The sequence below is a fragment of the Chenopodium quinoa genome, unplaced genomic scaffold (assembly GCF_001683475.1).
Source record: "Chenopodium quinoa cultivar QQ74 unplaced genomic scaffold, ASM168347v1, whole genome shotgun sequence".
NCBI lineage: Eukaryota > Viridiplantae > Streptophyta > Magnoliopsida > Caryophyllales > Amaranthaceae > Chenopodium > Chenopodium quinoa.
Window position 1 is genome coordinate 1248916 of NW_018742969.1, and position 70234 is coordinate 1319149.

At 34.0% G+C, this 70234-nt stretch overlaps 10 protein-coding genes and 1 long non-coding RNA gene across 12 annotated transcripts in view; 6 read left to right on the forward strand and 5 right to left on the reverse strand.

The window, feature by feature from the left end:
• Positions 1 to 326: 326 nt before the first annotated feature.
• On the forward strand, positions 327 to 1911 carry LOC110729153. Its single transcript, XR_002512826.1, has 2 exons — positions 327 to 649; positions 1317 to 1911. It is a non-coding gene; the product is annotated as an uncharacterized LOC110729153 (long non-coding RNA).
• A 1123-nt stretch (positions 1912 to 3034) lies between these two features.
• Positions 3035 to 5347, forward strand: LOC110729178 (zinc finger MYM-type protein 1-like). Its single transcript, XM_021908899.1, has one exon. It carries the CDS (start codon positions 3035 to 3037, stop codon positions 5345 to 5347), a length of 2313 nt encoding a protein of 770 aa, XP_021764591.1.
• Positions 5348 to 12203: 6856 nt separating this feature from the next.
• Positions 12204 to 17525, forward strand: LOC110729154 (zinc finger CCCH domain-containing protein 32-like). Of its 2 annotated transcripts, XM_021908877.1 has the most exons (4): positions 12204 to 12514; positions 13069 to 13179; positions 14902 to 16272; positions 17064 to 17525. In XM_021908877.1, the coding sequence occupies exons 1-3, from the start codon at positions 12443 to 12445 to the stop codon at positions 16237 to 16239; spliced, it is 1521 nt and encodes a 506-aa protein (XP_021764569.1). In that variant the 5' UTR covers positions 12204 to 12442; the 3' UTR covers positions 16240 to 16272; positions 17064 to 17525. The 2 variants fall into 2 exon arrangements, with proteins under 2 accessions (XP_021764569.1, XP_021764567.1); XM_021908875.1 differs by lacking the exon at positions 17064 to 17525 and having other exon boundaries at positions 12205 to 12514; positions 14902 to 16648.
• Positions 17526 to 18562: 1037 nt separating this feature from the next.
• Positions 18563 to 18910, forward strand: LOC110729180 (MAPK kinase substrate protein At1g80180-like). The gene has a single exon (XM_021908900.1). The coding sequence runs from the start codon at positions 18563 to 18565 to the stop codon at positions 18908 to 18910; it is 348 nt and encodes a 115-aa protein (XP_021764592.1).
• Positions 18911 to 29161: 10251 nt separating this feature from the next.
• LOC110729155 lies at positions 29162 to 32398 on the reverse strand. The gene is made up of 2 exons (XM_021908878.1): positions 31458 to 32398; positions 29162 to 29530 (listed from the first exon to the last, which is right to left on the reverse strand). The coding sequence occupies exons 1-2, from the start codon at positions 32097 to 32099 to the stop codon at positions 29375 to 29377; spliced, it is 798 nt and encodes a 265-aa protein (XP_021764570.1). The 5' UTR covers positions 32100 to 32398; the 3' UTR covers positions 29162 to 29374.
• A 6069-nt stretch (positions 32399 to 38467) lies between these two features.
• On the reverse strand, positions 38468 to 39730 carry LOC110729156. Its single transcript, XM_021908879.1, has 3 exons — positions 39421 to 39730; positions 39218 to 39326; positions 38468 to 38945 (listed from the first exon to the last, which is right to left on the reverse strand). Exons 1-3 carry the CDS (start codon positions 39609 to 39611, stop codon positions 38730 to 38732), a joined length of 516 nt encoding a protein of 171 aa, XP_021764571.1. The 5' UTR covers positions 39612 to 39730; the 3' UTR covers positions 38468 to 38729.
• Positions 39731 to 48318: 8588 nt separating this feature from the next.
• On the forward strand, positions 48319 to 53080 carry LOC110729158 (mediator of RNA polymerase II transcription subunit 17-like). Its single transcript, XM_021908881.1, has 8 exons — positions 48319 to 48533; positions 48631 to 48820; positions 50030 to 50143; positions 50354 to 50439; positions 50992 to 51379; positions 51471 to 51914; positions 52025 to 52342; positions 52490 to 53080. The coding sequence occupies exons 1-8, from the start codon at positions 48439 to 48441 to the stop codon at positions 52814 to 52816; spliced, it is 1962 nt and encodes a 653-aa protein (XP_021764573.1). The 5' UTR covers positions 48319 to 48438; the 3' UTR covers positions 52817 to 53080.
• A 96-nt stretch (positions 53081 to 53176) lies between these two features.
• Positions 53177 to 56613, reverse strand: LOC110729157 (pre-mRNA-splicing factor ATP-dependent RNA helicase DEAH1-like). The gene has a single exon (XM_021908880.1). The coding sequence runs from the start codon at positions 56503 to 56505 to the stop codon at positions 53881 to 53883; it is 2625 nt and encodes an 874-aa protein (XP_021764572.1). The 5' UTR covers positions 56506 to 56613; the 3' UTR covers positions 53177 to 53880.
• Positions 56614 to 59919: 3306 nt separating this feature from the next.
• Positions 59920 to 61305, reverse strand: LOC110729181 (F-box protein CPR30-like). Its single transcript, XM_021908901.1, has one exon. It carries the CDS (start codon positions 61303 to 61305, stop codon positions 59920 to 59922), a length of 1386 nt encoding a protein of 461 aa, XP_021764593.1.
• A 785-nt stretch (positions 61306 to 62090) lies between these two features.
• LOC110729159 (IAA-alanine resistance protein 1-like) lies at positions 62091 to 68770 on the reverse strand. The gene is made up of 11 exons (XM_021908882.1): positions 68343 to 68770; positions 67894 to 67977; positions 67393 to 67442; positions 66801 to 66852; positions 65977 to 66084; positions 64759 to 65009; positions 64284 to 64418; positions 64037 to 64144; positions 62811 to 62912; positions 62669 to 62713; positions 62091 to 62580 (listed from the first exon to the last, which is right to left on the reverse strand). The coding sequence occupies exons 1-11, from the start codon at positions 68671 to 68673 to the stop codon at positions 62425 to 62427; spliced, it is 1422 nt and encodes a 473-aa protein (XP_021764574.1). The 5' UTR covers positions 68674 to 68770; the 3' UTR covers positions 62091 to 62424.
• A 754-nt stretch (positions 68771 to 69524) lies between these two features.
• LOC110729163 overlaps positions 69525 to 70234 on the forward strand; it is a 1757-nt gene continuing 1047 nt past the window's right edge. The window contains exons 1-2 of the mRNA XM_021908888.1: positions 69525 to 70051; positions 70155 to 70234. The exon at positions 70155 to 70234 is cut by the window's right edge and continues 69 nt beyond it. Of these exons, the coding sequence (XP_021764580.1) occupies positions 69929 to 70051; positions 70155 to 70234 (203 nt within the window). The 5' untranslated portion in view covers positions 69525 to 69928. The remainder of the gene's footprint in view (positions 70052 to 70154) is intronic.

A 70234-nucleotide genomic window follows, 5' to 3' on the forward strand; every position in this document is an offset into this window, starting at 1 on the left:
TCAGCTTAGGAGAGTCGAAGATCAACAAGTGATATTTTACCAGTTATTAGAAGATATCCAACATATTGGATTCATTGTTGCGACACTAGAAGATCTCAAGTTATGTATTCATCAGGGGGAGAAAATACGCGCCGCACTCTTTTTCCCTTGACCATGGTTTTGTCCCAAATTGGGTTTTCCTGGTAAGGTTTTTAATGAGGCAGCATCTCGAGCGCATTACGAAGAATGATGTACTGTTTTTCCTTCACTATGTTTTTATGCCACAGGGTTTTTCGTAGTAAGGTTTTAATGGGGCATAATCTTCGATAATGGACATCCAAGGGGAGTGTTATGAAATATTTGTGGATATCCATTATCCTCCTTTGTATAATTGCGGAACAATCTAAATCTAGAGTTTATATTCTTATCCATTCAAACCCTAATATATTGTATTTATATATACCCCCATTATATGGAATAGAAATACACTAATATATTCTCTATCAATCTCTCTTATATTTCTCTCTATTTTATAACAATGACTACCATTTGAGAATTTTCCTTGAATTTATTCTACATTTCTGTTTTAAGAACATAGCCCCTTACAAAGCCACCACCACCTCCTCTCAACGTTTCCATTGAAGCGCACCCTATTGAAGCAGCCTACGAGGTAAATCTTTTTCTTTTTTTCTATTTTTTTTTTCATCATGTCAATTTCACAATCTAGGGCTTATCGTTGATCTAATTAAATTTAATTGTCATAAGTTTTAGTTTAGGGTTCGAAAATTTGAAGTATTGGTTCTAATATGACCAGCGATTATGTTTATAAAAAAGACAATTATGAATCTAATTTGATATTTGAATCAATCATGCCTTTCCTCCCTCCCTAAAATCATGTGATTTTGAGGCTTTATTTGACAATTGAATCAAATTTGGTTGCTGAACCCTTTCATATTTGAATTGAACTATGAAATTAACTAAAGTTGTGTTCTTTTCAGTATTGTTTATCTTCTGATTTTTTTTTATTTTTTTTTTTTGGATTTAGCCCCCTGCCTGCAAAATTCTAGATCAACATTATCTCATTAATAATAACAAAAAATAACTTTCCCCTTTGTTGATGATTACACATAATAATCAAATTTGGTTCATGTAGACGACCCCACTTATGGGATCAAGCCTTTGATTGATTCTAAAATGCTAAATTCCGGCCATATATTGACTACTTGTCTTCGAACCTATAAAGAGTATAAATTGAACTGAATACATAATATCATATTTATATTTATTAATTAGTTAAGTTAATCTCCATTATATTGATATGATAGTAGTTATGGCAGGTTGAGATGGATTATGGTCCCTTCGTAAAATCTGGAATTGGTTACACGGGAGATGATGTAGAACAATTTGCTGAATTGTTTTCGGTGAGGATTAAACATAATGCACTTGAGAAGTTTCGAGTTTATGGCACCATATTTGTTGAAGACGACGAGGGTACTTTTTGCATCTTCACTCAACAAGATGATGATGGAATTGATGCCGATCTTATAAATGGCTCCTTGCCTCTAACTTTTAATCGCGCAATCTGTGCTAACTCAAATTTCACTATTTCCTTTGATCTCAAAGATGAAGATGGTTATACAATTGAGGGCAAATTTGTTGCAGAAATAGAACCGGGAAAAAATGGCAATTTTAAATAATTGGGTGTTGATAGTATGTTTGGCAGTATGGGTTGTGCAACCATATATTACACTTTTAACCAAGCAGCAAATATTTATGCTATAAAGGATTCTATTCTTATGAAACACAGCTTTGATTCTGCTAACTCTGAAGATCACCATGGGCGGAGCTAGAAGGGGACATGTGGGGACACTTGTCCCCCCATTTTCAAAAAAAAAAATTTTTAAAAAAAAAAAAATTTAAAAAAAAAAAAAATGCAATTACAGATTTACAGTGCTCTGTTGCGTTGCGACATTTGCCAGCCAGCCAAACCCTAAGTTTTTCAATTTTCAATTTCTCTCTCTTCGATTCGCCCTCGCCTGTCGCCTAGCCGGCTCGCCGTGACGCCGTCCACCGTTCGCCGGCAGTTCGCAGCAGTGACGAGGTTCAACAGCCGCCCTTGAGCCTTCGTCCTTCGTGACTTCGTGTCTTCGTGACTTCGTCTGTTCGTCAATCGCCTAGCCGGCTCGCCGTGACGCCGTCCACCGTTCGCCGGCAGTTCGCAGCAGTGACGAGGTTCAACAGCCGCCCTTGAGCCTTCGTCCTTCGTGACTTCGTGTCTTCGTGACTTCGTCTGTTCGTCAATCGCCTAGCCGGCTCGCCGTGACGCCGTCCACCGTTCGCCGACAGTTCGCAGCAGTGACGAGGTTCAACAGCCGCCCTTGAGCCTTCGTCCTTCGTGACTTCGTGTCTTCGTGACAGCGTGACTTCGTCATATGCATAAGCATAACACATTTGCTGTAAATCTGGATTTCAATGGAGGTATGAATCAATGAATGTATGATTAATTGAATAATTGATTACTTGTTTTGTTGTTTAAATGTTTAATTGTTTAAATTTACAGTAAATCTGAAATTCTGAATTTCATATTTTTATTACTTGTTTAAATGTTTAATTATTTATATTTTTATTGTGAATTTGTCATTTGTGGCCTTGTGGGTATTGATTATTGAATAATTTGAATTGATAAATGATTATTGATTTATATTTGTTTGATTGTTTCCCCTGTTAGAGTTTTTGGTTGTTTTTGTGAAATGTGAATTTAAATTATTAATTATTGTAAATTATTGAAATGTGTAGTTGAATTAGAAATTTAAAATCTTAGCCTCTTAGGTTTTGTTATTATGTAATGATGTGGATTGTGGTCTTGTGGAAATTGATATATAATTTTCAATTTAACTAGGAAATATCAAAAGATTCACCAAATTCAAACAAATCAAAGGCAACTAAACAACCCGATCTTCGACAATTCTTGTTTAAAAGAACGAGACTCAATGAAAATGAGTCCAATAACTCACCTTCAGTTAGCTCCCCTCAAAGTCAAGAAAATAGTATGGAAATGGGTGGTTCAAGTAATAGTAATGTACCATTAGAGGAAGATTTGGTGTATGATGTTGAACTTCTTCCTCATGATCCGGGAAAAAGAATAAACATTATGGATTACCCCGCAAATGAACGAAATGCTGTTAGGAGGGGTTATATTCTTAAAAAACCTTGCCAACCAAAAACTCATGTCTTCCCTACAAGACAAGTGTCTGGTTTGCGTCGCTTTAGTGTTCATTGGTTCAACAAATGGGATTGGCTTGAATATAGTATTGAAAAAGATGCTGCATTTTGTTTTGTATGTTACTTGTTCAAGAATGAAGTTGGTATTAAACCGGGGGGTGATGCATTTGTTGATGGAGGGTTTAGGGCATGGAATAAACCGGAAAGATTTGAGAAGCATGTTGGTGGAATTAAAAGTGCTCATAATCTTGCTTATGAGAAATATGTGAATTTAAGAGATGAAAAAAAGAAATCAATCTTGAATGTGATTGACAATGCAAGTGATGTGATTAAAAGTGAATATTTTATCCGCTTGAAAGCATCTTTATCTTGTTTAAGATTTCTTTTGGGGCAAGGTTTGGCATTTCGTGGACATGATGAAAGTGGGGAGTCATATAATAGGGGTAATTTCCTTGAGCTTTTGAAGTGGTTAGGAGAAAAGGTTGAGGAAGTAAGGATACATACTCTTGAAAATGCACCTAAAAATTGTCAAATGACTTCCCCTCCTATTCAAAAGGACATTATTAACTGTTGTGCCAAAGAAACAACTAGGTGCATAATAGAAGAAGTTGGTGATGATTACTTTGCTATATTGGCCGATGAGTCAAGTGATGTGTCCCAAAAAGAACAACTAGCTCTTGTTTTGCGTTTTGTTGATAGAGATAGTGGAAAGGTAATGGAGCGATTTTTAGGCATTGTTCATGTTGCTAATACTACCGCTTTAACTCTTAAAGATGCAATCATGTCTTTACTTGTTGAACATTCATTGAGCCCATCTATGATAAGAGGGCAAGGGTATGATGGAGCTAGCAACATGAAGGGTGAAATAAATGGCCTTAAGACTTTGATTATGAATGATACTCCAAGTGCCTACTATATACATTGTTTTGCTCATCAACTTCAACTAACATTAGTTGCCGTTGCTAAAAAGAATGATAGTTGTGGTTGGCTTTTCGAGATACTTGGAAATTTGTTGAATGTGGTTGGAGTTTCTTGCAAGAGAAGAGAAATGATTCGTCAAGATCAAGCTCAAGAAGTTGCTCGAGCCTTGGATGTTGGGGATATTGTGAGTGGATCGGGTTTAAATCAAGAACTTGGTTTGAGTAGGCCCGGGGATACTCGTTGGAGTTCTCATTACAAGTCACTTTTAAATGCCATCCTCTTATTTCCTACAATTATTAAGGTGCTTGTACAAATTGGGAAGCATGGTGCATCGGAAGATAAGTTCAAAGCTCAAATTGTTTTAGGACAATTAGAGTCATTTGACTTTATTTTTGTTGCTCACTTGATGTTGACTATTTTTGGATACACTAATGATTTGTGTGTTGCTTTGCAAAGAAAGGAGCAAGATATTGTAAATGCCATGGAACTTGTCACTTATACAAAAACGGTGTTGCAAAAAATGAGGGAGCGAGGATGGGATACTCTCTTAAACAAGGTAACTTCATTTTGCACTAAACATGGTGTTGTTATTCCCACTATGGATTCTCTTTATGTTCCTCATGGAAGATCAAGACGTTTTGTTGAAGAAGCAACAAATGAACATCATTTTCGGGTTGGAATTTTCTTAAGACTAATTGATTTGCATCTTCAAGAACTTGATGAACGATTTAATGAGAGGAATATGGAGTTACTATTATGTATGGCTTGTTTAAGTCCTAAAGATAACTTCTCATCCTTTGATAAAGATAAGGTACTTAAACTTGCCTCTTTTTATCCCGAAGAATTTTCAAGCTTTGATTTGATGGCTCTTGAATATCAACTTGATGTATTCATGGAGAATATGCTAAATGATGAAAGATTTCAAGGTTTAAATGACCTTAATTCTCTTTCTATGATGCTTGTTAAAACCAATAAGCATAAGACTTTTCCTCTTATTCATTTGCTTATCAAGTTGATGTTGATTCTTCCCGTTGCCACGACAAGTGTTGAAAGAGTGTTTTCTGCAATGACATGTGTCAAAAACAAGTTGCGAAATAGCATGGGTGATCAACTTATGAATGATTGTTTGGTCACTTTTATTGAGAAGGATGTCTTCTTACGAGTTTCCGACGAAAAGATTATTGATCGATTTCAAAGTATGAAGACTCGAAGAATGAACTTGTAATTTTAATGTAATGTTTATGTAATTTTTTTCATCATTTTGAATTGTATGACTAAGTATATATTTGTATTTTGAAATTTTAATATTAAGTATTAACCAATTTGTGTGTGAGTTTTTTTTTTGTTTTTATTTTTTGTTAAGCTTTTCGTAAGTTAAGCATTTTGTCCCCCCAAGTTGAAAATCCTGGCTCCGCCACTGAAGATCACAGTTGGGTTTCTGGAACGATTGTTTTTCAGTATGGAAGGCCCTTTGATACTCGGTCTCGTTCTCTTGCAACCCAAGACTTGGAGGACGATTGTCTTGATATTGTGCTATTTAACGCGACAAAGCCAGTGCCATTGGTAGTGGATGAGACGGGTTCTTGTTACAAGTTTCCTCTTGTAAGATCGCATCTGGTTGTACCGTGTTGGTACTCTTTAATCTTCAAATTCGACTTGGTTTATTCTGATAAAGGCAAGGTCAAACTTATTCAATTTGATAAATTCATTCCAAAGTTTATTGATAGGTTTTGGATGAACCTTTCTGACAAGGAAGGAGATGACATGCTTATCAAGTTGAGCCTTGAAACTAAAAGGTAGATACTTGGTGACTACTTTTGTGCTGTATAAGTATTGGTTATGTGACCTTAAGTTAGAGACTCGGTTATTAGAATTCCTAGTATGATTTACTCCCTAACTTTTGCGTTATATTTGTGTTACTCGTATCATTTTGTCGAGCCTTGTCCTGTTTTAATGTACTGTATTGTCCTGTGAATCGGCAACACCATGTTTCATTCAACTCTGCAATATAAACACAAGCAGTTGAGAATAGGAGAAATATAAATTTTTAAAGTGTTTTAATTCTGTTGTACCTTACTTGTTGTGGATGAGGTTCCAGCAGCTTGTGCTATAAGTATAGAGGCTGCATTGCTTACTTTTTTTAGAAAGGGTGACAAGTAGAGCTGTCAATTCGGGTAAACGGGTCGGATTTGGGTTGGGTAAGAGTGGATCAGGTCAACTCGGGTCAGATCAATTCAGATTAACTTCATAACCTATGCGGGTCGGGTTTGGGTTGGGTTATGCTTGAGTCGGGTCACGTTGGGTCATACTTCTTATCGGGTTTGGGTCGGATTTAGGTCGGGTTACATTCGGGTCGGGTGAATAGTAGGTCGGGTTTAATTTGGGTTTTCACGGGTTAAAACGGGTTAGGATAATTCTCGGGTTTGAGTCGGGTTTGGTTCAAGTCAATAATTTGCGGGTTAGAATCAGGTCGGGTCATTCTCGGGTTTGAGTCAGGTTCGATTCAAGTCAATAATTTGCGGATTATAATCAGATCGGGTCATTTTCAAGTCGGGTCATTCTCGGGTTCATGTCGGGTTCGGTTCAAGTCAATAATTTACGGGTTATAATCAGGTTGAGTCATTTCCAAGTCGGGTCATTCTCGGATTCAGGTCGGGTTAAGTTCAAGTCAATAATTTGCAGGTTACAATAAGGTCTTGTCATTCCCAAGTTAGGTCATATTCGGGCTCAACTAACTATAAATAAATAATTATGTTATCATTTTTATCAAGCTAATTACTTCCTTTGACTATAATATATATGGCAATATATTAGGGAGCTATAGTATATAATTTAGGAAGATAATTATCTCCTTTGACCATACAACAAATATATACTATATTTGACTCTTAAATTTGGGGATGATGCTCTTTTCTTTTGCTGGCCTAGACCGACTTGGTCTTCCAAGACAAAATGTTTTGATCAACAATAATAAGGTGTTCTAAATTGCATTTATGGTTATTTGAAATCAGGTCAGGAACAATTTTGATTGAATTTAGGTCGGGTCAATAACAAGTCGTGTTAATTTTGAGTCGGGTTAGTAGCAGATTGGGTTGAAGTTTTGGGTAGGGTAAGTAATAGTCATGGTAAAATTCGGGTCAGGTCAATAACAAGTCGGGTTGAATTTAGATTAGGTCAATAACAAGTCGGGTTGATTTCGGGTCGGGTTTGTAACAGGTTGGGTTAAATTCGAGTCAGGTTAGGAACGAGTCGGGTTGAATTCATGTCAAGTTAGTGACAGGGTAAAGTCGTATCCCCTAATCAAAAATAATTCCTAAGTCCTCTAACTAAAGTAGTTAGGGAAGTAGGGTCGATCTCCACAGGGAAACAAGTCTTTTTACTTCTAATTAATTATTATAATCTAAATTATCCAAGTAACCAATATTTATAATTGAGTATGAAACTAAACTACAAAGAATAGGGATAGGGAGAAAACAATATATAAAAGGATCTAGGGCATAGGTTCACCAATAAATAATACTTCAGGGTAAAACATAGTAATCAATCATTGACATTGCATAAATAATATAATTAACAGGCTCTCGCAATTTATTAATTAACATAGATCTAACAGGCTCTCGCAATTTACTAGATCTAAGTTCTTATTGAAAATAGCCTTTAATATCAAATTAACATCTGCTCGATTCATCAATTTAATATTGCTATACTTTTACAAGCCCCAATTGTAAAACATTAAAACAATCCAATAAGAAATTATCATGCAATACCAATAATCAATAATAGTCAATCATCAATGCATCAATTAACCAGATTTTAAAGGGCTTTTGCTACGTATTACAATCACACAATTAATTTACCGGTATTAAATCTCATCTCTCGATTCTCGACTTAACCATTTATAAATTAATCTGCCTATTGAAACTAGACCTAAACATTAATTCTCATCTCTCGAATCTTGAATCAATATTGTCAAACTCATGTATAAAAGATAGGCCTAATCTAGTCACAGAGCATTAAATCAATCAATAAGAAATTAATCTAGCATTGATAATTAACAACAACAATTTACCCCTTCATATTATTTATGGATCCCCATAAACCCTAGAAATAAAACTACTCACACATATTAAAAACTAAACTAATCAAAGTAATTAAATAAAGCATAATTAAAAGCCATAAGAAATATAATTAGATAAAGAGAAAAAGCTAAACAAGTTAAGAATAAAATCTAGAAGCTAAAACTACAACTAAAACTACTTGACTCCTACGTACTAATCCTATCCCCTTTTATAAAGAAGACAAAAACAAATCCTAACCCCACTCAAATTCCTCCACAAAACCTAACAAACTATAAATATATAAGTTGCGGAAATCTTCATAGGCTGCAATTAATTGGGCTTTTAACAACGAAGCCCAGTGATGAATCAAATCAGCTCAATCTCGCAGCAACAAGCTCGCTCGATCAGGCATTGGGCCGACCGATCGGGCCCGTCAGAAATCACGCCCAGCAGCTGACTTTTCTTGGGGTTGGGCTTCTGTTTGCTTTAGGCCCAAACCTCTCTATTCACTACTTGGCTTATCTAGTAAAATATCGTGATACTTGTTTGGTTCGTACTAGTAACATTAACTTTGTAGCTTGCTTATTTAATCGAGCTCTTAATCACCAAACTAAATTTATGTAGCTCGGCCTTGGGCTTATAATACGGTCATAAAATACGATCTGACTCTAATATATTTGTAGTGGCTCAATAAGCTCAGGGATTATCGTAATTCTGCAAATTCCTACAAAATAATATCAACTCTACAAAAACACTAGAAAACGTATATTAGTAATAAAAATAACTCCGCAGAGCTTAAATTAGCACAAATATGACCATGGGACAGGGAATATAACTATATATAAAATAGACTCATCAGTTAGTAACAAGTTAGGTTAAATTTGTGTTTTGACGGGTTAAAACGGGTTTGGGTTAATTTCGGTTCAAGTCGGGTTCGGTGCAAGTTAATTAAATTGGCCGTTGTAAACCGGTAAAACAATGCAAGTTGTAAACCGATAAATTGGCCGTTTAAAAGAAAATTGAATGCTTCCACACACCCAATTGGACTCTCGGAGGTTATAAGTGACCATGGTAAAGATTTCGGTAATTTTTATTTCCGGGCGAAAAAAAGTCAAAAAATTCCAAAATATAAGGCTAATATCCACGCTTTTTGAGAAATTTTGGAGGTTTCGGGGCCCGGTGTCGAAAAGTCTTGAAATTCTATGGGATACACCTCAGGGTCATATAATGTCGTTTGGAACCATATATGATCATTATTTGTTATCATAAATGTTCGTGGTAGGCTTGAATTAATGATATCGGTGCAAGTTGTAAATCTGTAAATTAATCATTTTAAGGCAAATTGGATGGTTCCACCCACCCAATTGGATTCCCATAGAGTATTAGGCACTATGGTAAACATTTCGCCAATTTTTGTTTCCGGGCGAAAAAAAAATCAAAAAATTTCAAAATTGAAGGATAATATCCATGCTTTTTGACAAATTTTGGAGGTTTAGGGACCTGGTGTAGAAAAGTATTAACATTTGTTGGGGTTAAATAATTCCGTTTGGAACCATATATGATCATTATATGTTGTCATAAATGTTCTTAGTAGGCTTGAGTTAATGAAATCTGTGCAAGTTGTAAACCGGTAATTAAATTGGCCGTTTAAAGGCAAATTGGTTGGTTCCTTCAACACAGTTGGACTCCCGAAGGGCATTAGGGACCATGGTAAACATTTCGGAAATTTTTATTTCCGGGTGAAAAACAAAGTCAAAAAATTCCAAAATTGAAGACTAATATCCACACTTTTTGAGAAATTTTGGTGGTTTCGGGGCCCGGTGTCGAAAAGTCTTGAAATTTTAGGCGATATATCTCGGGGTCATATAATACTGTTTGGAACCATATATGATCATTATTTGTTGTTATAAATGTTCGTGGTAGGCTTGAGTTAATGAATTCGGTGCAAGTCGTAAACCGGTAAAATTGGTCGTTTAAAATAAATTGGATTGTTCCACCCACCCAATGAGACTCCCGGACGGTATTAGAGACCATGGTAAAAATTTCGGCAATTTTTATTTTCAGGCGAAAAACAAATAAAAAATTTCAAAATTGAAGGCTAATATCCACACTTTTTGAGAAATTATGGAGGATTAGGGGCCCGGTGTCGAAAAGTCTTGAAATTCTAAGTGTTACATCCCGGGGTCATTTAATGTTGTTTGGAATCATATATGAACATTATTTGTTGTCATAAATGTTCGTGGAAGGCTTGATTTAATGAAATTGGTGCAAGTTATAAACCGGTAAATATGTCGTTCAAAGAAAAATTGGATGGTTCCACCAATCCAATTGGACTCTCGGAGGGTATTTGGAACTGTGGTAAAATTTCAGCAATTTTTATTTACGGGCGAAAAAAAGTCAAAAAATTCCAAAATTGAAGGCTAATATCCACGATTTTTGAGAAATTTTGGAATTTCGGGACCCGGTGTCGAAAAGACTTGAGATTTTAGGGAATATATCTTGGGGTCATATAATGTCGTATGGAACCATTTATGATCATTATTTGTTATCATAAATGTTCGTGGTAGGCTTGAGTTAATGAAATCGGTGCAAGTTGTAAACTGGTAAATTGGCCGTTTAGAGCAAATTGGTGGTTCTACCCACCTAATTGGACTATTGGAGGGTATTAGGGACCATCTTAAATATTTCGGAAATTTTTATTTTCGGGTGAAAAAAAAGTTAAACAATTCAAAAATTGAAGGCTTATATCCACACATTTTGAGAAATTTTTTAGGTTTCGGGCCCGGTGTCGAAAAGTTTTGACATTTTAGGGGATACATCTCGGGGTCATATAATACTGTTTTAAACCATAAATTATCATTATATGTTGTCATAAATGTTCGTGGTAGGTTTGAGTTAATGAAATCGGTGCAAGTTGTAAACCGGTAAATTCGCCATTTAAAGGCAAATTGGATGGTTCCACTCATCTAATTGGAATCTTGGATCGTATTAGGGACCATGGTAAAAAAAAAATTGGTAATTTTATTTACAGGCGAAAAAAATTCTAAAAAATCCAAAGTTTAATGCTAATATCCACGTTCTTTGAGAAATTTTGGAGGTTTCGAGGCCCGTATCGAAAATTCTTGAGATTTTAGGGGATACATCTCTGGATCATGTAATGCCGTTTGGAACCATATATGATTATTATATGTTGTTATAAATGTTCATGATAGACTTGAGTTAATGAAATCGGTGAAAGTTGTAAATAGGTAAATTTGTCGTTTTAAGGCAAATTGGATATTTCCACCCACCCAATTGGACTCACGGGGGGTATTAGGGACCATGTTAAACATTTCTACAATTTTAATTTCCGCGCGAAAAAAGTTAAAAAATTCCAAAATTGAAGGCTAATATCCATGTTTTTTTAGAAATTTCGAAAGTTTCAGGGCTCGGTGTCGAAAATAAATGAGATTTTAGGGGATACATCTAGGAGTCATATAATGCAGTTTGGAACCATAAATGATTATTATATGTTGTCAAAAATATTCGTGGTAGGCTTGAGTTAATGAAATCGGTGCAAGTTGTAAACCGATAAATTGGACGTTGAAAGGCAAATCGGATGGTTCCACCCACCCAATTGGACTACCAGAGGGTATTCGTGGTAGGCTTGACTTTTTTCTTTTTTTTGTTTTTTTTTTTTTGGACCTATCACGTGTTGACACGTGTCTGGCGACTTGCTATATCAGGTTAGATAACCGGTTGGGTGCAATAGAAATTAATACCCCCTAAAGTTGGGAGTGATAGATAATAAACGAAAGTTGGGATTAATTTCGGCGGATGAGGCAAAGTTCAGATTAATGGGAGCAATTTTTCCTTAATATTTAAGGACAGAGTTTGGTCAAATTTAAAATTCAGATCAGATTAAATCAGATCAAATCAGATAAGCAAGAAAAGGTGAATCAAACAAGCCCTTAAAGTCGGTACACATATAAACTTTTTGGGTCTTGGTACACATATAAACTTGAAATGGTTAATTGTAGTCATTTTTAAAACTTGTTACTATGGAGTACTAGTAAAGCCCAAAGCCCCAAACCCAAATTTGATTTTGACAAACAATAAAAACCTCCACATTTCTCTCTTTTTCTGCGCAAATGCCTTGAATTATTTGTTTCGATCAAATTCCATGAAATTCATCTCTTTCTCCATTCTCACTCCTCACTAGCCACGCCATATTAGCTTCATCGAAGAGAGAGAATATCAAGAAAAAGCTTGAATCTACAACAATGGAGGAGGAATTGTTGAAGCGTAACACTGATTGTGTCTATTTCTTGGCCTCTCCTTTCACATGCAAGAAGGTTCATTTTTTTTATTTTATTTTTTATTTTTATTTTATTTATTTTCGTATTTTCCTTTCATTAAATTATGATTTTATTTGTCCTTTTTGTTTCTCTGATTGTGTGATTTTGATTTTTGAATTTCCCATGAAATTAATTCGTACTTGATTATTCTGTTATTTTTGAATTTTTGTTGTGTTCTGTAGGGATAGGGTTTCGGTTTACAATTTTTGATTTATGAAAATGAAGATTTTTTGTGATTTTGATCGTGCATTTTGCTTCAGTAAACGAATTAGTTGAATTTAGGGTATAATATTGTTGTTGGTGGATGTAATTGTTGTTTTTATTGGTAAATTTTGTTCTGACTGCTAGTTTTTGTTATTCATAATGTTTAATTTTGCAGATTTTCGGTGTTCTTTAGGATTAGGGTTTTTGTTAAATTCATTTGACTGAATAGGAATTGATTGCCGTTGGTAGAGATTATGGGCCTTATGGCTGTTGTCAGATGTAAATTGCTGTTTTACTGTTTGATGTATTGGGGATTCTGAAAGGTTTGCGTGCATTTACATGAACAGGGTGTAGAGTGTGAGTATCGGCATAGTGAAATGGCGAGGTTGAACCCACGGGATTGCTGGTATTGGATGTCTGGAAATTGCCTAAATCCAACTTGTGCATTTCGCCATCCGGTCAGTTTTACATAATATTGTTTTCAATTTGTTGAATTTTGATGTCTTGAGTGATTACAATGAATGCCAAATGGTATAGTGAACTGAGTAAATTGTTAATATACTTTTTTTTTTCCGAACTAGTAATACTTTATGTGGCATGGGTGCTTGTAAATTTCAGTATGTACTCTAAATTGCTGGGATTGATCTGGAATTTGCATATACAGTATACTCATCTCAACATGTATGCCTTGTTATTAAGGGTATGCCCTGTTAGAATGTACCTTATAGTATAATTGTACTTTTGTGGATCAAGTTGTGTCTAAATGCTTAATTGTGCTTCTCGAACAGTTTGGTGAAGGAAGAGTCTTTTTTTATTATTATTATTGTTATTTTTTTCATAATTTTTGTGAATGAAAGATACATACAGGTCAGGGAAGTCTTCTCTCAAGAATATTTAATGTAAGTCTAAATACATGCAAATATAGAAGTTGCGGTCGTTGTAGACGTGTAAGGCACTATAGTGTAAGTCATAATGCATGTGATAATTTTTTTTTCCATTCTTGGCCTAAAAAGGATGTGCACTAGCTTTTAGCAGGAAAAAATTATGTCTAGCTGCTTTGGGTAGTTTTTCCCTTTAAAGTTGCTGTAGTCTTGAAATTGCTCATTGGGATGAATTGGGTCATACACTCATACTCATACATAACTAGATCTTTGTTTGAACTCTAGAAATGGTGGCATATAGCCCTTAATGTAACAACTAGGTAAAAGATAATTCTACATTAGTAAGGAAAGCATTTTCAGTAGAAAATTATAAATGTTTTAATGCTTTATCAAACCATCTGCAATTGGATGGAACTATGGAAGTAACGCCCTTTGTTTGTGGTAGCAAATTTAACAGTGTTAGATTGTTTCAAAAAGTCACATAATTTCCCCTTTTGACAAATTAATGAGTTGTCTCAAGAGTGCCCAACTCTTACCTTTTGCTTGAATCCTTGCTGTTCAAAACTATTTGATCTTACCATAGGACTTATAATAGCTGGATGATGAATGTTCAAAACTATTTGATCTAATTTCTTTTGCAGATCATTGTCTGTTTTATTCTGCAGAAGAAAGAAAAATAGTTGTTAGGCTTCATTCTTCTCGTAATTGTCTTTTTTGGTTGTATCTGACATTATATGCCCGTTTGTATTGAACCTTGTAAATAGTTTCTTGTGGAACTCTTGTGGTATTCGTGTGATTTTCTTTAATTCCCTTTTTCTTTTTAGGCTCTTCTGTTGCTGAAGTAGCGCACTGGAAATTGCTTGTGTCTACAGGAGGGGGGGGGGGTGAACAGGGCTCATACCTATTTTTTTGGCTGCCCAAAACTTACTGCCTACTGGTGCCAGGAAGGGCATGCAATGATTGGATTATGAATTTTATTTTACTTTATTTTATTGTATAGAAGAATTGAATAGCTCAAAGCATGAAAGTTGGAAAGTTGAAACACGTACAATATACTTTAGCTTGGAAATCTATATGCAGTTTTTGAGGTGAAGTTTACTGATTGGTTCCCTAAGTTAATTGCACCATTATTGTGTTGGCCTTTGAATGCATCTGATCCTTTTTATTTCTATTGCCTTATAATAAGTTTGCTGCACCATTATTAAGCTACATTCTGCTGGTGAGATGTGCTACATTAGTCTCAACTTTCTTGTCTGATGAAAGAAACAAGAATCATTGTTTTCGGTTGTTGATGTACAGCCCTTGGAATCACACAATGAAGCACCAACTGATGCTGCTCCACCTTTGCTGAATCAGTCTTCTGTGTCTGCTACAAAGACGACAGTCCCGTGCTACTATTACTACAATGGGTTTTGCAACAAAGGTGACAGATGCCCATTTCTGCACGAACCTGGTGGGGCACTTGGTTTGAATACTAAGATGGCTAATCCAGTTGATGCAGCAGTGCATCTTTTGGACAGTAAGACATCTGGAAGAGTTGAAACAGAGCTTAAACCTGCTGAGAAACATTTAATTCCATCAGAAATGACAACGACAAGTGGCAGTCGATTGCAGAATGAGCAGAAACATCAGGCTCAACACTATGCTACTATACCAGAACCAAGTACTATCTCCAAACAAACTTATATTCCTGAACGTGAAGAGACATTTGCTGTCAAAACAGTGACTTTGCAGCATGCAGAACGCTCAAATAAAAGTGAGTTTGAGCCTAGCTTGGAATCTGACCAAAGTTCGGAGGATCAAATTGATGAAAACATTGTGCGAGATGAGTGGTGTGAATCATCCCCTGGTTTTGATGTTCTTGTGGAAGGAGAGACTGAAGATTTGGTTTATGAGGATGACCCAGAGGATATGCGCTCCATTGATGGGAATGATGGAGGCAACGAGCACCTATTTATGCCTCATGGCTATGCTCATCAGGCTGAATATGATGAAAAGGAGTACTTTGGTAATGGCCATTATGAGCCTTCTGAATATATTAATGATGAGCTGAGAACTGATCTTCGAGAATTCCCCTCTAGACACACACAGGATAGAGGAACAAGACGCATTGTGGCACGCAAGAGAAACATATTGTGTGTGGAAACCCCAGTTGGTGGCTGCCATGATGTAGATCTTCGAGACTATTTGAGGAAACGAAGGATGGTTGATGGTTATCTGGAGACACGTGACTTGAGGCATGTAAGAGATGGCAGGCAAGAGAAGCTTCAAAGGCATGCTTCAAATCAACGAGTACATGGACGACTGGCATCTAAGGTGGAAAGACCTGGTGTTAGACTGCCTAGGAGAAGGAATTCTGCAGTTGATGCAGAACAGCGAGGCAGACCTAGGAACTCACAACATAATGGCTACAGGCAGTATAATGGGATGAGGTCACGGCAGTCTTTGTCTGAACGTAGGACACACTCAAAGAGAGAGAGGTATGCTCAAGAGTCCACCACAGTATATGAGCCCAAGAACCATGATGCTGTCAAAGCAGACAGAAATGAGGGTCATTTACACAAAAATGGATCTGCAGACTTTGAAGGTCCCAAACCTTTGAGCGAAATCCTCAAAGACAAGAAGAAGATGTCGTGAGCAGTAGCATCTGACCTTTTCTGTTTATGATAGGTGAGCTTACTGATTTGAAGGTTTTGCTTTGATGGCGTGGCTGCAAACTACAATATCTAGATTAATTTTTTTTTCTTTTTTTCTTGTTTGCTATATTCTAGTCTAAGTCTTAGCAAATTACTTGCACTTCCATTTTGGTTTTTTAAAATTTTTGGGGATCTTGGGGTGTTTGTGGTTGCCTGTATTTCTATTCGGCAGCATTTTTTTTTCGCCTCTTTATTCTATAGGTTAAGATTTCGGTATTCCTTTTATTCTACTTAGATACTTGACCAGCTTGGCGGTCTCATTGAATCATTTGTGGGGCTGAATGGTTTGCTTATAAGGTACAACCCTGTAAATAAGCTTATGATGAGTTTTTAGTAGCACATTAATGAAATAGAGAAAGTAATCGGTCATTGATTGTTCTAACAAGGTTATATTCTGTTATGCCTGATGTTTTACACTGTACTCTGTTTATATTAAGACGTTGCATTAATTGTGTATTATTCTGAGTTATAATCTCACAGAAGGCCATACATTGCGGTGGTTACTGGTAGGCCATGTTTGGGTTACATTAAGGTCAATTGGACAGGAAAATATGTTACTTTACTTTATATATTTGAAAGTACTGTACTACTGTATGGCTCTGATATGGTGGAAAGTTTTGGTATGTCTGCTGAGAAGTATACCAAAATTAGTGGATTCTTAAATGTCTTTATTGTTTTGTACTCGTATAGTTTTCCTTTGATTATTTGCAGGCTTCCTTGATTTAGTTTTTCCTCTTTCACTATCCAACCTGTTTCTTACTACAGAGTATTTTTCAGTGCTTACGGAGTTACGGGTGCTGAGGTACTTGGCCTCGCGCTTCCCCTAGTGATGGCCGTTGTAAAAAACTATCTTCCTTCTCACTGTTACTGCTCAACAAAGACGACAGTATGTGCTTCTAGCCCATGGACCAAACGTGTAAAAAACGCTATCAATCGAAACACAATCACTTTCTCAATCGCGTAAGATGATGAAATTTTAATGCCCAATTATCGATTCTAGATAGACCCTTTGCTTTGTGTAGTAAGGATCAATGTTTGGGGCCTAGGATTGTTGAATTCATCCAATACAGCCAATGTTTAAGAAACTACTTAAATATGGGATGTATTGCATTAATTAATTTATGCAACCAATATAATGCCTACCAATCTACCATACCTTATTATCCATTTTATGTTATCTTGTAAGATCTTGGGAAGATTTAATATGTTTGCCCATTTGATAAATTATTAGTACTTGTACACTATAGATTCATAGCCTATGTTATTATAACCATATATTTTGTAGCATATATTTAATTTTTAATTAGCCATAAAAATAAGCATTTAGGAAGAATAATTAAAGTGAATCAGGAAAGAGTATATTTTTTTACTAGTCAAACTGCCAACAACGAATCTGGTTAGGCCAAGGAACCAAGGGTTTGACCACCTGTCCCAAATATATAACTAACTGCTCATACATTTTTTTAATTTATATGTTTTGGCAGTCTTTAATCTGAAATCGATTTGGGTTAGTTCTGCCTAAAAGCTGAAGTTGCAGATCTGTACCACTATTGCCCTTTTGTTAAGGATTCCAAATTTGATTTAAAATGACTTAAAGTGGAAAAAAAAATAAAATTGATTTGATAGACATGACAAGTAGTAATAAACTCCCACACTCCTCCAGTTGTAAAGAGTTAAAACAATTATCATACGTTACAAAGAATAGTAACAATGTGACAACTATCATACGTTAATGTAAAATCTTTTTTGATATATAGAGTATCGTAAAAGAAAACGACACACTCCATAAGCAAAATTTGTTGCCTTAATGTTTTTAATTCTAGTGGGATTCTGTTTCTTCACGAGTAGCATGATACGAAGAATAATTGTAATAATCTCTTTTTTCTCCCTTACTTTCCTTTGTTAAGTTGTCCAAATTATAGTAATAGAAAGTGGGAGTAAGTATTTCATGTAATTGCCTCTAGTTGTCCAAATTATATTATTATAAATTATATTTTGGCCCTATAATATATCTCACTCCTTTGTCATTAAAATTTGACTTTCTCTCTCCTCCCTTTAAAAAAATCCATTTAAATACCAAAAAAAAAACCAATAAATAAAAAAACCATCCAAATTTTTTTCTTCTCCAATTCATATTTCAACTCCACCCCACCACCCCAATAAGAATTCTCTAGACACCCATCTCAATATTTTTTCTCAATCATCTAAAAATTTCATAGTTTTTAGAGAGAGAAAGTGAATTTTTTTTAGAGAGAGAAAAAAAAATGGAAGGATTACAAAGGTCAGCAATAAGCTTTAGAAGGCAGGGATCCTCTGGTTTAGTATGGGATGATAAATTGGTACAAGCAGAATTGGCTAAAGAGAAATCGGACGGTGGAGATGGAATATCGGTCGATCAGAAAGATGATGATCAGAAACCTGATTTTAGAAGAAGTAAATCAGACGGTGGAAATAGGCGAGCCTATCGTACTGTTAAGGTTGAGCAAGCAGAGGATCCTCCCTCTCCTAGACTTTCTGCTTGTGGATTTTGCAGTGTTTTTGGTAAGCCTGCTAAAAATAATAAGAATAATAAAATTGATAAGAAAAAATCTGGTAAACCGAAGCATAAATAAAATTAATTCAAACAAAAAAAGATTTAGGCTTTTTTTTTTTTTTTTAAAAAAGATTGTTATGAATTTGATGGGGTTTTTATGGTTTATCCTATATGATACTTGTATAAAAAAGCATATATTATAATTCAATGTATCATGTAGTTTTAGTTAGTGTTATGTTGTGTATTTATGTCCCATTTTAATCCAAGAAATGTTTGTGAGAAGTATGATATGAGGTTTTATAAAATTTTCTTTTGAATTTTAATTATATGGTAGAGGATGTAATTTTTGTTCAAATTATATCTTTGTGTATAATTTGTATATGATCATGATGTTGAGTGTTAATCATGATATTCTGGGTGTGGCCTACAATGTACAAATATTACTCAAAAATATTGTTGCACTCTTAGAATTTGCCTGTAATTATCACACTTTAATGTTTTTGTTGGTACTATTAATTTAACCTTTTGGCGTGTTTAATGAAATTTCCTTGGATATCAATTCGTTATAAAAAAGACAATATTTTAGACGGGATTGTGATACCAGTTCTTGAGGTCACTTAAGATTTTAACCAACTAATATGTTTGGTGTGCCTAAACAATCCCATGTGATTTTGGTACTTGATATTCTTCATAGGGACTAAAATTCTTTGATTCTTCAATTCACATGGAATCTATGATTAATTCTTTCCTTGTTCTATATCTTTGCTTCTTATTTAAATTTTTTTTTTAATGATTTTAAATTTGTTTCAATAAAAATGTATGTAGTGCAAATTGAGTTGTCATTAGACAGTGATTATAATGGCTAATGATTTCAAAATTGATGCACTCCTGTCATTCACATTGATTTTAAAACCTTAATTGAATAGTAGGATTGGTTTTTCTAAATTTGTCTTAACTGCCATTTTGCAGTGTTCTACTGTTCTTTTCTCCCTTTATAAGTCTTCATATGTTAGCTGGATTCTCAACCTCATTGAACCTCCTTTTCATATTTAATGTTCCCTCCATTACTAGATAGGTCGTAGCAATTCCTCTAACCCCCCCCCCCCCCCAAAAAAAAAAAAAAGGAAGATAGGTTAGGTTGTAGCTTTATTTTTAGACTGTTCCAAAATAATAGACCTACTTTGGTGATTTGATTTTTTATAGAGGGATTGTGATTGTGATTGTTACGGAATATGATATTTCCATCTATTTTATCTTAAAAAAGAAAATATCGACCATAAAAGGTACATGGAAGCACTCTAGATCGAGTAGCAAATGACTTACTTCCTCCGTTTTTATTTTATTGCACCATTACGACTTTTACACTATTCACTTAATGTTCTTTGACCATCATTTGTGATTTATTCATTAGAAAAAATAGTCATGAGAGATCTAGTTAGATTTGTCTCGAAATCTTCATCGAATTTTTATAATTTTTACAAAAGTACAATAGAAGATATTAACAACTAAAGTAATGCATTGATATGCGTGAAATCCCTCATGGTGCAATAAAAAAAGAACGGAGGAAGTACAACAATTCGGATGAAGGTTTAATAGGAATTGGTATCATAAGGTTGTCATAATTCATACTCCTTAGTTTTTACCATCATATTAGGGTTTATAACTTTCAAATTAGAGATTGTATTTAATGTTTGTGACTAGATCAATATTTTCATTTTTAATACAATAATACTCCTTAGTTCTTACCATTATATATATTAGGGTTTATTTCTAACATAGATCTAAAGGGTTTTGTTTTTTGTGTAAAGCATTATATCAATTTTCTAAAGTTTTTAATTTTCCAAACTAATGCAATATATAAATATGGGGAGAGTAAAGATAGCTCTCCTCCCAATTCTAAGAGATATTCTATAGATTCTCATCAGTTTCTCTTTTACCAATTATTTACTACTTCGTATTTTTTTTTCTTATTAATTGTATGATATCTCTGCTTTAAATTCCAACCTTTAGGGCTTTGTATGAACATTTAAGAACACGATACTCTCGGATTTATTTAATTTTTTCACAATAATGACCAAAAGAGATAATAGGGCTCAAGGTAAGGATGTGAACTTGAATCTAAAAAACTCAAACTAATACAATAAGGGTACGTCTTGAAAAGGATTTAGATGTATAGATAAACTCTTCTCAAGAAGATAGTAATCATATAACTTGAATTCGTGTCTCAAAAAAAAGTAGTGCCAACACCATTGTCCTCTAATTATTTGCATTCTTTTTCCTCCTCACACTGTTAAGGGCCTGTTCATATTTATTTATTTTCAGTTCAGTTCATTTCATTTCAGCTCCAATCAGTTCAGTTCAGTTCAGCTCCAATCAGTTCAGTTCAGCTCTTAATTTCCCTCTCTCATAAAATATTCATTTCAGCTTAGTTCAATTCAGTTCAACTCCAATCAGTTCAGTTCAGTTCAGCTCCAATCAGTTCAGCTCAGTTTCAGTAAATATGAACAGACCCTAAGAGTTGAATATTAATGCATTTATGAGCTAAGATTCTAAGCATTATCTTGATATAATGCTTTTATGCTCCGTATAAGATGTTGACATATTTATAAACCTAAGTAATCCTGGGCACCGTGCCGTGCCGGGCCGCGGGCTGGTTCGTGCCGTGCCGGTCGTGCCGGCGGGCCCAGGATTTCGTGCCGTGTCGTGCCGGCCATTTTCACAGGCCAGCCCACGGCACGGCACGGCCCTCGTGCCTGGCGGGCTCGTGCCGTCCCGGCCACGTGCCGGGCTGCGGGCTGGCCTGCGCGGGCTGGTGCAGTTTTCATTTTTTTTTTTTTTTTTTTTTTTTAATGACAACATTATTAATTAATAAGTTTATAATGTATATAAGTTATAAAATTATAATTATAAGTTTTATAAGGTAACTTATAAGTTTATAACTTATAAGTTATAAGTTATTAAGTTATGAATTTTATAATTATAAGTTGAATATTTATGTTTTATAATTTGTATATTCAATATTTATATTTATATATTTACTTTATACTATTACTTTAAAATTTAATGTTTATGATTTATTAGTAATTGGTATAATTTTATTTTTTTTTAATATGAATTTACAAATTGTAACAAAACGGGGAAAAAAGGCAAATTGGACTTTGGATGTGAATAATGCGTACTTTATATTATTATTACTTGAGTTGAGAAAATTGTACAATGATAACAATGATAAAAATCATACAATGATGGTATTAAACAAAAATTGGAAAATGATAAAATTGATATTTTTAAAATCATACAATATACAATAATTGTCTATTCTTCTTCTCCTTCTTCTTGCTCGTCTTCGTCTTCGTCTTCGTCTTCGTCTTCGTCTTCGCCTTCGCCTTCAAGGTCATCGGCTAGTTGCATAGATTGGGAACTAGCCGAACCCGAACCGGAAGCGGAGGTTCCTTCTTCGTTGTCGTTGTGGTCGTAAGAACGGTCTTGTGAGCGATTTTCCGCATCCAACCAATCTTTGAAACACACGCACATTTCTAGTGTTTCGGGTTTTAGACTTGTTCTTCTATCGTCTAAAACCCTTCCGGATGCGCTGAAAGCTCGTTCGGAGGCGACGGAGGAAACTTGGATAGCAAGAATGTCTCGTGCCATTGCCGCCAAAGTTGGATGCTTCGAGCTTTGTTGTTTCCACCATGCAAGGAGGTCGAGGCTGTTTATCTCATCGTCGTCCATGCCTTTGGTGAAGTCGTAACTCAGGTACATCTGCAACTCCGAGACGTCGCTTTGCGTTCTCCTGATTGATGAATCACCTGAAAACCTTGAAATCAAGTTAGTAGCTTGTGAAAATAAATGTTTGGCCTTCTTACTTACGTTTTTGGATGGTTGGGAAGGCCCTGAGCGAGGAACGGTGCCATATTTGGCTTCATAGACTCTATATAAAGCAAAAAACTTATCCTTCACATTAGTCTTATAGTTTTCTACATCATCGTCAAGAAACATGCATTGAAAGTAAATGTCAACTAACATAAATGTGTTTTCATACTTTTGCCTAGGATCTAATATGGAAGCAAAAATATAAATCAAAGGAATCTCACTATAATATTTACGCCACTTTTTTTCCATTGCTGGAAGATACTGATCATAATCACTTTGATCGCGATGATCAGCGAAAAGTTGGGCGAGTAAGCATGCATTAGAAAGAAAGTTTTGAGCACAAGGATTGTAAACAGTAGAAAAACAATACGTCATGTTATATAATAACTGTAAAAATTGCATATATCTTTCACAGTTATTCCAATCATCATCATACAAAGCATTTTGTGGAAATTTTTGGTTGTAAAATAATGTTAACGGGCCCTTGTACTCAATTGCCTTTGTTAACATGTCATAGGTGGAATTCCACCTAGTTGGGCAATCGGTTCTAATTTTTATTACCCTTATCTTTTGTTGTTTTAGAAAACTCTTCCATTCTTGGTATCTCATTTTAGAGCTATTAATAGACATAATAGCATCTCTGATTTTGCTGTAGTATGGGCCAATTGCCCGAACTCCATCCTGTACACATAAGTTAAGTACATGGCAAACACATCTAGTATGAAGAGCTTCACCGTCTAATAGTACATCGGTTAAGTTTTGTTTGATAAGATTAGCTGTGTATGTCATAGAGGTTGCATTATCAAAAGTCATAGACATCATTTTATCTCGAAGGTTGTATTCGTCTATTGCTTGCATTAAATGGTGAGCAATGTTAATGCCGGTGTGTGGGTATTCCAGCATTTTGAAATGTATTATTCTTTTTTGTAACATCCATTGATCATCTACCCAATGGCAAGTCACACATAAATAGTGATATTTATAACCACTATCCCAAGAATCGGCTGTTAAAGATACTCTACAGTTAAGGTTACTCAATTCGGCTTGTAACCGGACTTTGTACTCTAGGAAATTTTTCATTGCGGCGGAACGAACGGTTTTCCTAGAGATTCTTTTATGTTGGGGTTGTAGTGCTTTGTTAATGTAGGTGTTGAATGCGTCACTTTCCGAGAAAAGAAAAGGTTGTTCGGCGTGTACTATCATTTTTCCTAGTTCATCCCTATCCCTCTCATAGTTGTATGTAAAGCCGTATGGATGGAATTGGGAAATTTTGGGCTGGGTTGGATCACTAGCTGGTTTTGCACAAGCTTTCATGTGTCTAGATAAGTGTCCCGTCCCGTTTTTGGTAACTGCCGTGAATACACTATTACATGTTTTACATTTTGCCCATTGTTCACCATCTTTACTTAGGACAAAATAACGCCATACCTCACTCCTTCGGTTTTTCAAAAGTAGCATCTCAGTTTCGGTTAACCATTCATGATGTGTGTGATGGTTAGTAGGGGGACTAGTGGGAGTGGCAGTAGAAGGGGTAGAACCGGAGGGAATTCGGGTACTTTCTTGGCTACCTTGGCTAGAACAATAGTTTTGTTGATTACCGATATAATTAGGTGGAAATTGGTATGGTGGTAGTGGAAATTGGTTTAGTGGTGGTGCTGGAAATCCCGACGTATTATATGGCTCATAGCCCGGGGGGAAGTAAATGGGGTCATTGGTTTGACTCGTAATTTGGGGGCTCGTTGTATTTGGTGGTTCCCTAGAACTACTACTACGGATAAGTCGGCCTTTCCCCCTAGACCTAGATGATGGGTTGTTCGATGCCATAATTAACAATTAATTTTTTAATAAAAAGTGGTTAACTATAATAATAATAATTAATAACAACAATTTTAACAATAAAAATATCAATAATAATAATTAATAACAACAACTATAACAATAACAATAACAACAAAAATAAATAATAACAACAATTGTAACAATAATAATAATTAATAACAACAATTATAACAACAACAATAACAATTAACAACAATAATAATTAAACAAGATTATTCTAATAATAACAATAAAACAATAATAAATTTAAGATTAGTTTAGATCTTACAACCGTGCTTCAACGCTCCACTAATTACGATTACGAACTTTTTAATTTTTTCCGATATTAGGAAAATAATTAGAGAATTTAAGAGAATAATTAGAGAATTTAAGAAAATAAGGATTATTAGAGATTTAGAGAATATAAGAGATAAGAAGAAGAGATTGTGATTTTGTGATTTGGGAATGAAATGGAGGTGAGTATTTATAGAATTTTTGGCAAAAAACTAGCCGTATATAGCCGTTTTATAGCCGTTGGCCCGCGGGCCGTGCCTGCGGGCCAGCACGGCGGGCCATGCCCGTGCTCGTGCCGGGCCGTGCCTGGGAATTCTCCACCGTGTCCGTGGCACGGCCCGTGGCACGGAAGTCGAACTTCGTGTCGTGCCGTGCTTGACTTCGGGCCGTGCCGAGCTGCTCCGAACGGCGGCCGTGCCGGGCGGCACGCGGGCCAACCCGGCCCGTGCCCAGGTTTAAACCTAAGTTTAGTTATCAACGTAACTAATTATTCATTTTTGTTAAGGTTTATCTTTATCCTCTTTAATAGTATCAAATTGCTTAATTATGTAGTATATTCTTAAAAACACATACAATCGACAACAGGAACTTAAATTGACGACTATTAAATATTAATTAATACAATCAAAATCATTAATAAAATATATATAAAAAAATAACTTCCGTTAAATATTACTTTGTATGTGCAATTTTGAAATATTTTATATCTCATAGTCATAGATAATACCCCAAGTTGCTCGTGACATTTCAAAATCATAGGCCGCTAGAAAGTGCCAACATCGACATCCAATTATATCATTTATATGTTGACAATTCAATATTAAGTGGTTTTATTTTAATAATTTTTATTATAATGTTGCCGAACCTGACCAAAATCCAATCAATATCTTTTAACTTGTAATTACTTCTCTCATGATACTGTCTTGTTGCACAAATTTATGTACTGAGACATTAAAGTATGGCGTAACAGAAGACTTACATACTATACTATTTTAATCAAAGTACATGCATTTGCGTATTACATTCAATGCCTAATTATTTTTACGATTTAGTATGTCATCTGTTCATGTCTTGTTTGAAGGTCAAAATACATAAAAGTTTGTTTTCAACATGTATATATCCATTTAAAATTATTTAAAATCTCATTAACCTCCGTCCAATTAATTAAGTTTGGTACAATTGATTATAAAACATGCTAATGTAATAAGAATTGCAAGTGCCCTATCACTTTGTTGCATGTCTTTGGAGTGTTGGAAGCAGTCTCAAGATCGATAGCAATCATTCAATTGTTTTACTCTACATTTGTTATTCAGTACGATTCTCATCTTCAGATTAAAACACCTAACGAGTATATGTAAACTAATTGAGCTAGAGAGATAATAGCAATAGAGACAAAAATATCTAATGAAAACCACAAAAAAAAAACCTTGAAAAATAAATGCCCTCTTGGTGTGGGATCTTAAAAAAGGCAATCGCAATCATAAATTAAAGTGGAGAATTAAATGGCAAAAAAAATGAGCCAATGAAAAGCCAAACGCCTAACGGGACCAAAATTGAAGAGAGCTGGCTGGCAGCCACGCTTGACTTGACGGTAGTCGCCTACATAGTCGGTACCCTTCATCATGGATAAACTTAACCTTTTTTTGTGCGTGTCTACTCTAAAAGCTAAAATTCGATTTGTAACACATTACACATGTATTTAATTTGTAATTTGTCTAGTTTTCTAGACTTTTTATTTGAAAATACTACGGAGTATACATACTCGTACAATTTTATAATATATATATTTTTAAAATAACTTTTCCTTTTGTTTTGACCAATAATTACCTAACGGATTTTTAGATGAAAACTGTTAAGTGGTGATGGTAAAATGTATTTTTTAAAATTTTTGATGGTTTTAAAATGTTTTTTTTTAAGTGTTAAAAACTATTTTTGTATTTTTTATGGTGTTAAAAATTTCTTTAATTAGATCAATTTGGATACAATAAATGGGATCGAACAAAGTTTACATTAAGTTGTGAATAAAGATTAGATAGAGTAAAACTACAAAAAGGTGATAAAAGAGCAGTAATTTGTGTCCAAATGACATATTAAGGGCTTGTTCTGATTGACTGAAGTGAGTTGAACTGAACTGGACTAAACTTATTGAAGCTGAACTGAATTGAATATTTTATGAGAGAAGGAAATTAAAAACTGAACTGAACTTATTGGAACATAACAGAACTGAACTGAAAATAATCTAAAGAGAACAGACCCTAAGTCTACAATATTTGATCAAATAAATGTTGCGGATGTTTGTTGTTGTTTTTCCTCATAAAAGAGCTTTGTAAGCATGCACATCAAATCAAAATGAAAACAATATTTCATAAAACGTGCACATATAGTAAGGATGGCTTGCATATTATGAGGTATATTATACGAAGTGCCTTTCGTAAAGACCTTTTTGAGAATTATGACTAACTCCAATGTTTTTTTTTAAACACTCTTTTTTTTAAAAAAAAAATAATTTATATTCTATTTTTAGTTAAATGTATGACGAGTCGCACCATTAGATCCTCTCTCAATATGTTAGTGACTAGTGAGCTTGTAATGTCCTTTGACAATAGTATATTACTCCGTATGACCTGAAAACACAAGATTCTAAAGAAAATTTTTACCCTAAACTACCTCTAATTTCTACGCCTTTACTAGACCACATTAGAAGAAAATCTAATCGAATACAAGCTCTGCGGTCATGTTAATTTATTTATTTATTTTTTATTTTATATTTTATGTAAAATAGGTAGTAGTTTAGTGATGATCTTATAAGCCCGTCATCTTTTCTCCGTATCCTACGTAACAAAGTAAGTTCAAATTTACCTCATATGTTACCATGTGGGTTACTTTTCCTAACTATGAATTTTATTAGATTTAATCAAGTTCTTAATAGAAGTCAAAATGTAAAAGATCGAAACACTTACTATTTTAACAAGAGGGAGTATAACTAACATCCTAAGAATTTAAATAGCAAACACTTTCAGACCTTCTTAGTGTTATTGGATTGTCAAACTTCATGAATAAACCTCTATATTCTACTCATTTTTTGGCAAATTTGGACTATGTTTAAATCTTACAAGATTTTACAAGCAAAATGAAAAGGTCAAAAGTAGATACAATTATTTGGTTTGATTATTACATAACCTGTAATCATAAACCAAGAATTTTTCTTGGTAAACGAAAGAAATTAAACTAAGTCAAAATTGAGTAGTGTTGGCTAGACACTGACAACCTTTTATTTGTTTATTATCTGACTATTTCGGCATTTCCACCATGTTGGGATTGAATAAAAAGTCCAATTTGACCAAGGATTACCATTTATTACTCCTATAACAAGTCAAAATTAGCATGCAATTATTAATTTACTAGACCAAGGATTACCATTCACTTGATTTAACGACTACTACGTATTACGGAGTATGGTATCTTTTAAGTTTTGAAAATAGTGGTCGGTCTAACTTGTTATAGTTTTTATTTCGTATAGATATAATAATTGTCACTTATCAAAAAAAAGAATGGTAGATCGATTATATTTATATGAAGGAATCTCACTCGTTGATCCGAATTCAAAATCAAACTCAAAATTGATTGATTTGCGAAAGGTTTAAGGCATTTCGTGAGAATTAATACATCAAGAGAGACTATAAATTAAATGAAGTATAAGTCTCACCAACAACCATCTTCCAAGTTCATTCAAACATGACATACTGGGCTTAATATTGAAGCTTACTCTCACAATAATGGCTCATACTTTTCTGGGCCTATTGGGCCTATGTACTTGTTGTACCTTGTACCCAGTTTCTTCTATGACTAGAGCAAAGAATGATAGATAGGTGTGTAGACGTATAGTTGTATACTACATATGCTAAAAAAGTAAAAAGTGAAAGACACCAAAATTTTGGTTGGCAACATAGAATTATCATAACTTATTACTACGACTATACGTAGTAAACTAGTAATACAATTAAATAACGTGGTTCTCTCTACACCAAAAATTACGCAGTTAAATAACGTTACATGATAAGAGTGCGTTTCTATTATAGATGGTCACCTTATTACTTGGCCATCTCGACCCAAACTTCTACTAATCTAATTTTCTTTTAAACATTAATATTGCACCAATAATTGACAATAGGACCAAAATTGGCCCAACATCTTTGGTCCAAACTCTGGCAATGAATAACTTGTCATACATAATCAAACGAAGGATGTCCAAATATATATGTAGCAAATGTTCATATAAGTGCCTTAAACTTGCAAAAACCTAAATGAAATTTCATATTAAATCTCAAAGTTCTCAACAATATACTTTTATGAAACACATTAACAAATGGGGTAAGAAATATACTTCGATATATGCACAAACTTACATTAATTGTAATCATTTACAAATTTGTTGTGTGATTGACCAATCTCAGATCAGAAAAATAGAACTAAAGGATATATTAAAAAAAAAAAAAGGGTATGTGTCATAAGACCTGGCCTATATCTCTAAAAATTTAAATTATCATCTCAGTTATCACTATTGCAAAGCTCTCTGAACTTTGGTTCTAAACAACAAAATGCACAATTTCTCCATTGAGAAGTAGAGGAAGCAGCCAGTTGCATGAGTAACAAAGGACCCAAAACTCGAGCCCACGATACAATGCCAAGCGGGCCCATATACCTTATCAAACTCCTGCAAAAACCCAATGTTAACGGTATTAGCTATGATGTATACGAGATTTGATCTAAATTTAAACTTGATAAAATAACACATTCTAAAATTACACGAGTAACCAATTCAACTAAGCTTATTGACATTCACATGAAATTAAAAATGTTGGGAAAATAATAGGAAAAGGCCCATATATAGTGACTACTGACAGCACATGGAGGGTGACTAAGGTAAGGCATATTAAATGTACTAAAAAAAAATAGGCAAATACTGACAAGTTACAAATTCCAGTAATTATAGAGGATAGTTAACTATTCATCACAAGTCATTAGTCATAACACATGGGTTGTTGGAAATGGATCTTTCCTAATCTCAAGTTAATTGAATTAGTACCACTAAAAATAACTATTTATATGCATGGCATCTTGCTATTTAGTAAGGGATAGCAATTATCAAGTGGGGACCAAATATGGAGGGACTAGATTGAAGCAAAAGTTGAGATCTAGATTGTTGTTCATTTCATTTTTTCATTATTGGTCTTGATTGTTTGGTCAATTTGACCAATTTATTGTCTACTATTCAATGTTTTTGTGATGAGGAGATCATAAGATGGGATCTTCATATACTAGTATTATACAAACAAGGTTTTTTTTTTTTTTTTTTTTTTTTTTTTTTTTTTTTTTTTTTTTACACTTCTAGGTTCATAATGGCTTGATATAACACATGATTGTTGCAATAATTTCAACATTATTAGATAAAAGAATAGAAGTTATTCTAGTTAATTAGTTTTCGAAAAGTGTTATCTTGCTTAGGAATCGAATATCATCTATGTCAAAAGTCATTGCCTTTATGGTAATTTTATACAAAGTAAATATAAAAAAAGATATAATTTTTTTTTTAAAAAACCATAATTTCACAAAGAATCAAGGAGATGTTTGGCTCATTATAGTATACAAGGGAAATACACAGAGATAAACTCAACATATAACGCGTGCTTGCACATACAAATTTTGATATGAGACAGACTCATTACACTGCTACACGACTAGCTACTCATTATAAAATAAACAACAATAACTTTTTACTTTCTAGGAAAATAACTTTGGTGTCTACCTCATCTACAAATTGGTGATAAATTTGATGTTGATTTCTAAACTCTCTTATCTAGAATACATTCTCTAACTCTAAAAATGACTATGTTCATAAGAAGTGTCACATACCATGCATGCGTAATTGATGAGTGAGACAGACAGTAGAAGTTCTTTGAAAGCAGTTGATGTGTATAGTGGCTAAGGAGTGACCACTATCTCGTGTAAGCATTAAATTTAGTTGGACAAGATAAAATGGGAAAAACCACAGATCCCATGTGCTGCATATTCTTGCAGTATAGTACTTGTGGTCTTGTGGAATTTGTCTAAACTCTATAATATTTAGCTTCATAGGTGAAACCAAACATGTGAAATAACAATAACGAGCTATGAACGAAAAATGATGCAGACGAAAGTTGATCACAAGTTTTAAGTACCACCTAACCTGCCTCTGAATTAGCTGGTATGTATTCATGTTTTAAACCTACCTCTAAATATTCATGTTTTAAACTTACCTCTAAACCTTATGTTTTGGATTAATGTAAACATAAAGATTAAAGAGGGATAATAGTGTCATTATTTGCTTAGCTTAATTGGTCTATTTGAGTTTTAGGTAAGCTTTTCACTCATTTTTCTTCCTTGTTATTATTCCTAGATTGTCTTCACAATAATAATGTCATTATTATCACCTTCATCTAATTAACAACGGAAAAAAAAAAACAATACACTCCCTTCATCTTTAAATGTTGTTTCTATGTTGACTTTTCATTTTTGTTAAGGCAATCAAATGAAACAACATTCAAAGACGAAGTTGTACATGTACGTCAGAATTATTATAATAATCTTTAAATTAGACTTACCTTCTTCAAGTTGAAAGCAATATGCTTGGCACTGAATTTCTCCAAACTATCATAAGTATTTCTTGCACATTGAAAAGCTTGAATTTGCATAAAAGCAGGCATATCAGTTACCAAAACCTTAACTTGCAACAATGCAATGGCAGAACCCATGTCATTTTCCAATTTTGCCCCTGTTGATTTCCTTGCTTTTTCCACAAATTTCCCAACATAAGCCACATTATTTTCAACATGAGAAACAGATTTCCTTGCTCCTTCCCCTTTCCCTTGTAATAAATCCTTTGTTATTGGGAAAGGGAATTCCTTTTCCTTTCCCTTTCCCTCTATTTCTTCACTATTAGAAGTAGATTTCCTCCCTTCTATAATATTATTTACCTTATTACTTTTCTCATTACTTTTTACCAAACTCAACAATATACCTTCTACACTTGACACTGATTTCCTTTCATTTCCCTCCAATTCCTTTTCCTTTTCCAGCTTCGATTTGGGTTTCGATTTTCTTAGACCACCCCATACACTAGAAGAAATAATTCTTTTTGTCACCGATGTCGCCGGAGTTTGATACTCCGGCGTCCGGCTACCCGTGGCAAACTTGTACACATATAAATTCCCTTTCTTTTGCTTCTCTAGTGATGTTGCATTCATATTTTTCTTTTTTTTTGTTTGAGAGACTTTACTATATGTTTTGGTATATGGCACAATATTTTTTTGGGTGTTCCTAAGGTGTATATATAAATGTGCATAGGAAGTGACACTATTAAGGTATAATAGCCTAAAAAAAAGGGTTGGCCCATCATTTAAATATATATATAAATAAATAAAAATAATAATGATATATTCATATATATTATGATGATTTAAGAAGTTGGGTGAAAAGATGATTAATTAATGTAGCAGACCATGTGGTAGTGCCAATTATCAAGGATCACATAAAGTGGGTTGGTTGTGGAGAAGGATGAATTTGTGTAATTTAATTAACAAAAAATATTTTAATTAATTAATTATTTTTAATATTATGTAATGAATTGATTAATTTTTGTTTTTATTATTCTTGATTTAATATAATATGAAATAAATCATAGGAATTATGATGGTATACTGACCAATTGGACCCCTTTTGGTGGAGTATATTTGTCAGGAAATCAGCAATGTTTCTGAGCTCCCTAACAAAAGACATTGCCCTACCACATTTTTTTGTTATCATTCCTTTGAACAATCAACTCTTAGAATTAAGAAATTGACATTGAGTTTAATTTAGCTTGAATTTTTACTAGAATTAAAGTGTTTGAATGTGTTTGGGGTAGCATCAATTCAAAGATGATTTATTTTCATTGTTATTGCATTTAAAAAATTATGAACCCTATTGAAAAGATATGTGTTTCGCACACTGATACATATTTATACAATTGATTTAAAATGTTTTTTTTAAGCATATCATTATGATGAGGAAAACGCATGTACTATTGAATTTGAGACCTAGCATGTGTAAGGCAAGGTACCTTATCACCAAATCAATGAATTTCGTTTCGCTCTTATTAAGTACTCCGTGATTAATAAACGATTTACATCAATCTATTTTCACGAAACTTACCTGTCTAGTAAAAGTCATACTACAGTGTAACAATATTTATCCTTTAAATTAACATTCACGATGCTGTCACAATTATTGTTAGGGCCCATGAATTTGTTTATTGCATCTGTTTAACATTCATGAACTACATTTAAGACTGATTAATGTGAAAAAATATAGATAAAAATGAAATACAATTGATGACAAACAAAGAAGTGAGAGTTATTAGCAAGGGGTCCTGCACTACTACTGCAAACGTAGTACTGTAGCAAATTTAGCCTTATTAATAATAATGTGATTTAATTTTGGGAGTTAGTGCAAAAAAAATGGACTGCCAAATTAAGGGCATGAAGTAAGCAGAAAACAATTAAATAGGTAGCCTCTCATTTTCACGGCCCAAAACAAATTGAAAGTGTCGATGAAATTATAGACAAAAGAAGAAATAGTACAATATTTCATGCCAGTTATTAGCTATATGTAGAATTCACCATAACATTTCTGCTGAAATTTAGGGCTATTAGCTACGCAATTTGGCGATTAGCTTAGCACTAGCTAGCATGATATCGACTTAGCCACAAGTACTTATTTTTCCGCTTAGTCAATAATATAAAGTACGAATTACAAAGTATTCGTATTAATAAGCCATGATGTTTGAGAGGTCTATTATTCTCTCGAGTGTAATTAAATTTAATTTTAAGTAGTATATTTGATCACCAAACAAACAGCCATAATAATGTCCATTTTAATTTGCACAAAACTGTTTTTTTAATGGAAATGCAAAATTGTTCATTTTTTACTTGTTTTGAAAAAAAGATCGAGTATGAGAAATTTGAATGCAAAAGTCTTGTTTGCTTACTTTTATCAAATTCACCTTATTATTATTGTATATTATAATTTTAATTGATTTGAATTGAATTGCCTTATGAATTAGGCATGTCCGTACCAAAATTGATACTTGAATATATTTAGGCGTTTCAATGTCAACTGAAACGTGAACATCAAAAAATGAACTGTATTCATCTATAAACTTGTTTCAATGAAATATAAACAGCAATAATATTTCCCAATCAAAAAGTTCGAATTTGACTTCACAATAATGTGTTTGGCTATAGTACACTCCATTGCTAAGAACACTAAGTTATCTATGGAATTAAGAACAATTTACGTAGGGTCGTAGGGACGGGTGGATAGCTAGAGTATCCAAGTATCGACCACTCAATGATTTGGAGCATCCAAGTATCCAAATTCCAAACAAGGATGACCTTAGCCCTCCCCTATATGCTTCAAAACCACATAACAAGAGCAACCAAAATCATCTCACAATTGTTGCAAATAATGGAAAATTGACCATACTTCCATTTTCTCCCACATAAGAAAAGATAGGATAAAAATGTAGGGTCAATTTATATGTTACTAGCTAAAAGAGATTCATAATTTGTTTTTATTTTTGTCCTAGTACACTTGTATACTTTTTATTTATTTATTATAAGCCTGGTTTCATCCTAAATTTAATTGACGATAAGAAAGTAATCCAACAATTAATCTTACATGTTAGTAATTATCTCTCTATTTCTTCAATGTACTGCGTGGAACACTACCACTCACATATAGATGGGCTATAATTAAGTTTATAGCTTAATCAAACAAACGAGTTCTTCAAATGTGGGACAATTACTTTTACTCTCATGTATACGCAACGAGATTAAAGTGTAAACTACTGCTGAAATGTTTTTTCCGATATGGAGTAATCAATTCCCTATTTATATTGCATTGCACGACTTTGCTGCTTTGCACCCCCAATATGCCAATATGGGTATACTATGTTAAAAATTGTGCATTTCAATTCTTTTGATGCACACATAATTGCGTAAAATATGTCCTACGATTAGGCTTAATATTGGGCAAAAATCATGGTAATTGAGCAACCCACTAGCATAATATATGTGTAGACTTTTTTCCCTTTGCAGTTTTTGGAAGTAATTAAGTTAGAAAACGTACTATATATGATCTATCCACTTTTTAGGCTATAGATAAAACGTACTTCCTAATGCACTTCCGGAGGAATGTTAGTTTTGGTGTTCGGCGAGGGAACACCAGTGCACATATAAACAACCTACATGAACAAATTAAAGGTCTGATAATCCAATGAAGGATTATTCATGATGCCTTAATAATGGCATGACATATTGACATGGTAGTTCTTGAACATAAATAGGACAGATAGACATATTAGTCACGTTGTTGGAAGTGAAACTAGCTACTTTAATTTTGCCCTTAACTCATTCGTGTTAGTTTTAGCACTTTAATTCCGATGCACCCCAACAATAAATCATCGCCTTTTCATTTTAATTTCCTGTTTTTTCTTTTATAAACAAAAAACCAAAAACAAAGGAAGAAAAATGTATTTCTACTTTTCTATTATCAGTTTTAAAAATTATCATGTTTTTAAATGAGTTTTATAAATTTTTAATTCATTAGATGACATACATCATATAATTTTAAAAAACAAAAAACCAAAAAATAGAAAACCATGCATAACAATTCCAATTAAACGAACCCAAACTGCACCCAAGGCCTTGTGCCTACATGATCAACATGGACATGACTAATAATTTTGGGAATTTATTGGAAGATTTGTTGTTGCCTTGTTGTTTTTCAATTCAATTCCATACATATATACCTAATTTATATTTTAATAGAAGAGATGAAGAAGGGAATGATGTGAGCTCCTCATTTAAAAAGTAAAAACCCTAAAAATAAAATTTAAAAATTTAAAAAATAAAAAGGCATACTAGGAATCATTGTCCGGTGAAAAAAGACAATCTAGATCAACAATCTGTGGTATGAAGTATGTTAGTAACATTATAAAAGTAAAAAAGTTACCCAGATTTTGACAATTTTTAGGACCACTAGCAATTAACTGAAATATGCATGAGTCATAAAGCTAGCTTCTTATTGTCATCAATCACCATGAACTAACAAATTGACTTCTCTATTGAGTTTAAGTGTACTTTCTATATCCTAGGAAAAAACCAACCAACATTTTAAAATTTTGAGCTGAGCTGATAACGATCTAATCGGTGCATAATACTTGCTTATTAAGTACTAAGAAAAAAATGACCAAGAAAAGTTAAGTGTGTTGGGTTGAACACACTTAATATTACTAGGATGGTTATCGCGTACAATGCGCGTGTTATATCTAACCATGATGACTTTGTCCTTGCTGATAAGCCTTTTTAAAGGTCAATATCAAAAGTAAGTTATGATGAGCATGTATCTATGGACTCCAATTCGAATCTACATGTAAATGATTTCACAATCAACATTGATTGATTATTTCATATTCATCAACACGTAGTCAAATAATTCATGCACATAGTAAGGTTGTTGTAAGAATTTAAAATTATTGAATAATAGATGGAAATCTTTATGATTGTCAGCTAACTTCTCAAAGTTGAATGGAGTCTAAATTAGCAATAGAACATAACCATAAAACACCAATACATAGCCTAACAACTAAAGCTTAGCCTATTTGAAATGGTAAAAGTTTGAACAAACACGAAGGTATTTAATGATACTCTTTTGTTTCTAAAACTTTGCATGTAAAAGTAGTTGATATATATTACTTTGTTCAGTTTTCTTTCCTAAAACTATAATGTTCAACAATGTTGAATAAACATATTAAATGAACATCTTTTTTCTCAATTGAGAAATTTGATGTTGAAGAAGCAACTTGTACTAAAGGGTCCATTTCTCTACACCTAAAACGGAATCGAAAATCCTCTTCACGCAACAAGTAAAATGGAGAATTCCCTCACCTAAGATGTAAACTAGTACACTAGTAGTAAGATCTATCTCCTTAGGGTGTCCTAGGTCGAGTTAGATAACGGAGTAAAAGTCATCAAGTTTAGGTGTTTTCATTCCAAAACTAGCATCTTATTTAATTAAATTAACGTGAAAATACCTTTACATATGCCTGAATTGTCAAAAAGTCCGATCTCTGAAAGTATTTTGTCATTGCTCGCTATATCCAAGAGCAAAAAGGCATGCAAGTAGTTCGGTAATAAATATCATTCTCTACATACGTACATACTCTAGTTAGCTAACCATTATATATAATTGGCTAACTACCTAGAGTATATTGACATTTCTTTATGAAATTCAAATTGTTTAATTTCTCTGCTTTTTGCCTTATGTTAGCTCAATTTTGAAAGAAAAATGAGAAAATTGCAGAAATAGGGGTTCCTTGCAGCCCAAAGCAAGCGCGATAAACAAGTTTGTGTGGCTTTGGACTGAAGGGAGCTCCTAATTCTTCTGTTTTCCCTGGTCGTTTGGTTGTTCGTTTGCATGTTTTCGATCAACCATCAGCTCGATCGAGCTAAGTAAACAAGTGCTGCGCCCCTTTGTGGCTTACATACCTTATATCAACACTTGGAGTAGTCGATATCACTTATCAAGGTACTACTGCATGCACGTTTTTTTGGTGAGGCTTGAACTTGTGACCTCAAAGTCACAAGATGAGTTTCCCACCAAGTCCATCAAATTTTGCTTGGTATGTAATGTATGCATAATTGTACATACTATACATGCAGTATTATTTGATCTTATTTATAGGTATGTACTGCTTTTACTTTTTAGAGTGACATTGTTTTTTGTGTTTTGAGATCTAATGTGCACATGTCGTCTTGTAATTGGCTCGCCATGCATCAATCGTAATATTTTTATATTATTATTACTATCGTTAGTCAATAAGTATTAATATTAGTCATGCATGCATTAAGTTGATTAATTGTCTTTTATTAGAGGTGAACTATGACCCTATGTTTGTTAGGAGTCTACTAATCGATCGACCAACAGAGATCGAGCCTGGCCATTCCCAGCTAACCCTTATCTCCCAAGCGACGGCTCGTGGTGGGAGTTGATGATCAAGTTATACAGAACATGGTAGAGCACTAGAGCCAACCAGCAACCACACATAGTGACATAGAGAATTAGATGCTTAGATGAATTAATTAATGAGTTATTCTAGCTCGATCAAGCCTTAGAAATTAAGGATTGGAGGTAATTTAAATAAAATCAGTCAAAGTAATGGCCTAATCTGTAATCTCGTGGGCCCATTCCAATTCAAAGAGGGCCTTACCGACTAAATTTAAGCTCACAAACTTGTATATCACTCATATATGAACTACTCCCTTCGTTTTTAATTATTTGCTCTACTTTTTATTTTCGACCGTTTTTAAATACTTGCTTCTTTTTCTTATTTGAAAAAGTGAAAACTTTAACAACTTTTAATTCATTTATCTCAACTAGCAAATTTATGTGATCACTTTGTACAACTGAATTACAAAACTTAAATGATGGATTTATATCTTACTATTGTAATTGGTATAGTTTAAAGCATGACAAAATGAAATGAAGACAAGATGTGTGAAATGGGGAAATCTAAAGACAAAATGAGACAAGGAGTCAAGGAATGTAAAAAAATATAGTTCATGATCATGCATTTTTTTTCTTTTTTCCAAGAGATTCATAAAGGGGAGATGTGTAGATGAGATCTGGTCCCAGATAAGTCGGTCTTATGTACCATTCCTCAAGACATTTAACAAACTAGCTAGCTAGTTAGTAACTTGGTATCAACAATGTAGTACACTTATAAACTTGATCTTTCTACAAAAACCGTTTAACAAAAAATTGTTGTCAATTATTTAGAAATTGCTGAAACGTGGACAATATCGATTGGGCAAGTCGCGTCTTAGTGGGACCACAGGAAGATTATCACAGTCGCAAATCTCAATCACAAAACCATCTGGGTCATGGAAGAAGAGCTGATCAACGTGAATTCCACCTTCAATCACCCTGTTTTTAACATGTTCTATTTGCATCTTGTCTAGCTTCTTTTCTACCGTAGCCATGTTTTCGCACTGCAATAATATCATTTCATTTTGTCAATGTGTGCGTAATCATGCATTGTAGTAACTCTATAGAACATTTTTAGTAGTTAACGTTATGAACATACCATAAAATTGTCCATTAACACGTGTGGAATTTAAAATATAACGATATTTAAAAAGCATAGGTTGTACCGTTGTATGTCAAATTATGTAGTCGTAGTTATAACCAAAATTTCAAACCAAATTCATAGAACATAATTGAAAGAAGAAGAAAATGAAAGGTAAAAAGAAAAGAAACGTACTATGAAGGAGATATGATTGTCCTTGGGATTAATCACTTTAACATCCAATTTGCCATTTGATTCATCATTGCACTCTAGCAAATGAATGCCAATACCATAGTTAAACAACCTACAACAACAAATTAAGGTCAACCAACAAGTAAACTTAAAATTCGAGAAGATAAATGATGCACTTATAAAGAGAAACGTTTTTTTATGCTTACCAAGCACCAGGAAAATCTAAAGACCCTGGTCGTCTAATTGAAATAAATCCAAGGACATTTTTGTAAAAATCAAGAGATTTTTCAACTGAACGACACCGGATTGAAATGTGATTTAAGGATACTAAACGAAGAGGATTCTCTATGTTTTCTATCGTCATGATATGTTCTTCTTCGCACGTTGATTCAACCATGTACTTATATGTAATATATCACTAATCTAAGAAAAAGAAAATCAAAGAATTAATGGTGTTTCAACAATCTAAAAATTTATAGTATATATAGAATGAAGAAGTAAGAATCAAAAGAAAATAATTGATGCTTTGACAATGTCTTATGTACGTAAATGTCGAAGACGAGTACATGTTTCATACGCCGGTCCAAAATATAATAAAAAAATAATAATGATTAACTCACGTAGATTTCCGCGTTGGAAATCAAATAAGCTAACCAGCTGTTCCCATTAGATCGACACGGTTAAGTACATGATTTGTTTTGATTAAATTAATTTTTTTCATCAAAACGTTAATTATAAAATAAGGACATGGTTTACACATTCAATAAGTATAAGATAATTAGCTTATCTCAAATGTTAACTAGTTTTGTTGACATGGTATAATCCATGTATGTCATTTCTCAATAATTAATGTCGTGGCATAGGATAAGAAAACGACGATGGTGACAAATTAATTTCGAGTGCATAGTAAGCATTGTGCATCCGTGTCCTAATCTGCAAATAAAGTATGTCATACATTCATAGGAGTGTAGCACTACTTCTAAAGAATGGATCAACTAAAACCTATCAAATGTCATGCTAGATCAACTAATTTGCTGATCACGTTTATAAAAGAGTCAACGACCAACTAAATCACTAAATTTGTTGGAAGGTTATTAAGAATTTTTTATAAAAAAAATGATTATGAAGATTTAAATATGTGATTTCCAACAACAATATGAAAGTAACAAAAAAATTCTCCCATAATATAAAGTACTTTTTTGTTTAAGTATGGTTAAATGTTAAAATATATACAATGATATTTTGGTAAAATTCAAGGGATGAATTTTTGACAAGTAACCATAATTGAAATGTAATTTAAGAATATTAGACCAAGTGAAAATTCTTTTGTCATAAAAAATTTATACAACATGATTAGTTTTGATAGGACTTTACTTAATGAAAACTAAATGTATATATATATATATATATATATATATATATATATATATATATATATATATATATATATATATATATATATATATATATATATATTATAAGTAAATTAACTGTAGATAGATGTTTGACTATAAACAAATCAGGGAAAAAAAAAAAAGAAAAAAAAAACCCTACTATAATGCATGTTATACACTCAATAGACATAATAATAATCAAGTAATAACTAACAAAAGTCAAGTCTTATACGAGTACAAGTAGATTTCCCACGTTATGATGCGAGATTGCGAGGGATACAGGTATTCACGTAATCAAGTTGTTTATTTTAAACTCCATGTTATCTACGTTCACTTTGTTTAATTAATAATCAGTTAATCACAACCCTACTAAACACATATATATCCAATATAATATTTCATATTGTTAGATTTTCATACGTACACTCAATAATTCATTTAAGACAAGGATAATTGGAATGACATATAACTTCAAAACAAAGTTTCATACAAAAAAGTAATTGATTTTGAAAAGAAAAAATCATTTAACTAATAAAGTACTCCATTTCTGATCTGTTTAAGACAAGGGTAATTGGAATTACATATACAAAAAAACAATTGATATTGAAAAGAAAAAATCATTTAATTAATAAAGTACTCTATTTCTGATCTAAATAAGCAACTATGGAGTACGAGATAAAGGATGTTAATTAGTAAAAACATTCATTGTAAATTACATTCGAATGTTAGGAATGACATTCAAACCTTTAATTTTATTTAAACAATCAATAAATAATTAGAATTATTGCTCGATTACTTAGAGTAGGAGTACGTAGCCTAATGGAGTACCCTAATCAAATAATCAAGAGTGAGAGTTCGATAAATTTTCCTATCCAGATTTATATACTACCTCATTTAAATGTTATGTGCAACTTTGAGGTATTATTTGTGAGATATAAAATATTCCAAAGTTGCACAACATAATATTTAACGGAGGTAGAATATGATTACTCTATATATCTTCCTGAATTGTGGCAGAGCTCTACTTCATTTTGAAACTTTAATTTCAAAGATTGGTTCAACTTAAACCTTAATTTCAACTTTCAAGATCAAGCAGACGGCTGATCAAGACTATATATTAATTAAAAACAAGTACTAAATTTGTTAGAAGCATAATACTAATTCAATCAAACTAAGCTACTCCGTACAATTTTGTGGTAGGTTAATTAGCTAGCATGAGTACAATCTATTTTACTTTGGAATACAGCATAATTTATTTTCGTTTTTATATATGTGTCTAATTAAGTATATTTATTTTCGTTTTTATATATGTGTCTAATTAAGCATAATTTATTTTCGTTTTTATATATTAGCATAAGTATATTTTAGAAAGATGGTCCTGTGAGCCAAAGGAAATAATTTTACAATAATCATATATTCGTATACACGTAGATTTTGTGTTGATTCCTTGATGGTATGGTAATTTTCAATGTATATCTTATGACATAATTCGATAGTTGCACAGCAATAATCTTATAAAAAATTTATGTAAGGTGGAAAGAACTACTCGTGTTCGGAACTATATTTTTTTTTACAAACATAATTTTTTTCTTATAAAAAATTTATGGTGCAAAAGAGGGGCAAATCTCAAACAAAAAAAAAAGGGTAATGGTAACCAATAATAAGCATATACTACCTCTACAATATCATCATAGAGAATACAACGAACTACCGAAACTGTGTATAATTCCTTTATTCAAATTATAATTGCATCATATTACAACGAATTTTTTATTTTTTAATTTTTTAATTTTTTTTGAGAAAGTACGACGGGATTTTTTATCTTATACAACAACATGAGTCGCCAAGGCAATGTGAATGTGGAGCTTGCGCCCCTCCACAGCTTGAGATACATTCTCCATCAGAACATCCTGGATCTGGTGTGCAACGACCACCTACTCCAAGTACTCCGATTTCTTGAGGTAACCTTGAGCTCGTAGCATTAATTCCTGCTCTCATAAAAAAGAATTTAAAGTACTCGATATTAATATATAAATTATGGTAAAATTATAATCCTTGTGATGATCAATGAATGTTCAATTAATTAAGTGATTACTTTTTCTAATATACATATATAGTTAGTGTAAAGTGTAGACTAAAAAAAAAACAAACTAAAATTTAGGCATTTGCACTTACCACATGATAAAATAACTAATAGCACCAACATGAGAGTCATAAATGATGTTTTTCCAGCCATTTTTGTAAATAAGATTAGTATTATAGAGATGTGATGAGTATGTTTTTTAAACTTAGTTTTGGCTCTTTATATACTTGTAATTGTTGTTTATGTTATCTGTAGTTATAAATCTCTATGATTTACTCCCTAAAAAATTGAAATCTCTTTATGATTTACTGTCTAATATATGTAAATCTCTATTTTTTTTTTTTATTTTTTTTTTGACAAATGCAAATCTCTATGATTTACTCCCTAAAAAAAATTTAAATCTCTTTATGATTTACTGTCTAATATATGTAATACTCTTATGATTTACTCCTTATCTAGCTACTTTATGCAATATCCTTTTGAATGTTCACAAATTGAATACCATCATCTGTAATATCCTTATAGACCCTCACAAATTCAAGATCATGATCCTTAATATCCTTTTGGACCTTCACATCATTGCATGATCATCAGTTCATCACCTATATCAGTTATATCCTTTTGGACCTTCACAAATTATTTGTAATATCCTTTTGGATCTTCACAAATTCAAGATCATCATTTGTATTCTGTAATATCATTTTGGCAATCATGATTTCTTTCCCATTTATTAAATGAATTATTTTGAACTAAAAATACTACTTCTTTTTGTTGGTTTGTCTTTAATCACAATTTATCAAATTGAAAATTAGTAACGAATTGGAGTATTTTAATTATAAAAAAATGATGATAATATATATATCCTTGAGTATGTAAAAACATCTCTAAATCTTTTATATATATATTCCCGAGTTTTTAGAAAGTCACGTAAAATTTTCTTAACGAGCCACGTAAAATATAAAGTTTAGTGGTAGCCAATAAAATACAACATTATTAATCTTTTAAAATTATAATTTAAATGACACGTAAGCTAAATTGTCGAATGAGATTTTTCCAGTTTAAATTAATTAAATAAAATATTATCTTTTGATATCAGGAATTTTATCTAAATATATAACAAATTTTAGCATATATATATATATATATATATATATATATATATATATATATATATATATATATATATATATATATATATATATATATATCAAAAAAGAATGAGACTAAAAGAAATGTTAAGGAGAAGCTTCAAACTTGGAGCTAGAAAATGTTTCTATATTCTCACCCAAAACCAACTCATTTATTGTACAATTAACATAAATTAGCGCAACATTTATTAAATAACTTAAACCAAGGGGGAGGCCAAGGCCCACCCCAACCCCCCTTGGTTCCACCTCGATTGAAAACTAAAGCAAGTAAATTTCAGTCAATAACCCAAGTGGACTATTCTTCTTATCGCTAGAGCTGTCAATTCGGGTAAATGGGTCGGGTTTGGGTCGGGTCAACTCGAGTCAGGTCAGTTCGGATTAATTCCATAACCTATGCGGGTCGGGTTTGAGTTGGGTCATGCTTGAGTCGGGTCACGTCAGGTCATACAACTTATCGGGTTTGAGTCGGGTTAATAATAAGTTGGGTTACATTCGGGTCGGGTGAACAATAGGTCGGGTTTAATTTGGGTTTTCACGGGTTAAAACGGGTTAGAGACGAGTTCGGTTCAAGTCAATAATTTGCGGGTTAGAATCAGGTCGGGTCATTCTCGGGTTTGAGTCGGGTTCGGTTCAAGTCAATAATTTGCGGGTTATAATCAAGTCGGGTTATTCTCGAGTTCAAGTCAAGTTCGGTTCAAGTCAAAAATTTGTGGGTTATAATCGGGTTGGGTCATTTCCAAGTCAGGTCATTCTCGGATTCAAGTCGGGTTATGTTCAAGGCAATAATTTGCAGGTTACAATCAAGTCGGGTCATTTCCAAGTCAGGTCATATTCGGGTTCAACTAACTAATAGATAATTGTCATTTTTATTAAGCTAATTATTTCCTTTGACTATAATATATATGGCAATATACTAGGGAACTATAGTCTATAATTTAGGAAGATAATTATCTCCTTTGACTATACAACAAATATATACTATAACTCTTAAATTTGAGGATGATGCTCCTTTCTTTTGCTGGCCTAAACCGACTTGGTCTCCCAAAACAAAATGCTTTGATCAATAAAAATAAGGTGGTCTAAAGTCTAAATTGCATTTAAGGTGATTTGAAATCGGGTCAGGAATAATTTGAGTTGAATTTAGGTCGGGTCAATAACAAGTCATATTAATTTCGAGTCTAGTTAGTAACAAATCAGGTTGAATTTTTGGATCGGTTAAGTAATAAGTCTGGTAAAATTCGGGTTGGGTCAATAACAAGTCGGATTTAATTTAGGTCAAGTCAATAACAAGTCGGGTTGATTTCGGGTCGGGTTTATAACAAGTTAGGTTAAATTCGGGTCTGGTTGAATTCAGGTCGAGTTAGTAACAAGTCGGGTTAAATTTGGGTTTTGACAGGTTAAAACGGGTTTGGGTCAATTTCGGTTCAAGTCGAGTTCGGTGCAAGTTAAATTGGCCGTTGTAAACCGGTAAATCGATGCAAGTTGTAAACCGGTAAATTGGCCGTTTAAAGGCAAATTGGATGGTTACACCCACCCAATTGGACTCCCGGAGGGTATTAGGGACCATAATAAACATTTCGGCAATTTTTATTCCGGGCGAAAAAAGTCAAAGATTTCCAAAATTGAAGTCATGTCCACGCTTTTTGAGAAATTTTGGAGGTTTCGGGACCCGATGTCACAAAGTCTTGATATTTTAAGGAATACATCCGGTGGTCATATAATGCCGTTTAGAACCATATATGATCATTATATGTTGTCATAGATGTTCGTGGTAGGCTTGAGTTAATGAAATCGGTGCAAGTTGTAATCCGATAAGTTGGTCGTTTAAAGGCGAATTGGATGGTTCCACCCACCCAATTAGACTCCCGGAGGGTATTAGGGACCATGGTAAACTTTTCGGCATTTTTTTTCGAACGAAAAAAAGTCAAAAAATTCCAAAATTGAATGCTAATATCCACGCTTTTTGAGAAATTTTGTAGGTTTCAAGGCCTGGTGTCGAAAAGACTTGAGATTTTAAGGGATACATCTCGGGGTCATATAATTTCGTTTGGAACCATATATGGTCATTATATGTTTTCATAAATGTTCGTGGTAGGTTTGAATTAATGAAATTGGTGCAAGTTGTAAACCAATAAATTAGACGTTTAAAGGCAAATCAGATGGTTACAACCACCTAATTGGACTCCTGGAGGGTATTAGGCACCATGGTAAACATTTAGGCAATTTTAATTTCCGGGCTAAAAAAGTCAAAAAATTCCAAAACTGAAAGCTAAGATCCACGCTTTTTTAGAAATTTTGGAGGTTTCGAGGCACGGTGTCGAAAAGCCTTGATATTTTAGGGGATACATCTAGAGGTCATATAATGCCATTTGGAACCATATATTATCATTATATGTTGTCATAAATGTTCGTGGTAGGCCTGATTCAATGAAATCGGTGCAAGTTGTAAAATGGTAAATTGGTCGTTTAAAGGCAAATTGGATGGTTCCACCCACCCAATTGGACTTCTGAAGGATATTAGGGACCATGGTAAACATTTCGGCAATTTTAGTTTTCGGGCGAAAAAAGTCAAAAAATTCCAAAATTGAAGGCTAATATCTACGCTTTTTGAGAAATTTCGAATGTTTCGGGATCTGGTGTCAAAAATAAATGAGATTTTAGGGGATACATCTTGGGGTCATATAATGCAGTTTGAAACCATAAATGACCATTATATGTTGTCATAAATGTTCGTGGTAGGCTTGCGTTAATGAAATCACTACAAGTTGTAAACCGGTAAATTGGTCGTTTAAAGGCAAATTGGATGGTTCCACCCAACCAATTGAACTCCCGGAGGGTATAAAGGACCATGGTAAACATTTTGGCAATTTTTATTTCCGGACGAAAAAAGTCAAAAAATTCCAAAATTGAAGGTTTCGGGACCCAGTGTCGAAAAGACTTGAGATTATAGGGAATACATCTCGGGGTCATATAATGTCGTTTGGAACCATATATGATAATTATTTATCGTCATAAATGTTCGTGGTAGGCTTGACTTGATGAAATCGGTGCAAGTTGTAAATCGGTAAATTTGCCATTTAAAGGCAAATTGGATGGTTCTTCCCACCAAATTGGACTCTCGGAGGGTATTAGGAACCATGGTAAACATTTCGGAAATTTTTATTTACAAGCGTAAAACAGTCAAAAAATTCCAAAATTTAAGGCTAATATCCACGCTTTATGAGAAATTTTGGAGGTTTCGAGTCCCGGAGTTGAAAATCCTTGAGATTTTAGGGAATACATCTCGGGGTCATATAATGTTGTTTGGAACCATTATGATCATTATATGTTGTCATAAATGTTCGTTATAGGCTTGAGTTAATGAAATCGGTGTAAGTTGTAAACCGGTAAATTGACCCTTTAAAGGAAAATTGGATGGTTACACTCACTCAAACGGCATTATACATCTCGGGTTGGTATAATGCCGTTTGGAACCATAATGATTATTATATGTTTGTCATAAATGTTTGTGGTAGTCTTGATTTAATGAAATTGGTACAAGTTGTAAATCCCCGTTTAAAGGCACATTGGATGGTTCCACTCACTCAATTGGAATCCCGAAGGATATTAGGGACCATGGTAAACATTTCGGCAATTTTTATTTACGGGTGAATAAAAGTAAAAAAAAAACTCTAAAATTGAAGGCTAATATCCACGCTTTTGAGAAATTTTGGAGGTTTCGGGTAGAGCTGTCTATTTAGGTAAATGGGTCGAGTTTAGGTCGGTAAGAGTGGGTCGGGTCAATTCGGATTAATTCCATAACATGTGCGGATCGGGTCAATTCGGATTAATTCCATACATATGCGGGTCAGGTCAATTCGGATTAATTCCACAAGAAGCACTACAACTTCTCAATGACCCAAACGTTAATTCACAAATTTTTGTATGAGGCAGACTTTAATATATTTATTGTAAATGGGTAAATGTTACCTAAAAAGTATTTAAACTTACCCTTATATACTACTGCTTATAAAAATTACCATTTTAAACCTAAATTTTACCTTTTACAAACACTTATAATGTATTTGTATTAGATAAAGCATATTACACATTAGTCTTTATAACATGTATTGCTTAGAAAATAGTTAAAAAAAAAACACATTAAGATACAACATTACTCACAAATTACTCCATCCGTTTTTAAATACTTGCTATATTTTCCTGGACATGTATGCTAATGCTAATCCTTGATCAATAATATCATTAATTATCAATAAGTATAAATTATTAACAATTGAAAAATAATAATCTTTTCATTGATACGATCTCAACTACGGAGTACTATTTACAAAATTATATTTTTATGCTATGTATAAATTACAAACATTAGTCAAATCAGATCAAATAAATAGTGCAAATTGTATAAATTAACCGTCTTCCAATAAAATAAGGGAGTAAAAATTTACCTTGCAGGCTTGCACCAATAATTTTTTTTATTTTATTATTATTATTTTTTTTATACCGGCTCATTGATGTTAGTTAGGGCTCAATTGCAGTTAAGCTGTTAACTGTTGTGCAAAATCTCCCCTAAAACCTTAAAACTCCGGCGAAAGCTCAACAATGGCGGACGGAGGCGACATGGAAATCTCTCTGGACAAACTCCCTATCAAACGCCTCGAAATCATCGAAGAATCCGGCGCCGAACGTTTTTCCCCGTACTTTCTCTCTCCTCCATTTATGCAATAGCTTAATTTGACCTAATTTTTTCTGCAATTTTGGTGATTTTGATTTGAAGTTGTTGAATTGTTTCAGCGAAATTGAATACGAAGAGAAAACTGTGAACTTGATTCGGCGAATCGACTTCGCCTGGGCGTTGGAGAGAGATGCGAAGAAGCAGAAGAAGACGAAGGAATCATCTGCACCGTCCACATTGCAAGGGGTGATTGAGAATTTGAGATTGGCTCATCAAGAGCTTTCCGTTATCATTGATCTAATTAACACTGTAAGCTCCTTTTACTACGAATTACACTGATTTTATTCTGAGCTGAAATTGTGGTTTTTGGTGATAATGTTAAGTAGTTTTTTAACTGTAAATTTTGAATTTTGCGCCAAATTTGTAGTTTATTGATGCAAAATTGAGGTTTTATGAATTTGTGTGAAGTGTGAATGCTGAATTTTGTAGTTGGGAGTGTTTTGGTCTTTAGAGTGTGAAGTATGTTTATTAAGATGCAAAATTGATGTTGTATGTAGTGTAAATGATTGATTTTTATAATTGTGAATGTTTTCGATGCGAAGTCGGTTGATTAAGATTCAAAATGAGATTTTATTTTTGAAGTATAATCATTCAGTATTTAATTGCAAGTGTTCAAGAATCATGATGAAAGTATTGTAGAATGAGGATTCAATTTGAGCTTGAATATCAGAGTCTATTTGCAGCCTAAAAGTAATTTGTCCTGCCTTCCTTGAGCTTTTTTTTTCATTGCCATTGCTTCTCATCCACTTTTGAGTTCTTGGACATGAAGTTGGCCCTTCTTGGAGAGAATTGAAAATGGGATGATCATTTGAGCTTTACTTATTGAACATGGTCTTAGTTTACTGGAAAAGTTTTTGTAGCTCAATTAATGAAAATTTCTATCTAACATCGTGGCTGTTATCAATGTTGCTCAACCCCAAGGTGGGTGACCATCAACTCATAGTGGTTTAAGCAATACTATAAGATTATAATTGGAGCTAGTTTGCTATTTTTTTTTTTAGTTTTTTTTATTTGAGGGACTATGTCATTTCTTTTGCATAATTACCCCGAAATTGACATTTTTAATCATTGATAAGCTGCTGAAGTGCTGAGTATTCTCTCATTAACTTAAAAACTTATGGAAATTCAGATGCAAATATTGGGGGAAACTTTGTTATGTCCTAGTTGTTTTTGGCTTTCAAATAAATGTGTTATTACCTTAAATTTGATTAAGGTGAATTATTTGGCATTTAAGTACGTGTGAGTTGTGACGATATCAGCACTTTGTTAGAACCTTTTACTGTTTGCTTCTGGGATAGGGTACTTTTTCTGAATACTGCTTTAATTTATAAATGTGCTAATCAGGAATATTTCAGCTCGATATTCCATTTTTTTCCACATACCTTATTTGGGGCAAGCTTCATCTTGTAACTTGTCTTGTCGAAAGTGCTGATGGGCAAATCTTGGCTAATTGTTCAGGTTGAAGCTAATGATGCAGTTACCGTGGCTCATATGAATAGGCCAAAACCATTGCCTAATGAAGCCCTGTCCGACCTTGCAATATCTGCTGCAAATAAGCTGCAGTGTTTTCGGGTATCGTCATTGTTAGACTTATTGTATCTTTCACCTTACTCTACCAATACCCCCTTAGTGTGTATGTTACTGCAACTTAATACTTTTTCCCTGCTTAAAATAGAAAGATGTATCATAATAGTTCTATATTGAGGTCTAAAATTGCAGTTCACATGAACATTTTCTCTTAGTTGCTTTTGGAATAAAATTTTAACCTTGCCTCCCTTGCAGCATCTCAGTAAGTACTTTAAGCAGTCTGCGAAATCCTTGGAACATCAGATTGCCAGGGAAGCAAGATTCTATGGAGCTCTCATTCGGTGAGTGTGCAGAAGTGGATACTCTCTCTTTCCTTATATACTTGTGTATTTTGATAAGATATAAATTGATGCCTTATCATGCCAATCTGTTGCATTGCAACTCTCATTCAACATTCAATACCTCACTTTCAGTTCATCTCTACGTGCCTTGTCTACTATCTAGCATACATTCTTGTGGTATCTACTATCTAGTCACCTTTCTTCCATGTCCTTGTAGCCGAGCTTTGACACCGTTTGGTGTTTCCACTTTCCATTATCATTCTCCTGTTATATTCATAAGATTTTCTATGTTTACTACATCTTCTCTGCATATATTGTGTATTATACACACTATGTTTAATTTCCTTAAGGTTTGCATTAATTGTTAGTGCTTCTGACAATAAGTATAGTAAATCAATAAATATAATTTGATGCAACATCTAATATATAATAATTTGATGCTATGACTAACCCTTCTTTCCTTGGTGTATCTTCAAAGGCTTACTTGTTCATTGCTACTTTTCTGTTTGTCTTCATTGGACTGTTCATCCTTTCACTCTGACAAGCTGACAGTTTGCAGCAGAATTGGAAAGTCAAATGGCATCGTTTGGCAGCAAATGCTCCTGGTAGCGATGGCTTCTTGATTGATCTCTCCAAGAACACAGCACATGAGCAAGCAGCAGTTGCCAGAGCTCCTAAGTTTTCTATGGTTCGTGTGGAGCACGATTCATCTGGCATGCTGGCTGTGAATTTGCCTAAAAATTCATGTCGTTCTTTCCACTTTGGTTTTTTGGATGCTCATTCAGATGATTGTCCAGAAGGACTTGGATTTGGGCGAATGAATTCTGGTTCCGTTGATGAATCTTTAAGTGAAGCTAAGAAGGATTCTAGTGATGATGATCGTATACGAGAAACACACACAGTCCTTTGTAATGCCCACAGGGCCATATTTTATGAACAGGTAGATGTGAACAATTTACTACCCCTTATTGGAGCTTCTTAACTTTTCACCATGTCCTTCCTTTTTTGACATGCCTTGTTTCTGCTTATAGGTTTTTGAATTAGTTAGCCGTGAATCCTTCAACCCATCTTTGGGGGTAAACGTGACTGGAATACGAGAAAACTATTTGGAACTGAGCATAAAGCCAGGGGTATCTGTTTTCGTATCGCTAATGCCATACAATCAGGAAGATCAAGGTAATGATAGCAGTGACACTAAGAATGTGGACGATTTATCTAAAGTGTCAAGCCTGGTGGAAACCAAGCAAAACATTGAGCAAATGTTTGGACACCCCAACCACATCACTTATGAAATATATCTGCTACAGCTTTTCCGTGATGAAATATATGGCAAAGTGAAGCACCAACCACACTTGCCTGGTAAAGTTCAGTCTAATCACCAGCCTAATGATGCTGTGGGGCTTGTGAATCATTTCTGCCTTTCTTTGGCTCACCGAATCTTCTCAAGCAAAGTTCTAAATAAGTTGGAAAACCTGGTATTGGCAAATCTGAACTCTATTTGCATTAGTTTTGTCAACTGAAATAGGAATTGTATATCTGACTCGTTTTTCTCTTTTCTTGCTGAATTTTCGTTTTCATCAATTAGGCTACAAAGATTCCGTATCTCCAGCTTATTTCACAACCTACCTGGCATTCACGGACTTCTTCTTGGGCACTGTCTGTGAAAGTTCCCAAAGCCATACTTAATGCGCAGTCTCAGGCATGGAGTTCAGATGAAGATCAGATTAAAGATAACAAGTTACTATTTCAGACTAGGGTGGTGGTGAAAGATGATAATATTAGCATTGAAGGGGGAGGTTCTCCTAATGTTGTTGGTTTGTTTAAATGTAATCCTGAGGCAATGGGATCCAAGAACAGATTCAATTGTGACTTGGTAGATCTCCCTACGGTGCTTCTGTTGCAGGTAATCTTATACTCCGTAGATGTTCAAACTCTTGCTGGAGTGACTACTGAGTACTACTTGTTTTTATCTTTATTATTTATTTATTTATAGTGTTTTGAATTTGAGATGTGAACTTGTGGTTGAGGGTGTTTTGGGTTTGAATGACAGATAGCTAGTCAGATCATATGCTGGCTTCACGAGGAGGCATTGATGGTGGGTATAAAAACACACCAGGATTTTCTCTGCCTTTTCTTGGAGCTTGAACAAGGTGAGACTCTGAGCCTGGTCGCGCATGTTGATCCGGAGGATGCACTAGGATGCATCTCCTGGTGGCTGACTGTGGAGGATGGCTCTACTCAGGAGCGTAAACTTCAGGCAGATCTTCCTGATGGTGAGTCTCCTTCTAGACGGTTTTTGGGTCACTTGTCTTTGGATACATTGTACTCTACATTAATGGATCTTGTTAGTGTGTGCACCGTCAGTGTTAACCATTAAATCTGGTCTAGTTTTGTTTCATATATCAATCAATGAAAATGTATACTGGTATCCCTGTGTTTTAAGTGTTTAGCTGCAAGTTATGGCCTACAGCCTATGAGAAATGTACATGAATTGAACAAATCAAATTTCACTTTACATTTGGGTAGGATGCCAGAATAAGTTACATATTTCATGGTTACATAATGTATGATTAAACAATGGAAACCAAACATCAATGATGGAAAGATATGTTAATGAAGCGTAGTCAATGTTTTTGCTTCATTGTTCTTTTATGATTACTCTTCCTCATTTTTCTTGCAATTTTCTATTACTTGTTGATTCAGTTTACAGTTTTATTGCACAATCACAGGTTCTTAAGGAAATTAAGTGTCCTTAGTTCCATTCTGCTGTTGGATAAAAGATTTGATTGTGATTCACTAATTCCCCCCCATAATTACTCTTGCTGTTTGTTGAGGCTCAAGTCTGAAAGAAAATGCCACTTTATTTATTTTATTTTTATTTTTAAAAAAAATCAATTAAAAAAGTTCAGTAAACCAAATCTTGTTATGCTTTTTGATAGATTTCCATGGTTCCTTCAGCCATACTTGTTAATGGATGAACAAAACTTTCAAAACACAGTTTTACTCTAGTAGAATAAATCTGCTTCCCAGCAAACTCATCCATTAAACTTGTTTCCCTGTTCTGCTCTTGTGGTTTATACCAGGCTGTTAAACCATTATGTTCCTGGGGAAAAAAAGTTAAGTCACCCTGCTATAAACCAGAGAATTTCTTCTTCTTTCGTAGATTGCAACAATTTCTTATACAAACAAAAAATTGCATTGTCTAAAATGTACATATACAAATTTTCTTGTTCGAGATTAAGGGGAGAGGGAAAGGGAATCAGAAAGTGTGTACAAATACAAAGGAATTGGGAAGGAAAAATAATCAGTATATATTTGTGATCATTCATATCATTACCTTCTAGGATTTCAGTTAATACAAATTGATGAAGCATAAACTTCTTAGATTATGTTTTATTCTTATATAAATCTCTACAACTCATCTTCTCAAGCATTCCTTCTTCAGCTAAAAGCAGATAGCCCCTTACCCTGTGGCATTCTCTTTGTGTCAGAGTCTTCGACATCCTTCTTTTTATAGAAGTGAGGAGCGATCTCAATCAGCCACTCTGGTTTCAGCTCGATTACTTGTCTCATATATTCTTTGGTTGTCAAAACCAGCTCATGGAATACAACCCACCTTGGCTGTGGATGTATCTGTGCTAAGCTTGAACTAGGATGAAGGTATGCAATCTGAGGATGCTTAATTGTCCTATAGGACCCGTCTTTCTGTAACTTTGCTGAGTGAGGGAAGAATCCAGCTGTGATAGCCTTTTTGATTGCGTCCAAATCATTCAGATTAGATGTGACTTCTATTTCAACCCTCTCCAAGAGCCCTTTCAGTTGATCTCTTATATCCCTTGCGCGTTTCATACTCTTGAACTGAACAAAATTCTCGTAACACCACATGCTTCCATAGTCATATGATTTCCATTCATTGTAAACATTGAGAAGAGCAATATGATCTCCAACATTCCCCTCACTGAATCTCACTCTTGCATTATCTGCAAGGACTTGTTTATCCTTGGGGCGGTAAAAGATCGAGTTGCCTATAGAAAGCATTGCTGCAATCGTAATAATCTCCTCTGAGCATCTATACTTCTCTGAAGCAACAATCATCTTCGATAACATGGGATCAAGGGGAAATTCCGCCATTCTTCTTCCAACTTTTGTCAATTCACCGTGCTTATTCAGAGCGCCTAGTGCATATAGCAACTCAAGAGCTTTCAACAATGATTCAGATGGTGGTGGATCCATGAAATCAAAGTTCAACAAGTCCTGAATTCCAAGACATTTGAGAGTAAGCACAACATTTGCTAGATTAGTCCGTTGAATTTCTGGGACAGTATTATCTTCCAGTTCCTGGTAATTATAAGCAGTATATAATCTGTAACACTTACCTGGACCTGTTCGTCCAGACCGACCTGCACGTTGGTTTGCTGATGCCTTAGAGATTGGCTTAACCAACAGTGACTCCACTCCTGTTCTTGGATTATATGACTTTATCTTGACAAATCCCGGGTCTATAACATATTTGATCCCCTGGATCGTTAGAGATGTCTCTGCGATGTTTGTGGCCAACACAACCTTGCGTGCTCCTTCAGGAGTAGGTTCAAATATCTTGTTCTGCAGATGTGTTGGTAGGTTGGCATAAATGGGGCATATGATGAGTTCATCAATCTTCGTTCCGAGGCCCCTAGTTCTGTGCTTCAATATCTCCTCTACTGTTTCAATTTCTTCTTGTCCTGTGAGAAACATCAGAATATCACCAGGTGGTTCTTTGACATGTATTTGGAGTGCAGAGACGATCGCGGCATCTAAATAATTAGCCTCTGGTGCCTTAGTGGAGTGTATCTTGACCTCATAAGGCCTCCCTGGAATCTTGAAAATCGGGGCTGAATCAAAATAATCGCTGAACTTCTCAGCATCAAGAGTTGCACTTGAGATGAGTAACTTCAAGTCAGGTCGAAATCGAGCAACATCCTTGACCAAACCAAATAATATGTCTGTAGTAACAGTCCTCTCATGTGCTTCATCCAACATGATAACACTGTAACTACAAAGGTCTGGTTCACCAAGGAATTCACGGAGCAGCATACCGTCTGTCATATACTTAATACTCGTCTTCTCTGATGTACAATCTTCAAAACGAATGGAATAGCCTACCTCATGCCCGAGTTTCACACCCATTTCTTTGGAAACACGAGCAGCAACACTCATTGCTGCAACTCTCCTAGGCTGAGTACATCCAATCTTTCCAACTTTTGTATATCCAGCTTCATGCAGATACTGTGGGATTTGAGTCGTCTTCCCACAACCAGTCTCACCGACAATTACGAGCACCTGGTGATCTCGGACAGCATTCAGTAATTCATCTTTATAGCCATAGACTGGCAGGGTTTTCTGCTCTTCCTTAATCTTCACACACTCAAATTTCTCCAAATCAGGATAATTTTTTTCTCCTTCCACTACACCTGTGTTTATAAACTCAATTTGATCTCCGAAGACATATTCATATCTGTTTGCCTTCAATCTTTTGTTTTTAGAACCGAAGTTAAGGGCTGCTTTTCCCATCTGTTGCTGCTCCCATTGTTCTTGTTCAGCGAACGGATTCATCTTCTTACCCTTTGATTCACCATCTCTGGAATTCTTTAAAGCGACAGCAAACCTTTTCTTCTGGTTCACTCCAAGATCATATGCATCCGGCATTGTATACTCACCGCAATCATCTTTCATACTATTTTTGACAATCAGGTCATAAAGATCCTGTTTGAACCTGAATTCACGGCGCTCTGATTCAGTCAACTCAACACTGTCAAACATGTTCTGTTCATCTTCTATCTCATCTGCAAGCTCTTCCGACTTCTGTTCCACCCTTTTCTTCAAGTACTCTTGTCTCGATATAATTCTTAGTGCTCCAATATCATCTTCCTTTTCCTCCTTTGCCAAATTTCGCAAATGTAGCTTTCTTGTTCGAGCAGCATCCCTTTCTTTGATATTTCTCTCTAATTCTTCCCTCTCTCGTCGGTCGCGTAATCTTTCCCTTTGCTCTTCAGAGACGTATGCTTTCAAGTCTGCGTCGTTCTTCATTATAGAAAGAGAACTGAGATTGATAATTTTTTTTCTTCCTGGTTTGATGATGCAAGTGACGTTGTTTTTTATATGCAAAATTAACCTAAACGGTTAGGAATATATGAAAAATATTACGGAGTATTGTAATTTGTCTTATATAGATTTGGATATTATATTTATGGTAATTTGATGTTATTTAGGATAAGAAAAATTTATATTTGATAGAGTTTGATATTGTTTAGGTTTTCTTTTGTACAATGCAAAACTTCAACGATTAATAACTTTAATTCTCCATAAGTAAAATTTGTAAAAGTTATATATTATGATAGTACTTCTTGAGACGAATTCAAAATATCCAACATGAACATATTTTTCCTTACAAATTATTCAAAAATGACGGTCAAAGGAGGAGTGGTGAATAATGTAAAAGTCAAAGCGGATCAAGTAAAAAAGAACGGAGGAAGTATGTTATAAATATTGACCAACAATATAAAGCATTTATGTGATGATATATTTTCCTAAAAAAGAAAACAAAAACACGTGGGGCTTAAAAAAAATCAACTTGGGGCTCAAGCATTTTTTTTATAAACTTGGGGCTCAAGTATAAAATAAAAATTAAAAAAATAAAAAACTTTTTTTTTTTTTTTGAGGAGTAGGTTTAACGATTGTATATTAACTTAACTTAATTTTTATCCTAATAAAAATTAAAAGAAGAGTATAATTTTAATTTATTTCTATTCAAAAAAAAAAAATTATTTTTATTTTTATTTCATTTTTTTTTTTGTTATGAAACTGATTAAAGAAACAAATGTTAAATAGTGGTGTACATTGTTTGAGTGAGAGCTTAAACGTTGCAAATCTAGCAATACATTGTAATAGAAATACATTGTAATCTATTCAAAAAAAAATCTAGCAATACATTGTTAGAGTTATGAGAAAGATAAAGAGTACAGAATGATAACTTATTATTCATTCCTAAACGATGTTCTTCATCTGTACTAATAGAGGAAGAGGAGGGTTTAAGTCTAATTTACCCTAATCATATAATTAAAATCTTTCTGAGCTGGATGACTCACAGTGGCGGAGCCACGGTGGGTTCAAGTGGGTTCATTGAACCCACTGATTTTTTGAAAAAAATTAAAAACTTTTTTTAAAAAAAAAAAAAAAAATCAAAATAGGTTTAAATAGAATATTTGTGTATTATATGGCAACAAGTAAAGTTGTAGCCCAGTGGTTATTTTTACCACTCATCATACAATGATACAAGAGTTTGTGGGTTCAGGGTTCGAAACCCATAACTCACACTTTTATTTTTTCATTTTGTTTCCTTTCATCCTGCTTCCCCTAATCCCCTGCTTCCAGCTTTCCTCTTCCTCATTCCCCCAAATTGCAAAACCCTAACTTCTTCCTCCTTCTCTTAATCTCTTCCCGTTCTTCCTCCTTGGCTCCTTCTCTTCCCGTTCTTCCTCCTTGGCTCCTTCTCTTCCCGGCGCACGGGCGCAGCACCGCAGAAGTCCGCAGCAGCCACTCAGGCACTCAGCCAGCACCGCAGCACGGCAGGTCGGCAGTAGGCCAGTAGTCACTAGTCAGCCCACTTTGCCGGTTTCCTTTAAGGCTTTAATTGTATGTCGTCTTCTATCTAGTTCTATCTGGCCTTCTGGGTTAATAATATATAAAGTTTTTGGTTTCATGATTTTTGTAGATAATTACGTGAATACGTGGTGTTTGAATGTGTGAATGTGTGATGAACTTTAGCTATCAATTTTGGGTTTTTGGGTGACTACTGTCTATTGAAAAAATGGTTGAAATTGGGGTCTTGGGGAAGGAAGTATCTGATTTTCATTTACTGATTTAGGGTTTGTAGATTGTAGAAGTAGTTCATTTGTTGAATTGTTGTCTGTTGACTTGAATTAGTGTAATTTGTATAGCCTGTACTTGAATTGTTGTTTGTTGAATACTTGAATTGTTGCCTGTTGAAGTGTTGAATGTTGATTGTCGGTTGAAGTGTTGATTGTCTATTGTTTTAGAGTGTTTATCAATGATTCAATGGAGGTTGTTTTAGAATGTACTACATTGTTCTCATGTTCTGTAATTAGTGTAATCTGTACATTGTTCTTGACTTCTTGTCATGGGTTATCATCGATTTATTGCAGAAGTCGATTAGAAGGGGATAATCAGTGCTCGGTGCTCCACTGCTCCGTCATCCACTCATCCATATTTCGTGGCTCTGTAGGTGAATAACTGAATTTTTACTTCTTAATTTCATATATTTTACATACTATTTGTTTTGATCTTGAATGAATGAATTCTTGATAATAAATTATGATGTATTGATTTTTATTATCTAAAAAAAAATCTGAAAAAAATTGTATGCAATTGCAAAGATATTCTTCTTCTTAGTTTGCTGTATTGCTGTATGCCTCTATTGCCGTATTGCCGTATGCAAAGATATTCTTCTTCTTGAATCTTGATAAATTATGATGTATTGATTTTTATTATCTAAAAAAAAATCTGAAAAAATAATTTTATAGTGATTGTGTGAACTTCTGTATTGCAGTATTGCCGTATTGGTGAGTGGTTTGCTTATTGATATTTTTTGGTTTATTTCTTTCTCGTATCCATTCTTTCCAGTTTCCAGTTAGCCTATTGTTGCTGTATTGTTGCATGTTGCTGTTAATTGGCGAGTGGTTTGCCGTATTGTTGCTGTTAGCCACTTAGCCTATCATTGAAACTGGTGAAATTCGTTGAGTTACTTTTGGTCTTTACATAATTGTATGCAAATATGCAATTCGTATAATTGTATTCAAATATGCAATTCGTACATAATTGTATGCAAATATGCAATTCATTCAATTGTAAATTATGATTCTGAACTTTCGAAATTTCGAACCCCCTATTTGGAAATCCTGGAGACGCCACTGATGACTCATAACTGTGATGAGTAGGGGAACTGATGTACAATTGTACACAATGCTTTGCTTGGTAAAATTAGTAGAACATCAAATACCTAATTGCCTTCAAATGTTTAATGTCTCTTTAAAAAATTGTAGATGTGTAAGTACATTTTATGAAATTTAATTATATTTATACTAATGTGATACTCATTTAGGAGTTATTCGGTCGGGTAGCGGTTATCTCAAAATAAGTAACCCCGATCACACATATGATGAGACAAATATTATATTTCATACTTCGCATTATATATCAATCTATTGCTTATTCATGTCATTATTCCATTCATTTCAAAACTTGATCCAACCATCCAAGGAAAACAAAAACTAATTAAGCATGATTAAAGAAAAAAGATAAAAAGCTTGAGCCTTTTCCTAAAGAAATGCTCTCAACTTAAAACTAAGAAAAATCTTATAATAGCAGCAACTACTCTAAACAATAAATGGTTAACAAAAAGAAGCTAACACATGAGAATTATACTTAAACTAACTGATAGATTTTCTCGCTTGTTTCTGTGAGAAACATGCGAGGTGTAGCAAAACTTTCAATGCATATCTTTACTCTAGTAGAATAGTGATGACCTCCTGTACACCCACATCCATGAAGTCCAACCTTGTTTATCCTCTTTGATTTCGGATTATACCAACCTAAACCATACTGAGCTCCCGGCAACAGATACTCCTGTGTTTCTACGCGATAAGCCACAGGAATTCCACTTCCGTTAGGTACATTGCACACCTTTGTCCATGACTCCTCCACTCCGTACTCCTTCATGATCCATAACCCGAGATGTGTAGAGCTAATGCCTCGAGACATCAAGAGGCATAAACATCCATTTAACACTCCAAGCTCTAAGATGTAGGGTTTTACTATAAACCCTTTCATAAAGTACCCCTGATATAATTCCTCTGGCTCTGGCACTGGCATTGTACCCCATACTTCGTTATGAAGATTGAAGGTAAGTATTGTTTCCTTCGAGTACTCAAAGATTTGTGGATCATACTCGGTGATATTCCAGTGTAAGTGGTTGTTTACCACGACACCATGGTTATGTGGCTGGATATATAGCTTATAATCATTGATGTCCTGTTCAAATTCACTTGCAAGCTCCAACTCAGGTAAATCAATCATCCTCCATGAAGGGTTACCTTTAGACAAATTGTAAATAAGAGCATTTCCTGGTGTAAAGCATACTACCTTGTAACAGTGGCTGTAAATATCATAACCAAATCCGAAAATCATGAATTGAAATGTTCTTACTACATCTCTTTGGAGAGGTTGATCATCTAAGTTCAGCACGTAGGTTGAATCATGAGTGTTGTGTTTAGAGGAATTAAAATTTATGGTGGGTAAGATCTTCCAAAAGCTGGAATGTTTTAGGTCGTTAATAGACGGGTTGCAGACAGCAGCGTGGTGCGTCCCACATAAAACCAAAACCAACCCATGGCAAGAGCCGGCAATATCAATCCTCCCATAGGTCACCTTTTTGGGACGAGGTTTACAAGGGAAACCATAGTTGCCTCTACTAATTTTATCTGGTGATGGTTGAAACGAGGGAGGCAAAATAAGTCTGTTGATATCGAGGTTGTCGATGTCATTACAGTCAAGGTAAGCGCGGTTGAGGAAAGGGAAGAGAGTAAGTGTGTCATTGATGTGGAGGGTGGTATGCCAAGTTGTTAAGATGAGGGAGAAATTAGTAGAGTTGATTTTGAGGGATCTAAAAAGATGATGCTTGCAGAAATCATGGCTTTCGATGAGGTTTTTCCATGACTTGCATACACATTTGAATCGATGGAGAGATTTTACAGGCATTCGCGACAAAATTTCTGTAGTTACCTCCACAGGAATGTCTCTGTAATATGCCATAGTTTCAAACAAAGAACAAGAAATATGATGAATGGTAGTTTTCTCTCTTTATTTGAGAGGAAGAAAGTTTGTGAATGCCAAGATTTCCATGGGATTCTAGGTATGGTTTATGAATGGAGGTATTGTTAGAGGTATTAATAAAATTCATGAAATTATATGCATTGCGATATATTTTGGGAATTAGGATATATTTTAGTGAATAATATGATAAATATATGGTACTTTATTATCTTATGGGAAGTTATTATAAGGTTCTAGGTTAGTATATTATATAGAGATTGACTATAATCTATTATATAAATATGAAGTACTTGATTATTTTTTCAAGAATATAGAAGCTTATACGATAGCTTTATCCTAAACTTGCCAAAACCCACACATTTGTCCACATAAATTTTCAAGATCATACTCAATTATACTATACTTTTTTACTTTCTTATACTTCTTCCGTTCTTTATATTGCATTTTATTTTTTAGACTTCTAAACTACTCGCACATTCCATATGCAAGGAAAAACTATAATCACATGGAATCTTTTAGGTTCGTTTTAATATAAACTTTTAATATTTCAACATCTAATTTTAAGTTAAAAGATACCGAGTATATAATTATAGATACTAATGCTATACCGGAGTATTTTTTTTAAAATAAATTATCAAAGATTCATCCATGTTACTTATTTAATCAAACCAGAGTTTAAACAACAAATTATCAACAACTATACCGGAGTATATTACTCAGTATTAATCATACCAAATGACAATTATGTTGCAAAAAAAAAAACAAAACATAAAAATGTACTCGATCTATGAATTACCCCGCAAAATACATACAAAGAATACAAACCAACTTTTTGTCATTTGATTTATCTGCAGTTAACAACCATAATTGCCATTTGATAATTGTATTGAGATCCCTTAATGGCTTAATATGATTTTTTTTTTCCTAATCCTAAGTCTAGGCAAAAGATATATTAACAGCTTCCTGAAACACATCTATGCCAATCTTCTATTGGGCCACTAAACTACAATCTTCCAAAATTCATATAACCACCAAAAATAATGCCATTTTTAGTTTTAGCGATTTCTGGACAGGGGGAAATTCTTTTCCCAAGGATTTTCATTCTACCAAAGATATCCAAAGAGCAACAGCCATTCCCAAAATGAGTGAGATCAATTGGCTTACACTACTTTTTAGTCCAGGGCTCCCATTATTGTTCATCTCAGCTAGGACCCCAGCAACCGAGATATAGATGAATCCACCGGCTGTGAACCCCTGTAAATGGTACAAAATAAATATTAAATGAGAAAAATTTCAACAAGATTGTATGAATTCCAGAACTGAGAATGACTACATGATTTACCTCAATGAGAGATGACTGTCCTGGATCCTGGCCGAGAAGTAAAGCCTACAAATATGCAAGGTTTTTCTTTGATGAGTAACTTGAAAAGAAAATTAATAGGAATGTTTTAGTTAAGTGAGACTGAGACTGTGAGACTACTCACCAGAGCTGTTCCTGCTAGCGCTACGAGTGCTGATAGGAAGTTGAAAAACAGGGCTTTTGACACACTGAAACCTGATCGTACCAAGATTCCAAAATCACCAACCTGCATAACACAAAAAAGCTGTTAATCTAGTATCTTTTAGCTCTAATGCTACTCAGGCAGATTTTTTTTTTGTTAATAATAAATGTTAAAACAGCAATAGCACACTATAAAGCAGGGAAAAGAAGGAAATTTTTATTATCTGAAATAAAGTCAGATCACAGAGCGTAGCATGGCCAATCACATAAGTATATCAAAATAATTGATGTGGGTGCTGATAAGTTTCGGAAAATTCAGTATGTATGCTGATAAACTTAAGAGTTGAGGCCACCAAAAAGAATTATCGGCCTATGTAAGTCAAGAGAATAGTACTCACAAAGATTGGACTTTTTATTACTAGGGCATTATTTTTTTTATTTTTTTATTATGATACTTGGTATATAGGGTATTCTGCAATTTCCTAGCTTTATTATGGGAAAATCTGACTTTTGATATTAAACTTTTTACTCCAATTCTAGAGATCAACTAATAGTTCCTCATTTACTTCTGTCTTATTAACAGCTAAAACATCTACTCCATCCTCAGTAAAATATAATACGGAGTACACAGTAGTTGTACATGACAAATTATAGCTCTAGATGGTTCTACAGTAACTATGCACAATCACCATCAAGGCACAAACACAATCAGGAATATTTATGTATACTATTATGTCGTGGAATCATCGTTCTTCAACAAAGCCAAGCATACCCATTTATCTTTTACGTAAGTATTATATATGTGAAATTGTTGTTCTAGAACTTGCCACAAGGATTTGAACATGATCAATCATTAAAAAATTACAAATCTCAACACAATCTTAAAAAAGAGCACATAATTATATTTTGAAGTAAAAACAAACATGAAGAGCAAAAGCAGTGGCTTATTCTTTAACATAATTCATGTGAGACTTAAGATTAAGATCTCAATACACACTGATACCTTGAAATACTGCTAAGGACTTGGTTTTTGTACTAAGCACTGTCATTTACCCAAAAAAAAAAAGAAAAAAAAGATAGGGGGGGGGGGGGGGATGTGTCACAAAAATGCAAAGCTGTGCTCCTAAAGTTATAAATAAGCAAAAGCAGAGAGAACAATTCGTCAGCAGTAAGAATATGCAAATAGAATCATTATTCATAATGAAATACCTCTTGAGGGATTTCATGGGCAAGCAAGAAAATAGTTCTAGACCATCCACCAACAGATCCGTAAAGTAAGAATGCACTTCCTAGAGCCATGCCATCAGTGAAATTATGCTGCAACAGTTTAAACATTACATCACGTCAGAGACAGTACTTATTTTAACCACAACAGTTACCATCTTCAATCTTGGTGGCAACTCTGGCAAGTCTACCACCAATCAAAATGCAAAACCACTACATGATACATACTCACCACAGCATCAGAGAAGAGATTAAGATAACCAAAGACCAGGTTTGACGGTTGTTTTGCAGGCTTTGCTTCACCCACTTTCCTGTCAGCAGCATCTATATCCGATTTGTCATCATTGGTGTTGGCATTTTTATTTCTCTGTACACCAAATGAAGTCACAATGGATTTTAATAGATATAAGTAAAATTAGTTTAAAACTATATCATGATCAATTTTCAGAGGATCAGAGCAGTGGAAGTACTATATAACCTCACAACATAAACCTATTGGTTTATAATCACAATTGAGGAAACCTGGTTCAGAATTTATCAAGTGGCAACAGACAAACAACATATGAAGATATGCCCATTTTACAGGACATTGATTACAAAAAGTATTATGTGCTAGCAAATGTTGCCAATGATGTTATGCTAACTAGTAGACTAAAAAAAAGAATAGTTCAATTGAAAAACTAAAGGCACTAGTCTTTTGAACTCACCTTTTTTAGTTCCGTTTGGGACCCGGAACCTTGCTTTGACTTTGAAGTAGCATCAGCAGCTCCATTCAACTTTTTCTCTTTTGATGGCTTTTCTGATGATTTCTCATCAATATCATCATCATCCTTAACTTTTTTACTGCTTTTATTATGGCGATGATGATGGTGAGAATGAGTCCCTGAATGTTCACCCCCAGAAATTTCTTCAACATACCTAACTATCTTCTCCACAATCAGGAAAACCACAATGCCAGCTGCAGCAACACATAGCAGAATAAGAAAATTGGAATATTTTAACATTTGACTGCAAGAGCACAATTGCATGTTAGACAAATTATCAAGCCTAAATTTATAGAAACCTCGTGAAAATTATGATCAACCAAAATGCAAACCAACATAGCAACCATAACTCCTATGCAAGTTTTAGATAAGATATATAGTGCACAGCCTACGCAGCAAAGATACAAGAAGTGTTATGAACAGAACCAAAGTATATTTCATAACTCTGTTCAGAAAAGTAAATCAAAGGGACAATGTGCAGATGCAGAAACAATCAAGTTATCCCCAGTGGTTAAATTACAGTTGATAAAATAGGTAAAAGAAAATTGTGTAAATTATTTCATTTCATTTTTTTTCAACAACAGTTGTATTAGAATCGAATCTGCTTAATCAGAAACATCAATACCAACACACATATTGGTATGATTCATTCACATTCACCATGACAAGGTATTGACAAGATTCAAAATGTCAAACAACTTCAGTCAAATTTCTGAAATCTATTGAAAAAACTTTCTACAACTTCAGTCATAAGATGCATGCTATCACCATCAAGAATATTAAATTTTGTAAGGTGTGATAAAGCAACTCACCAATCCATTACATCCAAAGCATACAGCATATAACAAATGACACAAGAAGAAAAGTGGAAGAGCTCACTCATAGGGTCATGTACGTAAAAAAAAAATGATACTAATACATCTCAATCATACTTTTAAAAAATAAAAAATAAACACAATTGTTTGGCAGAAATCTTCAAGGGGGGAAATATGTCTGGAATAAGGAAAATGACGTACTTTCATTCATATCTGAATCATTAACAATCAGCAAAGTTCACAAGAATACATAAGCCTTGTGAAAATGAGAAGCTCGAAAGTGGTAACATGAAGGCCTTGATGAAGAGCTAACGTGGAAAAACAAAAAGAAGCTAACCACACTTACATAGGACTGACAATCCAATGGAGAGATCTTTCAAAGAATGAGCATGAGAATGTGAATGTGATTCTTCAGAATGAGCATGTTCATCATGTGAATGAGAGTGGCCACCACCTGTATAGATGCCATACACCTTAGATATAATACAATATGCCCATTCAACTACAGATTGACAATGTATTAACGGAATAAACTTTTACACAATTGATAAATTCCAGTAAAGACCCAGCTTCTGAATGTTAAGCATGCATGGAGATATTAAACATCAACTGCCCTATCATCAAATGTCCTGCACAAATCACACTAGAAACCCTACCTGTCTTCCTCCCTCCATCTACATTGCTTCCTTTACCTAGAAGAGTGACTATGGATTCCACTTTAACTAATGTTTAGGATAATGTAATCATTTAGATGTAGCACAGGATGTCAACTGTGCTTTACTGTGGACCTGTAACACTGATTTGACTCTATAACAGGTATCCGCTGAAATATCATCTGGGTTATTTGAACAATAAACTGATGAAGTGTTTTAAAATTTCAGATAAAGGCTCTAATCATCCATAAGTTTTGAACTCTCAGATAAGTTAAATTCAAACAAGATTGGAAGGTTTAAAAGGTGCCCTCCTCTTCCCATAATCCCATTTATGTCTTCACGTATCCAAGCAATGAGCAAAGCAGAGCAAGGGTCTATATATTGTAAAAAATATGTGCTCACAAAGGGTAGTATAAATGTATAATGTTAAAACCATACAAGATTGAGGATAAGCAGAATTTGACTTCAGAAATAAATTGATGAGTGCAAAGATAAGGTAGGGTAAATGTATTCTTACTGAAAGCATGAGGTAATTGATGCAAAAAGGCATCACCCAACATAGCTCCAGCCTGCAGACACAAAAAACATATGAAAACACCGTGATGCCAACAGGAAACCAGTGATGCCAGAAATACTCCATGAATATGAAACTTCATTTACATATTTAGAACATACTTCTATAAGATTTTACTGCAACCCTCCCCCGAAATGAAATTAATATCAACACTTTTGAAGCAGAAAAAAAATAGAAGTTACAGACCACAACAAATATAATAGGCAGTTTACAGGACCAATATCTGCTTCCCCTTTTCTTTAGCATAGACAGTTTTTACAACAAACTGATACAGTATCATCTGATTTATAACACAGTTTCCTCGATAATTCACAGTGATTAGGAAAACCACATTAACAAGTTTATAATTATAATTACATATAAATAAAGAAGTTTTAAGTTTCAGAATGCCTTCCAAATGTTCCAATAACATGATTTTAATATCCTCAGTCTCATATTCCATTGAGATAATATTAACAATGTTTGAACAAATTTTCACACCAATGAAGGACAAAGGGGATAATAAAAAAGTCATTACAGCTCAAAGAAACCTGACCCCAAATATCGCCAATGCATCAACAACCGCCTTGGATGGTTTACCATTTGCTGCAATCAAAAGAAGGTTTCAGTTTTCCATTCAAACATGCATCAAGAAGTAATTTAATTGTAGCATTTGGCACTCTTCAAGCTTAAACCACAATCAAATTATCAAATGGGTAAACCTCTTATTTTAAAGTTTTAAATATCACTAACAATTCTAGGCACGGACTACATATTTTGGGATTAATCCAAGAATGCACTATCATCCGTTCAACATAGCACTGAATCACAGCTGAAGTTCTTCAGACCCAATTCCAAAATCAAATCAATTACTATAATCCCCAACACACACTCACCCAAATAATTTGGATTAAGTAAATGGTAGCTAGTTAATTTAATTGGTAAAGTCTTCAGGTGATACCCAAGACCAAGAATCAAATCTCGTCTACATCATTGTTCTTTGCAGCTATATATACACATTGCACCCAATTACAAACAAAATGAGGAGTAAACTCACCACACAAAATCGGAACAATGGTCAAGCAGATCAAAGAAGCCAAACTCACCAAGAGGGAACACCCCATTGCATTAATCCAAAGTCCTGATTCCAAAGAATAACACTCCATTATTATAAAATAAAATTCCTACTCAAATTAATTACTCAAAAAACACAATGCAGAACACAAGAACCCCCAATTTCCAAACATACCCAGATAGATTATTGCAACAGAAATTAAGGCATTTTAATACCAAGATCAAAACATTATAGAATTCAGAAAAAGGGTAAATTAGGGAAGAAATTACGAATGCCAGAGAGTTGCTCAAAAAATCCAATGTAGAACACAAGAACACCCAAATTTCGAAACATACCCAGATAGATTATTGCAACAGAAACTAAGGCATTTTAATACCAAGATCGAAACAATATAGAATTCAGACAAAAGGGTAAATTAGGGAAGAAATTACGAATGCCGGAAAGTTGCAAGTGGGACCCATTAAGGTGATCTTCATGGTGGTGATGATGGTGATGATTGTCTGATCCAAAACCGTACAATTTAAGGTCTTCTTCCTCAGCAAGCTCTTCTGGAAGTAACTTCCTCTTATCAACTGATTGATCAATCTCATCATGATTATGGTGGTGATGATGATGATGATGGGTGTTTTCTTGGTCATGATGATGGTGGTGATCATGGGAGCAGCCATGGTGAGAAGCAGGGGATTGGTGCCCAATGCATAGATCTAAGAGGGTAACCAAGAGGAGTAATAGCAAGATGTGTTTACTCCTTTGGACCGCCATTTTCGGGGTTTAAGGAAGAAGACAATGGAGTTGAGAGAGAATGAAAGAATGATTGAGCAAAGTATTGGAAATCGGGTCATTCAAATCGGGTTGTACTAAGGTAGAAATGGGGTCATTTAAATGGGAATTGATTTCAATGTTTTTTATCACGTTGCTTGATTTGTTCATTTTATCACGTTTGTCAATGTGAAAATAATTAATAATTTTAATTTTCTATAACTAAAATTAATAAAAGTTATATATTACAGTATGATATTATTTCTTGAGATAAATTTAAAAAGATCCCATAAATAGGCGTGAACGAAAACAGGTAAATTAGATGCTTAAAGATAAATTAAATGGTTCCATCCACCCAATTGTACTCTTGGAGGGTATTAGGGTCCATGATTATTATCTCGACAATTTTTGTTTTCGAGTAAAAAAAGTCAAAAAATTTCAAAATTGAAGATTATAATTCACGCTTTTTGGACAGTTTGGAAGGTTTCGGGAACCGACGTAGAAAAGACTTGAGAGCTTAGGGGTTACATGGTGGGGTTATATTATGTCGTTTGGAGACCATATATGATCATCATATGTTGTCATAAATGTCAGGGCTAGCCACGAGTTTATGAAATCGGTGCAAGTTTTAAATGGTTAAATTGACCGTTTAAAGGCATATTGGATGGTTTTACCCACCCAAATAGACTCCCGGGGTGTATTAGGGTACATGGTAAACATCTCGACAATTTTTTTTCCTGGGTCAAAAAAAGTGAAAAATTGTCAAAAGTTGAAGGTTATACACAATTTCGAGTCAATTTTTGACATTTTTTCAAAAAATTAACTGCATGCGTGGGTTAACTCCTAGGGTCAAATAAGGTAGTTTGAAAAGCGGGTCAAATAAAAAATAACGGAAAAAGTATTTCTTAACTACTTAACTAAATATTTAGATACAGTACTGATTTGAAAAGTTAATGAACAGGTTTATCAAATTAATCACAACTCAGAATAAAATACTCCATAATATGTTATTTATCACATTCTAATACATGGAGTGATACAAGAGCCCAAAGAAAAAAAAGAAAAGAAAAATATCTTCTTCCAAAGGTTCCAATATCCATCAATTTACGTAATTTGACAAATATCATAAGAATCTCATATCATATCCATTCTTGTATAAATCTTTAAGTTGCTATAATCTAAAGAAGCCAAATTTAGAGGAAAGGTGCCAAAGCACACCAGGTGTTTGATTAAAGGCCTAAGTGAAAGCAAAACAAACATGGAAGTTACAGTTGGAACGCTGCTTAAAGTTGGAGCTACAGTTGCTGGTGGAATGTTCGCCCTCTCTCTCGCCACTTCCACCACCATCAAAGTCATCCAATTCGCAACCGAAGCTAAAAGGGTATCCTCTTCAATCTTCTAATTGTAAGGATATAATCTCCGTTCTAACTATTAGACACCTAACAGTTTTAATACTTCCGCAAATTGGTTTTATTTTGTTGCAGAAAAGCGAGGCAAAACCATGTTTAGGATGTAAGGGAAAAGGGTTCTATATTTGCAAACTTTGCAAAGGGAATGCTACCAT

What these genes read in the sequence shown, in the direction of transcription:
- LOC110729156 (XM_021908879.1), bottom strand. Translation starts at nt 39,611, where the DNA reads ATGGTTGAATCAACGTGCGAAGAAGAACATATCATGACGATAGAAAAC. An exon ending in TTAGATTTTCCTGGTGCTTG is followed by an intron (nt 39,327 to 39,420) that starts GTAAGCATAAAA and finishes TTGTTGTTGTAG; the next exon opens with GTTGTTTAACTATGGTATTG. An exon ending in ACAATCATATCTCCTTCATA is followed by an intron (nt 38,946 to 39,217) that starts GTACGTTTCTTT and finishes ATATTATTGCAG; the next exon opens with TGCGAAAACATGGCTACGGT.
- LOC110729159 (XM_021908882.1), bottom strand. Translation starts at nt 68,673, where the DNA reads ATGGCGGTCCAAAGGAGTAAACACATCTTGCTATTACTCCTCTTGGTT. An exon ending in CATTGTTCCGATTTTGTGTG is followed by an intron (nt 67,443 to 67,893) that starts GTGAGTTTACTC and finishes TTTTGATTGCAG; the next exon opens with CAAATGGTAAACCATCCAAG. An exon ending in CCCATGAAATCCCTCAAGAG is followed by an intron (nt 62,913 to 64,036) that starts GTATTTCATTAT and finishes TGTGTTATGCAG; the next exon opens with GTTGGTGATTTTGGAATCTT.
- LOC110729157 (XM_021908880.1), bottom strand. Translation starts at nt 56,505, where the DNA reads ATGAAGAACGACGCAGACTTGAAAGCATACGTCTCTGAAGAGCAAAGG.
- LOC110729155 (XM_021908878.1), bottom strand. Translation starts at nt 32,099, where the DNA reads ATGAATGCAACATCACTAGAGAAGCAAAAGAAAGGGAATTTATATGTG. An exon ending in TTGCTTTCAACTTGAAGAAG is followed by an intron (nt 29,531 to 31,457) that starts GTAAGTCTAATT and finishes GGGTTTTTGCAG; the next exon opens with GAGTTTGATAAGGTATATGG.
- LOC110729154 (XM_021908877.1), top strand. Translation starts at nt 12,443, where the DNA reads ATGGAGGAGGAATTGTTGAAGCGTAACACTGATTGTGTCTATTTCTTG. An exon ending in CTCCTTTCACATGCAAGAAG is followed by an intron (nt 12,515 to 13,068) that starts GTTCATTTTTTT and finishes TTACATGAACAG; the next exon opens with GGTGTAGAGTGTGAGTATCG. An exon ending in CTTGTGCATTTCGCCATCCG is followed by an intron (nt 13,180 to 14,901) that starts GTCAGTTTTACA and finishes GTTGATGTACAG; the next exon opens with CCCTTGGAATCACACAATGA.
- LOC110729180 (XM_021908900.1), top strand. Translation starts at nt 18,563, where the DNA reads ATGGAAGGATTACAAAGGTCAGCAATAAGCTTTAGAAGGCAGGGATCC.
- LOC110729158 (XM_021908881.1), top strand. Translation starts at nt 48,439, where the DNA reads ATGGCGGACGGAGGCGACATGGAAATCTCTCTGGACAAACTCCCTATC. An exon ending in ATAAGCTGCAGTGTTTTCGG is followed by an intron (nt 50,144 to 50,353) that starts GTATCGTCATTG and finishes CCTCCCTTGCAG; the next exon opens with CATCTCAGTAAGTACTTTAA. An exon ending in TTCTATGGAGCTCTCATTCG is followed by an intron (nt 50,440 to 50,991) that starts GTGAGTGTGCAG and finishes ACAAGCTGACAG; the next exon opens with TTTGCAGCAGAATTGGAAAG.
- LOC110729178 (XM_021908899.1), top strand. Translation starts at nt 3,035, where the DNA reads ATGGGTGGTTCAAGTAATAGTAATGTACCATTAGAGGAAGATTTGGTG.
- LOC110729181 (XM_021908901.1), bottom strand. Translation starts at nt 61,305, where the DNA reads ATGGCATATTACAGAGACATTCCTGTGGAGGTAACTACAGAAATTTTG.